The sequence below is a fragment of the Pseudophryne corroboree genome, unplaced genomic scaffold (genome assembly GCF_028390025.1).
Source record: "Pseudophryne corroboree isolate aPseCor3 unplaced genomic scaffold, aPseCor3.hap2 scaffold_415, whole genome shotgun sequence".
Classification (NCBI taxonomy): domain Eukaryota; kingdom Metazoa; phylum Chordata; class Amphibia; order Anura; family Myobatrachidae; genus Pseudophryne; species Pseudophryne corroboree.
Window position 1 is genome coordinate 1 of NW_026970049.1, and position 70,711 is coordinate 70,711.

Sequence of the window (70,711 nt, forward strand, 5' to 3'; positions counted from 1 at the left end):
GAAATCGCAGGGGCAGCAAATCCAGAGTGCAATGGGTGAGCCTTGCCCTGGGAGAAGCACCTTCATGATTATAGTATCTCACCTGGCAGGTAAGTAGAAGTTGGGCTAGAGCTGGGGAGGGTCGCTGCTCGGGCACCCCCCTGTCAAGTGAAGGAGATCCAACTGAGGCAGCACAAGGGAACTCTCGAAAGAAGAACAAGGCTAGAGGAAGAACTGAAACAAAGAAATCTGACTTTTACCAGAGCTGACCAGAGGAAAGCACAAACACAGTCCCCCACTACCACAAATAATGCAGTTGAGTTTCCCACATTTGGGGAAATCACAGGGGTCAGCATACCCAGAATGCAATGAATGAACCTCACCCTGGGAGAACAATCTTCAAGACCATGGTCTCTCCTATGCAAAATAAGTATGATTTGGGATAGGGCTGGGGAGGGCCGCTGCTCAGGCACATCTCTGTCAAGTAAAGGAGATTCAACTGAGGCAGCACAAGGGAACTCTCATCTGGGGACAACAACTGCAGGGAGAACACATATTTTCAGATGAACATGGGAGGGCAGAAGGCTGCCTAATACTGAAGCACCCCCAAACAACAAACCAAATGCTACAACTAGTGCAAGCATTCCTGGGGGAAGGCCTGCAGCAGATGGATTTGCATATGGTGATGCCATCCAAGCAGTGGGTCAAAGTTGGCTTCAACCCTCGTCTGCATATGAAAAGAGAAAAGGGGCGTGCAGGGCATGGCGGCCTTTTGCGGCGCTTGGATGACCCCTAGTTAGCATTACACACCTCCACCCTCCTTCGGTGTGGGGCTCATGTTGGCTATGCCCCAGCCCCTGAAGCATTCAAGCTGATTTCTTGCAGCAGCTGGGCACTGTAACTGCTCCAGAGCTGCTCTGTAAGGCAAGTAAAAGGGTGTGGGCCCTGCAGCACTACCTGTAGTTTGCATTGTGCGTTGGAAGGCACGAAGTAAGCAGACGGGAGAAGTCAGGATAGTGCGCAAGGGCATAGAAGGGAGCGGCTCAAGAAAAGAGAAGTGGAAACAGACAGCAAACTAGGCTGGAGATAGACCTGAGACAAAGAGATCTGAATTATACGAGAGCCGACCAAGGGAAACACAAATTATGCAGTCAAGTTTCCCACATTTGGGGAAATCACAGGGGCAGCACAACCAGAGTGCAATGGGTGAGCCTTGCCCTGGGAGAAGCACCTTCATGATCATAGTATCTCACCTGGCAGGTAAGTAGGAGTTGGGCTAGAGCTGGGGAGGGTCGCTGCTCGGGCACCCCCCTGTCAAGTGAAAGAGATCCAACTGAGGCAGCACAAGGGAACTCTCGAAAGAAGAACAAGGCTAGAGGAAGATCTGAGATAAAGAAATCTGATTTTTACCAGAGCTGACCAGAGGAAAGCACAAACACAGTCCCCCACTACCACAAATAATGCAGTCGAGTTTCCCACATTTGGGGAAATCACAGGGGTCAGCATACCCAGAATGCAATGAATGAACCTCACCCTGGGAGAACAATCTTCATGACCATGGTATCGCCTATGCAAAATAAGTATGATTTGGGATAGGGCTGGGGAGGGCCGCTGCTCAGGCACATCTCTGTCAAGTAAAGGAGATTCAACTGAGGCAGCACAAGGGAACTCTCATCTGGGGACAACAACTGCAGGGAGAACATATATTTTCAGATGAACATGGGAGGGCAGAAGGCTGCCTAATACTGAAGCACCCCCAAACAACAAACCAAATGCAACAACTAGTGCAAGCATTCCTGGGGGAAGGCCTGCAGCAGATGGATTTGCATATGGTGATGTCATCCAAACAGTGGGTCAAAGTTGGCTTCAACCCTCGTCTGCATATGAAAAGAGACAAGGGGCGTGCAGGGCATGGCGGCCTTTTGCGGCGCTTGGATGACCCCTAGTTCGCATTACACACCTCCACCCTCCTTCGGTGTGGGGCTCATGTTGGCTATTCCCCAGCCCCTGAAGCATTCAAGCTGATTTCTTGCAGCAGCTGGGCACTGTAACTGCTCCAGAGACGCTCTGTAAGGCAAGTAAAAGGGTGTGGGTCCTGCAGCACTACCTGTAGTTTGCATTGTGCGTTGGAAGGCACAAAGTAAGCAGACGGGAGAAGTCAGGATAGTGCGCAAGGGCATAGAAGGGAGCGGCTCAAGAAAAGAGAAGTAGAAACAGACAGCAAACTAGGCTGGAGAGAGACCTGAGACAAAGAGATCTGAATTATACGAGAGCCGACCAGGGGAAACACAAATTATGCAGTCAAGTTTCCCACATTTGGGGAAATCGCAGAAGCAGCACACCCAGAGTGCAATGGGTGAGCCTTGCCCTGGGAGAAGCACCTTCATGATCATAGTATCTCACCTGGCAGGTAAGTAGGAGTTGGGCTAGAGCTGGGGAGGGTCGCTGCTCGAGCATCCCCCTGTCAAGTAAAGGAGATTCAACTGAGGCAGCACAAGGGAACTCTCATCTGGGGACAACAACTGCAGGGAGAACACATATTTTCAGATAAAAATCTTGGTCATGCTCTGGTTTCTCTTCAGAACGAACAAATCTTTCGCCTTTTACTAAAGATTTCCGTGGAGAGGAGCAAAACCGAGTTTTATCTCAATTTTTGCATGCCCCATCTTTTTGGGGTTTCTTTTATCGGTTTAAAGATAGAATGAGTGTGCTTTAATGTAAGCTCATTTGCATAGAAATGACAGTAAATGTTTGTTTCTTTTCAAACAGAACTTTCTTGACCATGCTACTTGCTTGAAAGATCTGGGAGCACATGGAATACAGTACAAACCATGCTTATAGCAAGGAGAAGACAGGTGAGAAATCTGCTTTCTTTCAAATTGGGCGCTCACTTTGATCTGAATGAGGACTGCTGGCACGGCACTCAGGCGACAGGTGGAATCTTGGTCATGCTCTGGTTTCTCTTCAGAACGAACAAATCTTTCGCCTTTTACTAAAGATTTCCGTGGAGAGGAGCAAAACTGAGTTTTATCTCAATTTTTGCATGTCCCATATTATTGGGGTTTCTTTTATCGGATTAAAGACAGAACGAGTGTGCTTTCTTGTTAGCTTTAATGTAAGTATATTTGCATAACAATGACAATAAATGTCTGTTTCTTTTCAAGCAGAACTTTCTTGACCATACTAATTGCTTGAAAGATCTGGGAGCACATGGAAAAGAGTACAAACCATGCTTATAGCAAGGGGAAGCCTGGTGAGAAATCTGCTTTCTTTCTTTCAAATTGGGTGCTCACTTTGAGCTGAATGAGGACTGCTGGCATGGCACTCAGGCGACAGGTGGAATCTTGGTCATGCTCTGGTTTCTCTTCAGAACGAACAAATCTTTCGCCTTTTACTAAAGATTTCCGTGGAGAGGAGCAAAACTGAGTTTTATCTCAATTTTTGCATGCCCCGTCTTATTGGGGTTTCTTTTATCAGTTTAAAGATAGAACGAGTGTGCTTTAATGTAAGCTCATTTGCGTAGAAATGACAGTAAATGTTTGTTTCTTTTCAAACAGAACTTTCTTGACTATACTAATTGCTTGAAAGATCTGGGAGCACATGGAAAAGAGTACAAACCATGTTTATAGCAAGGGGAAGCCTGGTGAGAAATCTGCTTTCTTTCTTTCAAATTGGGTGCTCACTTTGAGCTGAATGAGGACTGCTGGCATGGCACTCAGGCGACAGGTAGAATCTTGGTCATGCTGTGGTTTCTCTTCAGAACGAACAAATCTTTCGCCTTTTACTAAAGATTTCCGTGGAGAGGAGCAAAACTGAGTTTTATCTCAATTTTTGCATGCCCCATCTTATTGGGGTTTTATTTTATTGGTTTAAAGATAGAACGAGTGTGCTTTAATGTAAGCTCATTTGCATAGAAATTACAGTAAATGTTTGTTTCTTTTCAAACAGAACTTTCTTGACCACACTAATTGTTTGAAAGATCTGGGAGCACATGGAAAAGAGTACAAACCATGTTTATAGCAAGGGGAAGCCTGGTGAGAAATCTGCTTTCTTTCATTCAAATTGGGTGCTCACTTTGAGCTGAATGAGAACTGCTGGCATGGCACTCAGGCGACAGGTGGAATCTTGGTCATGCTCTGGTTTCTCTTCAGAACTAACAAATATTTCGCCTTTTATTAAAGATTTCCGTGGAGAGGAGCAAAACTGAGTTTTATCTCAATTTTTGCATGCCCCATATTATTGGGGTTTCTTTTATCAGTTTAAAGACAGAACGAGTGTGCTTTCTTGTTAGCTTTAATGTAAGTTTATTTGCATAACAATGACAGTAAATGTTTGTTTCTTTTCAAACAGAACTTTCTTGACCATGCTACTTGCTTGAAAGATCTGGGAGCACATGGAAAACAGTACAAACCATGCAGTATCACAAGAGCCTTTATTTGATCTTTCATGAAGATAGAGCAGAATTGAGGACACGTCAACAATTTCTGCCGAAGGTGGTTCATCTTTCCACATGGTGCCTTTGGCCACTGACACCTTCGTTGAGTCAAAGTCTCTGGCTGTGGTCAGAACTTTGAAAATTTATGTCACCAGAACGGTTCAGATTAGGAAAACAGAGGCTCTGTTTGTCCTGTATGCTCCCAACATGATTGGGTGTCCTGCTTCCATGCAGACCATTATGCGCTGGATCTGTGGTAAGATTCAGCATGCTCATTCCACGGCAGGATTGCCGTTACTGAATTAGGTGAAGACCCATTCTACTAGAAAGGTGGGTTCATCCTGGGCAGCTGGTCGGGGAGTCTCGGCATTGCAACTTTGCCGAGCAGCTATTTAGTAAACACTTTTGCTAAGTTTTACAAGTTTGATACCTTGGCTGATGATAACCTCAAGTTGGGTCATTCGGTGCTGCAGAGTCGTACGCACTCTCCCACCCGTTCAAGAGCTTTGGTATAACCCCATGGTTCTTAATGTGACCCCAGCATCCTCTAGGTCGTATGAGAAAATAGGATTTTAATACCTACCGGTAAATCCTTTTCTCTTAGTACGTAGAGGATGCTGGGCACCCGTCCCAGTCCATACTGTGTCTGCAGTTATTACTTGTGGTTATACACATGTTGTGTTACGGTTCTGGTCAGCTTTTTGCTGCAATTGTTCATGCCGTTGGCTTGTGTTCTGTTGAATGCCACGTTCTGCGGCATGCTTAAGGTGTGAGCTGGTAAGATGCTCACCTTAGTTTAACTATAAATCCTTTCCTCGAAATGTCCGTCTCCCTGGGCACAGTTCCTATAACTGGAGTCTGGAGGAGGGGCATAGAGGGAGGAGCCAGTTCACACCCTTTGAAAGTCTTAAAGTGCCCATGTCTCTTGCGGATCCCGTCTATACCCCATGGTTCTTAATGTGACCCCAGCATCCTCTACGGACTAAGAGAAAAGGATGCCCTTGTGTACTATCCTGACTTCTCCTCCCGTCTGCTTACTTTGTGCCTTCCAACGCACAATGCGAACTACAGGTGGTGCTGCAGGGCCCACACCCTTTTACTTGCCTTACAGAGCAGCTCTGGAGCTGTTACAGTGCCCAGCTGCTGCAAGAAATCAGCTTGAATGCTTCAGGGGATGGGGCATGGCCAACATGAGCCCCACACCAAAGGAGGGTGGGGGTGTTTAATGCGAACAAGGGGTCATCCAAGCACTGCAAAAGGCCGCCATGCCCTGCATGCCCCTTTTCTCTATGGAATCCGAATCTCGCAAGAATCCGACAGCGGGATGATGACATTTTCCCTTGTTCAGGTTTTCCGAGTCAGGCGGGAACAACTGAGCCTGCCTCGGACCAGTGTAAACCACGTGGAGTTCGTGGGGAATTCGGTTCTCGGAGAACCGAACCCGCTCCTCTCTACCTTATACCCATCAATTTTTTTTATTTTCAATCTAAGCCCCTGCAGTTTTCTGTAAGCATCTGCTTCGCTATGATGATCAACAAGTCACAAGGGCAAACACTCAGGGTGTGAGGCGTAGATCTTAGGACCAGCTGCTACAAGCATGGCAGAGGTGTCACTATCACTGGTGACACCCAGAGAGGTGGCGAGGGAGATTGTAATGCAGTGCGCGCAGATAAGCAGCGCAATGGTAAAAAGGAGGCATGGTTTCATAGGTAGGGGCGTGGCCTGGTGGCCTGAATCTACATTTTGTTGCTCCGGGTGTCCCGGGGGTTGGGGGCTGCACCCGGGGACTAGTGTGTGAGCGGTGCTGGCTCCTGCATAGTGACAGGGCATGGCCACCCAGCATGACGCCTCCCTTCTTGACCATGCTGTAATTGCAGTAACACTGCAGTTCAGCGTGATCATAAAAAATGGTGTAGGCTCCTGCTGGTGCAGACTGTATGTGCGCGCAGGAAGCCGCCACCATTTTTGTGATCACAGCGGCTGAATGTGATGTCATACAGCCGCTGTGACCACGCCCCCTGTGTCTCCTCCGTTGCAGACCCCATTTTGAAGCCTTGCCCCCGCACCGCTCCATCCCTGACTTGGAAATGGAGTGTTGCTGACCCACCTCTCCCCCCCTTCCCCGCCCCGATTGACAGGCAGAGGCGATCACATTCTCTGCGGGGTGCCGCAGAAAATGCAGGCACATGCGTATGCTCTTAGCAATTTTTGCAGTTGGATCGCTTATTGTGATTGCAATCCAACCTGAATCAGGCCCTATTACCTATCACAATGCGCTGCGGGCAGTACAAAATTGGGTTAATATAGGAGAAAAACCCCCAGACCTGTGCTCCTTAACTGTACCTGGTGGCTAGTGGAGCGGCTGCCCAGTAATCAGTGTCCACCGCAGTGCGCACACGGCCCACCCCCTACGGCCTCGCTCCCCTTCATCAGCGGCCTCGTGATCCGGAAGGGTGGTGTGTGTGTGACTGACCTTAGGATGAAACCGGAGCCTCCGCTGCAGTGACCCAGCAACCAGGGCACGGGAGTATACAGCGCCGCTGGGAGTGATGAAGCTGCAGTAAAGATGTCTATTAGACCTAGCCTGCTGCAGCCCTTGTAGATTCTCATAAAACAAGTTCTTCTTTTCTTGTCAAAATTAATAGCTAAGAATAGGCTGCCTGAGGCAGGCCCCTGTTAATTGGCCTGCTACTGAAGGCACCAACTACAAACTGAGCTCCCTGTTCATGGAAGCGGGGTTATAGAGGAGAATGCACTGAGCTTCTTGGGAACAGTCAAAAGCTTTGAGCCGGTTGGTGCCTCAGATCAAGATCCTACTCTACACCCCAATGTGAATCCTTGTGGAGTCCAGTGTACCCCACAGAAGAAATGAATGTGTCACACCCATTGGCAGCAACCTTAGAATAGCTGCTGACGGGCACAATTGAGAAAGGAAGGGGGGGGGACATTTGAATCCAGCACATAGATGCAATTCAAATATGTAATTTGTACCTTCCTATTTTAAAATATAATGGATGAACCTCACCCTGTGAGAACAATCTTCATGATCAAGAGATCTAATATGTAAAATAAGTATGAGTTGGGATAGGGCTGGGGAGGGTGGCAGCTCGGGCAGCCCCTCCCCCGTCAAGTTAAGGAGATTCAACTGAGGAAGCACAAGGGAACTCTCGTCTGGGGACAACAACTGCAGGGAGACCACATCTTTTCAGATGAACATGGGAGGGCGGAAGGCTGCCTAATACTGAAGCACCATCAAATATCAAACCATATCCAACAACTAGTACAAGCATTCCTGGGGGAAGGTCTGCAGCAGAAGGATTTGCATACGGTGATGTCATCCAAGCAGTGGGCCAAAGTTGGCTGGAACCCTCATCTGCATATAAAAAGAGAAAAGGGGCATGCAGGGCATGGCGGCCTTTTGCAGTGCTTGGATGACCCCTAGTTCGCATTAAACACCCCCACCCTCCTTTGGTGTGGGGCTCATGTTGGCCATGCCCCATCCCCTGAAGCATTCATGCTGATTCGGATTCCATAGAGAAAAGGGGCATGCAGGGCATGGCGGCCTTTTGCAGTGCTTGGATGACCCCTAGTTTGCATTAAACACCCCCACCCTCCTTTGGTGTGGGGCTCATGTTGGCCATGCCCCATCCCCTGAAGCATTCAAGCTGATTTCTTGCAGCAGCTGGGCACTGTAACATATAAAGAGCTGCGCGTTGCTGCCATTTTTACTCGTGCATTGAAGAGAGAGCGGAGAGGACGTGGCTATGTTCTCTCAGTGGAAATCTCAATATCAGTGCTCAGTATCAGTGGTTACTTATTGCTGCTCAGTAATACTAGTAGTGTGTCTCTCCTGCTCAGTGTCAGTTCTCAGTAGTATCCTCATCAGTGCTCAGTATCACTGCTCATTGTCTTGTGCTGCATTGTGGTGCTCAGCATACTACAGTACATTACTAATAGTCCAGTGCTGCATCTTGCTGCTCAGTGTCAGTTCTAGTATCCTCATCAGTGCTCACTATCACTGCTCATTGCATTGTGGTGTTCTGTATACTACAGTAACATAGTAATATAGTATATATAGAGGAGCGGGTTCGGTTCTCCGAGAACCGAATTCCCGACGAACTCCACGTGGTTTACACTGGTCCGAGGCAGGCTCGGTTGTTCCCGCCTGACTCGGAAAACCTGAACAAGGGAAAATGTCTTCATCCCGCTGTCGGATTCTCGCGAGATTCGGATTCCATATAAAGAGCTGCGCGTTGCCGCCATTTTTACTCGTGCATTGAAGAGAGAGCGGAGAGGACGTGGCTATGTTCTCTCAGTGGAAATCTCAATATCAGTGCCCAGTATCAGTGGTTACTTATTGCTGCTCAGTAATACTAGTAGTGTGTCTCTCCTGCTCAGTGTCAGTTCTCTGTAGTATCCTCATCAGTGCTCAGTATCACTGCTCATTGTCTTGTGCTGCATTGTGGTGCTCAGCATACAACAGTACATTACTATTAGTCCAGTGCTGCATCTTGCTGCTCATGTTGGCTATGCCCCAGCCCCTGAAGCATTCAAGCTGATTTCTTGCAGCAGCTGGGCACTGTAACAGCTCCAGAGCTGCTCTGTAAGGCAAGTAAAAGGGTGTTGGCCCTGCAGCACTACCTGTAGTTTGCATTGTGCGTTGGAAGGCACAAAGTAAGCAGACAGGAGAAGTCAGGAGAGTGCACAAGGGCATAGAAGGCAGGGGCTCAAGAAAAGAGAAGTGGAAACAGACAGCAAACTAGGCTGGAGAGAGACCTGAGACAAAGAGATCTGAATTATACGAGTAGCCGATCAGAGGAAACACAAATTATGCAGTCAAGTGTCCCACATTTGGGGAAATCGTAGGAGCAGCACACCCAGAGTGCAATGGGTGAGCCTTGCCCTGGTAGAAGCACCTTCCTGATCATAGTATCTCACTTGGCAGGTAAGTAGGAGTTGGGCTTGAGCTGGGGAGGGTCGCTGCTCGGATACCCCCCTGTCAAGTGAAGGAGATCCAACTGAGGCAGCACAAGGAAACTCTCGAAAAAAAACAAGGCTAGAGGAAGATCTGAGACACAGAAATCTGACTTTTACCAGAGCTGACCAGAGGAAAGCACAAACACAGTCCCCCACTACCACAAATAATGCAGTCGAGTTTCCCACATTTGGGGAAATCACAGGGGTCAGCATACCCAGAATGCAATGAATGAACCTCACCCTGGGAGAACAATCTTCATGACCATGGTATCTCCTATGCAAAATAAGTATGATTTGGGATAGGGCTGGGGAGGGCCGCTGCTCAGGCACATCTCTGTCAAGTAAAGGAGATTCAACTGAGGCAGCACAAGGGAACTCTCATCTGGGGACAACAACTGCAGGGAGAACACATATTTTCAGATGAACATGGGAGAGCAGAAGGCTGCCTAATGCACCCCAAACAACAAACCAAATGCAACAACTAGTACAAGCATTCCTGGGGGAAGGTCTGCAGAAGACGGATTTGCATACGGTGATGTCATCCAAGCAGTGGGCCAAAGTTGGCTGGAACCCTCATCTGCATATGAAAAGAGAAAAGGGGTATGCAGGGCATGGCGGCCTTTTGCGGCGCTTGGATGACCCTTAGTTCGCATTAAACACCTCCACCCTCCGTCGGTGTGGGGCTCATGTTGGCTATGCCCCAGCCCCTGAAGCATTCAAGCTGATTTCTTGCAGCAGCTGGGCACTGTAACAGCTCCAGAGCTGCTCTGAAAGGCAAGTAAAAGGGTGTGGGCCCTGCAGCACTACCTGTAGTTTGCATTGTGCGTTGGAAGGCACAAAGTAAGCAGACAGGAGAAGTCAGGAGAGTGCACAAGGGCATAGAAGGCAGCGGCTCAAGAAAAGAGAAGTGGAAACAGACAGCAAACTAGGCTGGAGAGAGACCTGAGACAAAGAGATCTGAATTATACGAGTAGCCGACTAGAGGAAACACAAATTATGCAGTCAAGTGTCCCACATTTGGGGAAATCGTAGGAGCAGCACACCCAGAGTGCAATGGGTGAGCCTTGCCCTGGGAGAAGCACCTTCATGATCATAGTATCTCACCTGGCAGGTAAGTAGGAGTTGGGCTAGAGATGGGGAGGGTCGCTGCTCGGGCACCCCCCTGTCAAGTGAAGGAGATCCAACTGAGGCAGCACAAGGAAACTCTCGAAAAAAGAACAAGGCTAGAGGAAGATCTGAGACAAAGAAATCTGTCTTTTACCAGAGCTGACCAGAGGAAAGCACAAACACAGTCCCCCACTACCACAATTAATGCAGTCGAGTTTCCCACATTTGGGGAAATCACAGGGGTCAGCATACCCAGAATGCAATGAATGAACCTCACCCTGGGAGAACAATCTTCATGACCATGGAAACTCCTATGCAAAATAAGTATGATTTGGGATAGGGCTGGGGAGGGCCGCTGCTCAGGCACATCTCTGTCAAGTAAAGGAGATTCAACTGAGGCAGCACAAGGGAACTCTCATCTGGGGACAACAACTGCAGGGAGAACACATATTTTCAGATGAACATGGGAGGGCAGAAGGCTGCCTAATACTGAAGCACCCCCAAACAACAAACCAAATGTAACAACTAGTAAAAGCATTCCTGGGAGAAGGTCTGCAGAAGACGGATTTGCATACGGTGATGTCATCCAAGCAGTGGGCCAAAGTTGGCTGGAACCCTCATCTGCATATGAAAAGAGAAAAGGGTTATGCAGGGCATGGCGGCCTTTTGCGGTGCTTGGATGACCCCTAGTTCGCATTAAATACCTCCACCCTCCTTCGGTGTGGGGCTCATGTTGGCTATGCCCCAGCCCCTGAAGCATTCAAGCTGATTTCTTGCAGCAGCTGGGCACTGTAACAGCTCCAGAGCTGCTCTGTACGGCAAGTAAAAGGGTGTGGGCCCTGCAGCACTACCTGTAGTTCGCATTGTGCGTTGGAAGGCACAAAGTAAGCAGACGGGAGAAGTCAGGATAGTGCGCAAGGGCATAGAAGGGAGCGGCTCAAGAAAACAGAAGTGGAAACAGACAGCAAACTAGGCTGGAGAGAGACCTGAGACAAAGAGATCTGAATTATACGAGAGCCGACCAGGGGAAACACAAATTATGCAGTCAAGTTTCCCACATTTGGGGAAATCGCAGGAGCAGCACACCCAGAGTGCAATGGGTGAGCCTTGCCCTGGGAGAAGCACCTTCATGATCATAGTATCTCACCTGGCAGGTATGTAGGAGTTGGGCTAGAGCTGGGGAGGGTCGCTGCTCGGGTACCCCCCTGTCAAGTGAAGGAGATCAAACTGAGGCAGCACAATGGAACTCTCGAAAGAAGAACAAGGCTAGAGGAAGATCTGAGACAAAGAAATCTGACTTTTACCAGAGCTGACAAGAGGAAAACACAAACACAGTGCCCCACTACCACAAATAATGCAGTTGAGTTTCCCACATTTGGGGAAATCACAGGGGTCAGCATACCCAGAATGCAATGAATGAACCTCACCCTGGGAGAACAATCTTTATGACCATGGTATCTCCTATGCAAAATAAGTATGATTTGAGATAGGGCTGGGGAGGGCCGCTGCTCAGGCACATCTCTGTCAAGTAAAGGAGATTCAACTGAGGCAGCACAAGGGAACTCTCATCTGGGGACAACAACTGCCGGGAGAACACATATTTTCAGATGAACATGGGAGGGCAGAAGGCTGCCTAATACTGAAGCACGCCCAAACAACAAACCAAATGCAACAACTAGTACAAGCATTCCTGGGAGAAGGTCTGCAGAAGACGGATTTACATACGGTGATGTCATCCAAGCAGTGGGCCAAAGTTGGCTGGAACCCTCATCTGCATATGTTGAAGATACAATTTGTGAATTGCATTTAATACTATCTCCCTTTCCTGGGGAGAAGATGGTAGGGCCGATTTGAAAAACCGGCGAGGAGGCACCTCTTCGAATTTCAGCTTGTAACCCTGAGAAACAATTTCTATTGCCTAGGGATCCACCTGCGAATGAACCCAGATGTGGCTGAAAACTCGAAGACGTGCCCTCAACTGGGCGGACTCCTTTAGCGGAGCCCCAGCGTCATGCGGTGGATTTTGTAGAGGCCGGGGAGGACTTCTGTTCCTGGGAACTAGCTGTGTTGTGCAGCTTCTTCCCTCTGCCCTTACCTCTGGCAAGAAAGGACGCACCTCGTACTTTCTTGTTTCTCTGTGATCGAAAGGACTGCATTTGATAATGTGGTGCTTTCTTAGGCTGTGAGGGAATATAAGGCAAAAAATTTGATTTACCAGCTGTAGCTGTGGAGACTAGGTCCGAGAGACCTTTCCCAAACAATTCCTCACCCCTGTAAGGTAAAACCTCCATATGCCTTTTTGAGTCGGCATCACCTGTCCATTGCCGGGTCCATAGGACTCGTCTAGCAGAAATCGACATAGCGTTTATTCTAGAACCCAGTAGACTAATGTCACTTTGAGCATCTCTCATATATAGGACAGCATCTTTTATATGCCCTATGGTCAATAACATAGCATCCTTATCTAGGGTCTCAATCTCTGCTGATAAGGTATCTGTCCATGCTGCCACCGCGCTACAACCCCGGCCGACGCAATTGCCGGTCTGAGTAAGGTACCAGAATGTGTGTAAATGGACTTTAGGGTAACCTCCTGCTTGCGGTCAGCAGGGTCCCTGATGGTAGCCGTATCCTGGGATGGCAGCGCTACCTTTTTGGATAAGCGTGTCAATGCTTTATCCACCCTAGGGGAGGATTCCCACCGTATCCTGTCCATTGGCGGGAAAGGATATGCCATAAGAATCCTTTTGGGAATCTGCAGCTTTTTGTCTGGAGATTCCCAAGCTTTTTCACATAATTCGTTCAACTCATGTGAGGGGGGAAAGGTTATCTCAGGTTTCTTTCCCTTATACATGTGTACCCTCGTGTCAGGGACAGGGGACTCTGTGATGTGCAAAACATCTTTTATTGCAATAATCATATATCGAATACATTTAGCCAATTTTGGCTGTAACTTTGCATCATCGTAGTCGACACTGGAGTCAGAATCTGTGTCGGTATCTGTGTCAACTATTTGGGATAGTGGGCGCTTTTGAGACCCCGAAGGTCCCTGCGACATAGGGACAGGCATGGGTTGACTCCCTGACTGTTCCCTAGCTTCAGCTTTGTCTAATCTCTTGTGTAATAAGTTTACATTAGCACTTAAAACATTCCACATATCCATCCAGTCAGGTGTCGGCGTTGTCGATGGAGACACCACATTAATTTGCTCCTGCTCCTCTCTAGGAGAGCCTTCTACCTCAGACATGTCGACACACGTGTACCGACACACCATACACTCAGGGAATCCTCTTATCTGAGGACAGTTCCCCAACAAGGCCCTTTGGAGAGACAGAGAGAGAGAGTATGCCAGCACACACCCCAGCGCTATATGACCCAGGAAAAAAACACAATAATTTTATGTTTACCCAGTAGCGCTGTATTTCCATATATATATGCGCCTAATTATGTGCCCCCCTCTTCTTTAAGACCCTCTTTCTACCGTGGTATAAGCAGGGGAGAGTCCGTGGAGCTTCCCCTCAGCGGTGCTGTGGAGAAAATGGCGCTGGTGAGTGCTGAGGGAGAAGCCCCACCCCCTCAGCGACGGGCTTCTGTCCCGCTCAAATATAGTAAAAAAATGGCGGGGGCTCTTATATATATATACAGTGCCTAGCTGCATATATATTTATTTTGCCATAGAGAGGTCTATATTGCTGCCCAGGGCGTCCCCCCTGCGCCCTTCACCCTTACACTGACTGCCGTGTGTGAGGTGTATTGGAGCAATGGAGCACAGCTTTACTGCTGTGCGTTACCTCAGTGAAGATCATGAAGTCTTCCGCCGCCTCTGAAGTCTTCTTTTCTTCTCATACTCACCCGGCTTCTATCTTCCGGCTCTGCGAGGGGGACGGCGGCGCGGCTCTGGGACGGACGGCGAGGGTGAGACCTGCGTACCGATCCCTCTGGAGCTAATGCTGTACAGTAGCCTAAGAAGCAGAGCCTATCAACTCACAGAAGTAGGTGTGCATCTCTCCCCTCCGCCCCTCGATGCAGGGAGTCTGTTGCCAGCAGGCTCCCTGAAAATAAAAAAATCTAACAAATATACTTTCTGTCAGGAAACTCAGGAGAGCTCCCTGAAAAGCACCCAGTCTCCTCTGGGCACAGTAGTAAACTGAGGTCTGGAGGAGGGGCATAGAGGGAGGAGCCAGTGCACACCCAGATCTAAAGTCTTTCTTAAAGTGCCCATGTCTCCTGCGGAGCCCGTCTATCCTTACGGAGTCCCCAGCATCCTCTAGGACGTAAGAGAAAAATTATGCTGGCAGAAAAATCCAATTGAGTGATTAAACAGCTCCAGAGCTGCTCTGTAAGGCAAGTAAAAGGGTGTGGGCCCTGCAGCACTACCTGTAGTTTGCATTGTGCATTGGAAGCCTAGTTTGCTGTCTGTTTCCACTTCTTTTTTCTTGAGCCCCTCCCGTCTATACCCTTGTGCACTATCCTGACTTCTCCTCCCGTCTGCTTACTTTGTGCCTTCCAATGCACAATGCAAACTACAGGTAGTGCTGCAGGGCCCACACCCTTTTACTTGCCTTATAGAGCAGCTCTTGAGCTGTTACAGTGCCCAGCTGCTGCAAGAAATCAGCGTGAATGCTTCAGGGGCTGGGGCATGGCCAACATGAGCCCCACACCGAAGGAGGGTGGGGGTGTTTAATGCGAACTAGGGGTCTCGCACAATGCGAACTACAGGTAGTGCTGCAGGGCCCACACCCTTTTACTTGCCTTACAGAGCAGCTCTGGAGCTGTTACAGTGCCCAGCTGCTGCAAGAAATCAGCTTGAATCCTTCAGGGGCTGGGGCATAGCCAACATGAGCCCCACACCGACGGAGGGTGGAGGTGTTTAATGCGAACTAGGGGTCATCCAAGTGCCGCAAAAGGCCGCCATGCCCTGCACGCCCCTTTTCTCTTTTCATATGCAGACGAGGGTTGAAGCCAACTTTGACCCACTGCTTGGATGACATCGCCATATGCAAATCCATCTGCTGCAGGCCTTCCCCCAGGAATGCTTGCACTAGTTGTTGCATTTGGTTTGTTGTTTGGGGGTGCTTCAGTATTAGGCAGCCTTCTGCCCTCCCATGTTCATCTGAAAATATGTGTTCTCCCTGCAGTTGTTGTCCCCAGATGAGAGTTCCCTTGTGCTGCCTCAGTTGAATCTCCTTTACTTGACAGAGATGTGCCTGAGCAGCGGCCCTCCCCAGCCCTATCCCAAATCATACTTATTTTGCATAGGAGATACCATGGTCATGAAGACTGTTCTCCCAGGGTGCGGTTCATTCATTGCATTCTGGGTATGCTCACCCCTGTGATTTCCCCAAATGTGGGAAACTCGACTGCATTATTTAATGCGAACTAGGGGTCATCCAAGCACCGCAAAAGGCCGCCATGCCCTGCATACCCCTTTTCTCTTTTCATAAGCAGACGAGGTTTGAAGCCAACTTTGACCCACTGCTTGGATGACATCACTTGCTGCCTTTCCAATGAAGCAAGTTTAATTTAATAATAGGTGAAAAACCATCCCTACAAAGGTGTTAATCAGATACTTGGCTTTGTGGACACTTTTCAGAGCACAAATTTGTTAGCATAAAAATAAAGCCAGAAAATGAAGAGCTGTTTAATCACTCAATTGGATTTTTCTGCCAGCATATTTCTTTTTCTCTGCAACCCACTGCTAAATTGTGCTTCCTAGCTGTTTTTATAAAATCACTGAATCAAATCTAACTCTGATTACATCAGAGAAGGCCAGGTACCCTACACCATAACAGGGGGTTTGAAATTTTGACTTGTCTACTTAAAGATCACCAAAATCTGATAACAAGGTCAATTACGTCCCTGGGTGGGATTGAACCACCAACCTTTTGATTAATAGCTGAACACACTAACCGATTGCGCCACAGAGACACTTTGCGAAAAGTCCATACTGACAAAGACTAATAAGCATTCATCTAGAACGTTTCCTAGAAAAACTTTAAAAAGTCAATAATCTGGAGAGTTTTTGTAAGATGTTTCTTCCAGCAACCAATGAAGAAACACATTGGTACTTTCGCATGATGAGTGAGTGCTTCAGGATCTCTTGCACTTACATGTGCAGCAGAGTACTGCAATGGAAGCATGCTGGGCACATAACCCAGAGGTAGGCAGATTGAAACTATCCTTTGCTATATGCATTTTTTTTTTTGTTCATTAAAGTAATCCAAAACTGGGATTGATATTTTAGCTTTTATTTTTACTTAAAGTACAATAACTTTTACCATTTTAATTTGTTTTAATAGTATATTGACAGTATTGTTTTCTTTCAAAAATCCAATTAATTTTCTTTACCCGATTATTAAAATGGTAATTGACAAAAACAAACTACATTGTCACCAGAAGAGCAATACAAAATGTACAAGGGATATATTAAAATCATCTTTCCAGCTTGAATTTCAATGATGCATTGGGGCAACGATTTTGTGAGAAACATCTTCACCCTTAAATAAAGATTTTCTTAATTCCTTACCTGTGTGCTAATTAGATATCACCTTGTTTTCACATTAAACAGACTTCCACATGAGAAAGCAGCAAGGATGCAGTGGCGTTAATGTTTCCTGGTGTCAACCTGTATTATTTCAGTAGATATTGAAATGAGGATGCATCTTGCTGCCTTTCCAATGAAGCAAGTTTAATTTAGTAATAGGTGAAAAACCATCCCTACAAATATGTTAATCAGATACTTGGCTTTGTGGACACTTTTCAGAGAACAAATTCGTTAGCATAAAAATAAAGCCAGAAAATGAAGAGCTGTTTAATCACTCAATTGGATTTTTCTGCCAGCATATTTCTTTTTCTCTGCAACCCACTGCTAAATTGTGCTTCCTAGCTGTTTTTTTTATAAAATCACTTATTCAAATCTAACTCTGATTACATCAGAGTAGGCCAGGTACCCTACACCATAAGAAGGGGGTTTGAAATTTTGACTTGTCTACTTAAAGATCACCAAAATCTGATAACAAGGTCAATTACATCCCTGTGTGGGATTGAACCACCAACCCTTTGATTAATAACCAAACACACTAACAGATTGCGCCACAGAGACACTTTACAAACGTACATACTGACAAAGGCTAATAAGCATTCATCTAGAACGTTTCCTAGAAAAACTTTAAAAAGTCAATAATCTGGAGAGTTTTTGTAAGATGTTTCTTCCATCAACCAACGAAGAAACACATTGGTACTTTCCCATGATGAGTGAGTGCTTCAGGAGCTCTTGCACTTACATGTGCAGCAGAGTACTGCAATGGAAAAATGCTGGGCCCATAACCCAGAGGTAGGCAGATTGAAACTATCCTCTGCTATATGCATTTTTTTTTGTTAATTAAAGTAATCCAAAACTGGGATTGATATTTTTGCTCTTTTATTTTTACTTAAAGTACAATAACTTTTACCATTTTAATTTGTTTTAATAGTATATTGACAGTATTGTTTTCTTTCAAAAATCCACTTAATTTTCTTTACCCTATTATTAAAATGGTAATTGACAAAAACAAACTACATTGTCACCAGAAGAGCAATACAAAATGTACAAGTGATATATTAAAATCATCTTTCCAGCTTGAATTTCAATGATGCATTGGGGCAACGATTTTGTGAGAAACACCTTCACCCTTAAATAAAGATTTTCTTAATTCCTTACCTGTGTGCTAATTAGATATCACCTTGTTTTCACATTAAACAGACTTTCACATGCGAAAACAGCAAATATGCAGTGGCGTTAATGTTTCCTGGTGTCAACCTGTATTATTTCCGTAGATATTGAAAAGAGGATGCATCTTGCTGCCTTTCCAATGAAGCAAGTTTAATTTAGTAATAGGTGAAAAACCATCCCTACAAAGATGTTAATCAGATACTTGGCTTTGTGGACACTTTTCAGAGAACAAATTTGTAATCATAAAAATAAAGCCAGAAAATGAAGAGCTGTTTAATCACTCAATTGGATTTTTCTGCCAGCATTTTTCTTTTTCTCTGCAACCCACTGCTAAATTGTGCTTCCTAGCTGTTTTTTTATAAAATCACTTAATCAAATCTAACTCTGATTACATCAGAGAAGGCCAGGTACCCTATACCATAAGAGGGGGTTTGCAATTTTGACTTGTCTACTTTAATATCACCAAAATCTGATCACAAGGTCAATTACGTCCCTGGGTGGGATTGAACCACCAACCTTTTGATAAATAGCTGAACACACTAACCGATTGCGCCACAGAGACACTTTGCAAAAAGCACATACTGACAAAGACTAATAAGCATTCATCTAGAACGTTTCCTAGAAAAACTTTAAAAAGTCAATAATCTGGAGAGTTTTTGTAAGATGTTTCTTCCAGCAACCAATGAAGAAACACATTGGTACTTTCGCATGATGAGTGAGTGCTTCAGGATCTCTTGCACTTACATGTGCAGCAGAGTACTGCAATGGAAGCATGCTGGGCCCATAACCCAGAGGTAGGCAGATTGAAACTATCCTTTGCTATATGAATTTTTTTTTTGTTCATTAAAGTAATCCAAAACTGGGATTGATATTTTAGCTTTTATTTTTACTTAAAGTACAATAACTTTTACCATTTTAATTTGTTTTACTAGTATATTGACAGTATTGTTTTCTTTCAAAAATCCACTTAATTTTCTTTACCTATTATTAAAATGGTAATTGACAAAAACAAACTACATTGTCACCATAAGAGCAATACAAAATGTACAAGTGATATATTAAAATCATCTTTCCAGCTTGAATTTCAATGATGCATTGGGGCAACGATTTTGTGAGAAACATCTTCACCCTTAAATAAAGATTTTCTTAATTCCTTACCTGTGTGCTAATTAGATATCACCTTGTTTTCACATTAAACAGACTTCCACATGCGAAAGCAGCAAGGATGCAGTGGCGTTAATGTTTCCTGGTGTCAACCTGTATTATTTCAGTAGATATTGAAATGAGGATGCATCTTGCTGCCTTTCCAATGAAGCAAGTTTAATTTAGTAATAGGTGAAAAACCATCCCTACAAATATGTTAATCAGATACTTGGCTTTGTGGACACTTTTCAGAGAACAAATTAGTTAGCATAAAAATAAAGCCAGAAAATGAAGAGCTGTTTAATCACTCAATTGGATTTTTCTGCCAGCATATTTCTTTTTCTCTGCAACCCACTGCCAAATTGTGCTTCCTAGCTGTTTTTATAAAATCACTGAATCAAATCTAACTCTGATTACATCAGAGAAGGCCAGGTACCCTACACCATAACAGGGGGTTTGAAATTTTGACTTGTCTACTTAAAGATCACCAAAATCTGATAACAAGGTCAATTAAGTCCCTGGGTGGGATTGAATAACCAACCTTTTGGTTAATAGCCTTACACACTAACTGATTGCGCCACAGCTACACTTTGCAAAAGTACATACTGACAAAGGCTAATAAGCATTCATCTAGAACGATTCCTAGAAACATTTTAAAAAGTCAATAATGTGGAGAGTTTTTGTAAGATGTTTCTTCCATCAACCAATGAAGAAACACATTGGTACTTTCCCATGATAAGTGAGTGCTTCAGGACCTCTTGCACTTACATGTGCAGCAGAGTACTGTAATGGAAGCATGCTGGGTCCATAACCCAGAGGTAGGCAGATTGAAACTATCCTCTGCTATATGCATTTTTTTTTGTTAATTAAAGTAATCCAAAACTGGGATTGATATTTTTGCTCTTTTATTTTTACTTAAAGTACAATAACTTTTACCATTTTAATTTGTTTTAATAGTATATTGACAGTATTGTTTTCTTTCAAAAATCCACTTAATTTTCTTTACCCGATTATTAAAATGGTAATTGACAAAAACAAACTACATTGTCACCAGAAGAGCAATACAAAATGTACAAGTGATATATTAAAATCATCTTTCCAGCTTGAATTTCAATGATGCATTGGGGCAACGATTTTGTGAGAAACATCTTCACCCTTAAATAAAGATTTTCTTAATTCCTTACCTGTGTGCTAATTAGATATCACCTTGTTTTCATATTAAACAGACTTCCACATGCGAAAGCAGCAAGGATGCAGTGGCGTTAATGTTTCCTGGTGTCAACCTGTATTATTTCAGTAGACATTGAAATGAAGATGCATCTTGCTGCCTTTCCAATGAAGCAAGTTTAATTTAGTAATAGGTGAAAAACCATCCCTACAAAGGTGTTAATCAGAGACTTGGCTTTGTGGACACTTTTCAGAGAACAAATTTGTTAGTATAAAAATAAAGCCAGAAAATGAAGAGCTGTTTAATCACTCAATTGGATTTTTCTGCCAGCATATTTCTTTTTCTCTGCAACCCACTGCTAAATTGTTCTTCCTAGCTGTTTTTATAAAATCACTGAATCAAATCTAACTCTGATTACATTAGAGAAGGCCAGGTACCCTACACCATAATAGGGGGTTTGAAATTTTGACTTGTCTACTTAAAGATCACCAAAATCTGATAACAAGGTCAATTAAGTCCCTTGGTGGGATTGAATCACCAACCTTTTGGTTAATAGCCTTACACACTAACTGATTGCGCCACAGCGACACTTTGCAAAAGAACATACTGACAAAGGCTAATAAGCATTCATCTAGAACGATTCCTAGAAACATTTTAAAAAGTCAATAATGTGGAGAGTTTTTGTAAGATGTTTCTTCCATCAACCAATGAAGAAACACATTGGTACTTTCCCATGATGAGTGAGTGCTTCAGGATCTCTTGCACTTACATGTGCAGCAGAGTACTGTAATGGAAGCATGCTGGGTCCATAACCCAGAGGTAGGCAGATTGAAACTATCCTCTGCTATATGCATTTTTTTTGTTAATTAAAGTAATCCAAAACTGGGATTGATATTTTTGCTCTTTTATTTTTACTTAAAGTACAATAACTTTTACCATTTTAATTTGTTTTAATAGTATATTGACAGTATTGTTTTCTTTCAAAAATCCTATTAATTTTCTTTACCCGATTATTAAAATGGTAATTGACAAAAACAAACTACATTGTCACCAGAAGAGCAATACAAAATGTACAAGTGATATATTAAAATCATCTTTCCAGCTTGAATTTCAATGATGCATTGGGGCAACGATTTTGTGAGAAACATCTTCACCCTTAAATAAAGATGTTCTTAATTCCTTACCTGTGTGCTAATTAGATATCACCTTGTTTTCACATTAAACAGACTTCCACATGAGAAAACAGCAAAGATGCAGTGGCGTTAATGTTTCCTGGTGTCAACCTGTATTATTTCCGTAGATATTGAAATGAGGATGCATCTTGCTGCCTTTCCAATGAAGCAAGTTTAATTTAGTAATAGGTGAAAAACCATCCCTACAAAGATGTTAATCAGATACTTGGCTTTGTGGACACTTTTCAGAGAACAAATTTGTTATAAAAATAAAGCCAGAAAATGAAGAGCTGTTTAATCACTCAATTGGATTTTTCTGCCAGCATTTTTCTTTTTCTCTGCAACCCACTGCTAAATTGTGCTTCCTAGCTGTTTTTTTATAAAATCACTTAATGAAATCTAACTCTGATTACATCAGAGAAGGCCAGGTACCCTACACCATAAGAGGGGGTTTGCAATTTTGACTTGTCTACTTAAATATTACCAAAATCTGATCACAAGGTCAATTACGTCCCTGGATGGGATTGAACCACCAACCTTTTGATTAATAGCTGAACACACTAACCGATTGCGCCACAGAGACACTTTGCGAAAAGTACATACTGACAAAGACTAATAAGCATTCATCTAGAACGTTTCCTAGAAAAACTTTAAAAAGTCAATAATCTGGAGAGTTTTTGTAAGATGTTTCTTCCAGCAACCAATGAAGAAACACATTGGTACTTTCGCATGATGAGTGAGTGCTTCAGGATCTCTTGCACTTACATGTGCAGCAGAGTACTGCAATGGAAGCATGCTGGGCCCATAACCCAGAGGTAGGCAGATTGATACTATCCTTTGCTATATGCATTTTTTTTTTGTTCATTAAAGTAATCCAAAACTGGGATTGATATTTTAGCTTTTATTTTTACTTAAAGTACAATAACTTTTACCATTTTAATTTGTTTTAATAGTATATTGACAGTATTGTTTTCTTTCAAAAATCCAATTAATTTTCTTTACCCGATTATTAAAATGGTAATTGACAAAAACAAACTACATTGTCACCAGAAGAGCAATACAAAATGTACAAGTGATATATTAAAATCATCTTTCCAGCTTGAATTTCAATGATGCATTGGGGCAACGATTTTGTGAGAAACATCTTCACCCTTAAATAAAGATTTTCTTAATTCCTTACCTGTGTGCTAATTAGATATCACCTTGTTTTCACATTAAACAGACTTCCACATGAGAAAGCAGCAATGATGCAGTGGCGTTAATGTTTCCTGGTGTCAACCTGTATTATTTCAGTAGATATTGAAATGAGGATGCATCTTGCTGCCTTTCCAATGAAGCAAGTTTAATTTAGTAATAGGTGAAAAACCATCCCTACAAATATGTTAATCAGATACTTGGCTTTGTGGACACTTTTCAGAGAACAAATTCGTTAGCATAAAAATAAAGCCAGAAAACGAAGAGCTGTTTAATCACTCAATTGGATTTTTCTGCCAGCATATTTCTTTTTCTCTGCAACCCACTGCTAAATTGTGCTTCCTAGCTGTTTTTTTTATAAAATCACTTATTCAAATCTAACTCTGATTACATCAGAGTAGGCCAGGTACCCTACACCATAAGAAGGGGGTTTGAAATTTTGACTTGTCTACTTAAAGATCACCAAAATCTGATAACAAGGTCAATTACATCCCTGGGTGGGATTGAACCACCAACCCTTTGATTAATAACCAAACACACTAACAGATTGCGCCACAGAGACACTTTACAAACGTACATACTGACAAAGGCTAATAAGCATTCATCTAGAACGTTTCCTAGAAAAACTTTAAAAAGTCAATAATCTGGAGAGTTTTTGTAAGATGTTTCTTCCATCAACCAACGAAGAAACACATTGGTACTTTCCCATGATGAGTGAGTGCTTCAGGATCTCTTGCACTTACATGTGCAGCAGAGTACTGCAATGGAAAAATGCTGGGCCCATAACCCAGAGGTAGGGAGATTGAAACTATCCTCTGCTATATGCATTTTTTTTTGTTAATTAAAGTAATCCAAAACTGGGATTGATATTTTTGCTCTTTTATTTTTACTTAAAGTACAATAACTTTTACCATTTTAATTTGTTTTAATAGTATATTGACAGTATTGTTTTCTTTCCAAAATCCACTTAATTTTCTTTACCCTATTATTAAAATGGTAATTGACAAAAACAAACGACATTGTCACCAGAAGAGCAATACAAAATGTACAAGTGACATATTAAAATCATCTTTCCAGCTTGAATTTCAATGATGCATTGGGGCAACGATTTTGTGAGAAACACCTTCACCCTTAAATAAAGATTTTCTTAATTCCTTACCTGTGTGCTAATTAGATATCACCTTGTTTTCACATTAAACAGACTTCCACATGCGAAAGCAGCAAGGATGCAGTGGCGTTAATGTTTCCTGGTGTCAACCTGTATTATTTCAGTAGACATTGAAATGAGGATGCATCTTGCTGCCTTTCCAATGAAGCAAGTTTAATTTAGTAATAGGTGAAAAACCATCCCTACAAAGGTGTTAATCAGAGACTTGGCTTTGTGGACACTTTTCAGAGAACAAATTTGTTAGCATAAAAATAAAGCCAGAAAATGAAGAGCTGTTTAATCACTCAATTGGATTTTTTTTGCCAGCATATTTCTTTTTCTCTGCAACCCACTGCTAAATTGTGCTTCCTAGCTGTTTTTATAAAATCACTGAATCAAATCTAACTCTGATTACATCAGAGAAGGCCAGGTACCCTACACCATAACAGGGGGTTTGAAATTTTGACTTGTCTACTTAAAGATCACCAAAATCTGATAACAAGGTCAATTACGTCCCTGGGTGGGATTGAACCACCAACCTTTTGGTTAATAACCATACACACTAACTGATTGCGCCACAGCGACACTTTGCAAAAGTACATACTGACAAAGGCTAATAAGCATATATCTAGAACGTTTCCTAGAAACATTTTAAAAAGTCAATAATGTGGAGAGTTTTTGTAAGATGTTTCTTCCATCAACCAATGAAGAAACACATTGGTACTTTCCCATGATAAGTGAGTGCTTCAGGACCTCTTGCACTTACATGTGCAGCAGAGTACTGTAATGGAAGCATGCTGGGTCCATAACCCAGAGGTAGGCAGATTGAAACTATCCTTTGCTATATGCATTTTTTTTTGTTAATTAAAGTAATCCAAAACTGGGATTGATATTTTTGCTCTTTTATTTTTACTTAAAGTACAATAACTTTTACCATTTTAATTTGTTTTAATAGTATATTGACAGTATTGTTTTCTTTCAAAAATCCAATTAATTTTCTTTACCCTATTATTAAAATGGTAATTGACAAAAACAAACTACATTGTCACCAGAAGAGCAATACAAAATGTACAAGTGATATATTAAAATCATCGTTCCAGCTTGAATTTCAATGATGCATTGGGGCAACGATTTTGTGAGAAACATCTTCACCCTTAAATAAAGATTTTCTTAATTCCTTACCTGTGTGCTAATTAGATATCACCTTGTTTTCACATTAAACAGACTTCCACATGAGAAAGCAGCAAGGATGCAGTGGCGTTAATGTTTCCTGGTGTCAACCTGTATTATTTCTGTAGATATTGAAATGAGGATGCATCTTGCTGCCTTTCCAATGAAGCAAGTTTAATTTAGTAATAGGTGAAAAACCATCCCTACAAAGGTGTTAATCAGAGACTTGGCTTTGTGGACACTTTTCAGAGAACAAATTTGTTAGCATAAAAATAAAGCCAGAAAATGAAGAGCTGTTTAATCACTCAATTGGATTTTTTTGCCAGCATATTTCTTTTTCTCTGCAACCCACTGCTAAATTGTGCTTCCTAGCTGTTTTTATAAAATCACTGAATCAAATCTAACTCTGATTACATCAGAGAAGGCCAGGTACCCTACACCATAAGAGGGGGTTTGAAATTTTGACTTGTCTACATAAAGATCACCAAAATCTGATAACAAGGTCAATTACGCCCCTGGGTGGGATTGAACCACCAACCTTTTGGTTAATAGCCTTACACACTAACTGATTGCGCCACAGCGACACTTTGCAAAAGCATATACTGAAAAAGGCTAATAAGCATTCATCTAGAACGTTTCCTAGAAACATTTTAAAAAGTCAATAATGTGGAGAGTTTTTGTAAGATGTTTCTTCCATCAACCAATGAAGAAACACATTGGTACTTTCCCATGATGAGTGAGTGCTTCAGGATCTCTTGCACATACATGTGCAGCAGAGTACTGTAATGGAAGCATGCTGGGTCCATAACCCAGAGGTAGGCAGATTGAAACTATCCTCTGCTATATGCATTTTTTTTGTTAATTAAAGTAATCCAAAACTGGGATTGACATTTTTGCTCTTTTATTTTTACTTAAAGTACAATAACTTTTACCATTTTAATTTGTTTTAATAGTATATTGACAGTATTGTTTTCTTTCAAAAATTCACTTAATTTTCTTTTCTGTGTGCTAATTAGATATCACCTTGTTTTCACATTAAATAGACTACCACATGAGAAAGCAGCAAGGATGCAGTGGCGTTAATGTTTCCTGGTGGTAGTGGGGGACTGTGTTTGTGCTTTCCTCTGGTCAGCTCTGGTAAAAGTCAGATTTCTTTGTCTCAGATCTTCCTCTAGCCTTGTTCTTCTTTCGAGAGTTCCCTTGTGCTGCCTCAGTTGGATCTCCTTCACTTGACAGGGGCGTACCCGAGCAGCGACCCTCCCCAGCACTAGCCCAACTCCTACTTACCTGCCAGGTGAGATACTATGATCATGAAGGTGCTTCTCCCAGGGCAAGGCTCACCCATTGCACTCTGGGTGTGCTGCTCCTGCGATTTCCCCAAATGTGGGAAACTTGACTGCATAATTTGTGTTTCCCCTGGTCGGCTCTCGTATAATTCAGATCTCTTTGTCTCAGGTCTCTCTCCAGCCTAGTTTGCTGTCTGTTTCCACTTCTCTTTTCTTAAACCGCTCCCTTCTATGCCCTTGCGCACCTTAATTAAATCTAACTCTGATTACGTCAGAGAAGGCCAGGTACCCTACACCATAAGAGGGGGTTTGAAATTTTGACTTGTCTACTTAAAGATCACCAAAATCTGATCACAAGGTCAATTACATCACTGGGTGGGAACCTTTTGGTTAATAGCCCATGTAAGTGCAAGAGATCCTGAAGCACTCACTCATCATGGGAAAGTACCAATGTGTTTCTTACAAAAATTCTCCAGATTATTGACTTTTTAAAGTTTTTCTAGGAAACGTTCTAGATGAATGCTTATTAGCCTTTGTCAGTATGTACTTTCGCAAAGTGTCGCTATGGCGCAATCAGTTAGTGTGTATGGCTATTAACCTAAAGGTTGGTGATTCAATCCCACCCAGGGACGTAATTGACCTTGTTATCAGATTTTGGTGATCTTTAAGTAGACAAGTCAAAATTTCAAACCCCCTCTTATGGTGTAGGGTACCCGGCCTTCTCTGATGTAATCAGAGTTAGATTTGATTAAGTGATTTTATAAAAAACAGCTAGGAAGCACAATTTAGCAGTGGGTTGCAGAGAAAAAAAATTATGCTGGCAGAAAAGTCCAATTGAGTGATTAAACAGCTCTTCATTTTCTGATTTTATGTTTATGCTAACAAATTTGCTCTCTGAAAAGTGTCCACAAAGCCAAGTCTCTGATTAACACCTTTAGTAGGAATGGTTTTTCACCTATTACTGAATTAAACTTGCTTCATTGGAAAGGCAGCAAGATGCATCCTCATTTCAATGTCTACTGAAATAATACAGGTTGACACCAGGAAACATAAACGTCACTGCATCCTTGCTGCTTCCTCAAGGGGAAGTCTGTTTAATGTGAAAACAAGGTGATATCTAATCAGCACACAGGTAAGGAATTAAGAAAATCTTTCTTTATGGGTGAAGATGTTTCTCACAAAATTGTTGCACCAAGGCATCATTGAAATTAAAGCTGGAAAGATGATTTTAATATATCACTTGTATATTTTGTACTGCTCTTCTGGTGACAATGTAGTTTGTTTTTGTCAATTACCATTTTAATAATAGGGTAAAGAAAATTAAGTGGATTTTTGAAAGAAAACAATACTGTCAATATACTATTAAAACAAATTAAAATGGTAAAAGTTATTGTACTTTAAGTAAAAATAAAAGAGCAAAAATATCAATCCCAGTTTTGGATTACTTTAATTAACAAAAAACAATGCATATAGCAGAGGATAGTTTCAATCTGCCTACCTCTGGGTTATGGACCCAGCATGCTTCCATTACAGTACTCTGCTGCACATGTAAGTGCAAGAGATCCTGAAGCACTCACTCATCATGGGAAAGTACCAATGTGTTTCTTCATTGGTTGATGGAAGAAACATCTTACAAAAACTCTCCAGATTATTGACTTTTTAAAGTTTTTCTAGGAAACGTTCTAGATGAATGCTTATTAGCCTTTGTCAGTATGTACTTTCGCAAAGTGTCTCTGAGGCACAAACAGTTAGCGTGTTCAGTTGTTAACCAAAAGGTTGGTGGTTCAATCCCACCTAGGGACGTAATTGACCTTGTTATCAGATTTTGGTGATCTTTAAGTAGACAAGTAAAAATTTCAAACCACCTCTTATGGTGTAGGGTACCTGGCCTTCTCTGATGTAATCAGAGTTAGATTTGATTAAGTGATTTTATAAAAAAAACAGCCACAAAGCACAATTTAGCAGTGGGTTGCAGAGAAAAAGAAATATGCTGGCAGAAAAATCCAATTGAGTGATTAAACAGCTCTTCATTTTCTGGCTTTATTTTTATGCTAACAAATTTGTGCTCTGAAAAGTGTCCACAAAGCCAAGTATCTGATTATCACCTTTGTAGGGATGGTTTTTCACCTATTATTAAATTAAACTTGCTTCATTGGAAAGGCAGCAAGTGATGTCATCCAAGCAGTGGGTCAAGGTTGGCTTCAAACCTCGTCTGCTTATGAAAAGAGAAAAGGGGTATGCAGGGCATGGCGGCCTTTTGCGGTGCTTGGATGACCCCTAGTTCGCATTAAATAATGCAGTCGAGTTTCCCACATTTGGGGAAATCACAGGGGTCAGCATACCCAGAATGCAATGAATGAACCGCACCCTGGGAGAACAGTCTTCATGACCATGGTATCTCCTATGCAAAATAAGTATGATTTGGGATAGGGCTGGGGAGGGCCGCTGCTCAGGCACATCTCTGTCAAGTAAAGGAGATTCAACTGAGGCAGCACAAGGGAACTCTCATCTGGGGACAACAACTGCAGGGAGAACACATATTTTCAGATGAACATGGGAGGGCAGAAGGCTGCCTAATACTGAAGCACCCCCAAACAACAAACCAAATGCAACAACTAGTGCAAGCATTCCTGGGGGAAGGCCTGCAGCAGATGGATTTGCATATGGCGATGTCATCCAAGCAGTGGGTCAAAGTTGGCTTCAACCCTCGTCTGCATATGAAAAGAGAAAAGGGGCGTGCAGGGCATGGCGGCCTTTTGCGGCACTTGGATGACCCCTAGTTCGCATTAAACACCTCCACCCTCCGTCGGTGTGGGGCTCATGTTGGCTATGCCCCAGCCCCTGAAGGATTCAAGCTGATTTCTTGCAGCAGCTGGGCACTGTAACAGCTCCAGAGCTGCTCTGTAATGCAAGTAAAAGGGTGTGGGCCCTGCAGCACTACCTGTAGTTCGCATTGTGCGAGACCCCTAGTTCGCATTAAACACCCCCACCCTCCTTCGGTGTGGGGCTCATGTTGGCCATGCCCCAGCCCCTGAAGCATTCACGCTGATTTCTTGCAGCAGCTGGGCACTGTAACAGCTCAAGAGCTGCTCTGTAAGGCAAGTAAAAGGGTGTGGGCCCTGCAGCACTACCTGTAGTTTGCATTGTGCATTGGAAGGCACAAAGTAAGCAGACGGGAGGAGAAGTCAGGATAGTGCACAAGGGTATAGACGGGAGGGGCTCAAGAAAAAAGAAGTGGAAACAGACAGCAAACTAGGCTTCCAATGCACAATGCAAACTACAGGTAGTGCTGCAGGGCCCACACCCTTTTACTTGCCTTACAGAGCAGCTCTGGAGCTGTTTAATCACTCAATTGGATTTTTCTGCCAGCATAATTTTTCTCTTACGTCCTAGAGGATGCTGGGGACTCCGTAAGGACCATGGGGGATAGACGGGCTCCGCAGGAGACATGGGCACTTTAAGAAAGACTTTAGATCTGGGTGTGCACTGGCTCCTCCCTCTATGCCCCTCCTCCAGACCTCAGTTTACTACTGTGCCCAGAGGAGACTGGGTGCTTTTCAGGAAGCTCTCCTGAGTTTCCTGACAGAAAGTATATTTGTTAGATTTTTTTATTTTCAGGGAGCCTGCTGGCAACAGACTCCCTGCATCGAGGGGCGGAGGGGAGAGATGCACACCTACTTCTGTGAGTTGATAGGCTCTGCTTCTTAGGCTACTGTACAGCATTAGCTCCAGAGGGATCGGTACGCAGGTCTCACCCTCGCCGTCCGTCCCAGAGCCGTGCCGCCGTCCCCCTCGCAGAGCCGGAAGATAGAAGCCGGGTGAGTATGAGAAGAAAAGAAGACTTCAGAGGCGGCGGAAGACTTCATGATCTTCACTGAGGTAACGCACAGCAGTAAAGCTGTGCTCCATTGCTCCCATACACCTCACACACGGCAGTCAGTGTAAGGGTGAAGGGCGCAGGGGGGACGCCCTGGGCAGCAATATAGACCTCTCTTTGGCAAAATAAATATATATGCAGCTAGGCACTGTATATATATATAAGAGCCCCCGCCATTTTTTTACTATATTTGAGCGGGACAGAAGCCCGTCGCTGAGGGGGTGGGGCTTCTCCCTCAGCACTCACCAGCGCCATTTTCTCCACAGCACCGCTGAGGGGAAGCTCCATGGACTCTCCCCTGCTTATACCACGGTAGAAAGAGGGTCTTAAAGAAGAGAGGGCACATAATTAGGCGCATATATATATGGAAATACAGCGCTACTGGGTAAACATAAAATGATTGTGTTTTTTTCCTGGGTCATATAGCGCTGGGGTGTGTGCTGGCATACTTTCTCTCTCTGTCTCTCCAAAGGGCCTTGTTGGGGAACTGTCCTCAGATAAGAGGATTCCCTGAGTGTATGGTGTGTCGGTACACGTGTGTCGACATGTCTGAGGTAGAAGGCTCTCCTAGAGAGGAGCAGGAGCAAATTAATGTGGTGTCTCCATCGACAACGCCGACACCTGACTGGATGGATATGTGGAATGTTTTAAGTGCTAATGTAAACTTATTACACAAGAGATTAGACAAAGCTGAAGCTAGGGAACAGTCAGGGAGTCAACCCATGCCTGTCCCTATGTCGCAGGGACCTTCGGGGTCTCAAAAGCGCCCACTATCCCAAATAGTTGACACAGATACCGACACGGATTCTGACTCCAGTGTCGACTACGATGATGCAAAGTTACAACCAAAATTGGCTAAATGTATTCGATATATGATTATTGCAATAAAAGATGTTTTGCACATCACAGAGTCCCCTGTCCCTGACACGAGGGTACACATGTATAAGGGAAAGAAACCTGAGATAACCTTTCCCCCCTCACATGAGTTGAACGAATTATGTGAAAAAGCTTGGGAATCTCCAGACAAAAAGCTGCAGATTCCCAAAAGGATTCTTATGGCGTATCCTTTCCCGCCAATGGACAGGATACGGTGGGAATCCTCCCCTAGGGTGGATAAAGCATTGACACGCTTATCCAAAAAGGTAGCGCTGCCATCCCAGGATACGGCTACCATCAGGGACCCTGCTGACCGCAAGCAGGAGGTTACCCTAAAGTCCATTTACACACATTCTGGTACCTTACTCAGACCGGCAATTGCGTCGGCCGAGGTTGTAGCGCGGTGGCAGCATGGACAGATACCTTATCAGCAGAGATTGAGACCCTAGATAAGGATGCTATGTTATTGACCATAGGGCATATAAAAGATGCTGTCCTATATATGAGAGATGCTCAAAGTGACATTAGTCTACTGGGTTCTAGAATAAACGCTATGTCGATTTCTGCTAGACGAGTCCTATGGACCCGGCAATGGACAGGTGATGCCGACTCAAAAAGGCATATGGAGGTTTTACCTTACAGGGGTGAGGAATTGTTTGGGGAAGGTCTCTCGGACCTTGTCTCCACAGCTACAGCTGGTAAATCAAATTTTTTCCTTATATTCCCTCACAGCCTAAGAAAGCACCACATTATCAAATGCAGTCCTTTCGATCACAGAGAAACAAGAAAGTACGAGGTGCGTCCTTTCTTGCCAGAGGTAAGGGCAGAGGGAAGAAGCTGCACAACACAGCTAGTTCCCAGGAACAGAAGTCCTCCCCGGCCTCTACAAAATCCACCGCATGACGCTGGGGCTCCGCTAAAGGAGTCCGCCCAGTTGGGGGCACGTCTTCGAGTTTTCAGCCACATCTGGGTTCATTCGCAGGTGGATCCCTAGGCAATAGAAATTGTTTCTCAGGGTTGCAAGCTGAAATTCGAAGAGGTGCCTCCTCGCCGGTTTTTCAAATCGGCCCTACCATCTTCTCCCCAGGAAAGGGAGATAGTGTTAAATGCAATTCACAAATTGTATCTTCAACAGGTGGTGGTCAAGGTTCCCCTGCTTCAACAAGGAAAGGGAAATTATTCGACCCTGTTTGTAGTCCCAAAACCGGACGGTTTGGTCAGACCCATATTAAATTTAAAATCCCTGAACCTATACTTGAAAAGGTTCAAGTTCAAGATGGAATCGCTAAGAGCGGTCATCGCCAGCCTAGAAGGGGGGGATTTTATGATATCTCTGGACATAAAGGATGCATACCTTCATGTACTCATTTATCCACCTCATCAGGCGTACCTAAGATTTGCGGTACAGTATTGTCATTACCAATTTCAGACGTTGCCGTTTGGTCTCTCCAGAATTTTCTCCGAGAATTTTCACCAAGGTAATGACAGAAATTATGGTGCTCCTGCGAAAGCAAGGTGTCACAATTATCCCGTACTTGAACGATCTCCTCATAAAAGCGAGATCAAGAGAGCAGTTGCTGAACAGCGTATAACTTTCATTGAAGGTGTTACAGCAAAACGGCTGGATTCTCAATATCCCGAAGTCGCAGTTGGTTCCTACGACTCGTCTGACTTTGCTTGGGCATTATTCTGGATACGGACCAGAAAAGGGTTTATCTTCCGATAGAAAAGGCCCAGGAACTCATGACTCTGGTCAGGAACCTATTGAAACCAAAACAGGTGTCAGTGCATCACTGCACTCGAGTCCTGGGAATGATGGTGGCATCATACGAGGCCATTCCCTTCGGCAGGTTCCATGCGAGGATCTTGCAATGGGACCTACTGGACAAGTGGTCCGGGTCACATCTACAGATTCATCAGTTGATCACCCTGTCCCCCAGGGCCAGGGTATCTCTCCTGTGGTGGCTGCAGAGTGCTCACCTTCTAGAGGGCCGCAGGTTCGGCATTCAGGACTGGATCCTGGTGACCACGAACGCGAGCCTCCGAGGTTGGGGAGCAGCCACACAGGGAAGAAATTTCCAAGGTCTTTGGTCAAGTCAGGAGACTTGTCTTCACATCAACATCCTGGAGCTAAGGGCCATATACAACGCCCTATGTCAAGCGGAGACCTTACTTCGCGACCAACCAGTTCTGATCCAGTCAGACAACGTCACCGCAGTAGTTCATGTAAACCGCCAAGGCGGCACAAGGAGCAGAGTGGCGATGGCGGAAGCCACCAGAATTCTTCGCTGGGTGGAGAATCATGTAAGCGCACTGTCAGCAGTGTTCATTCCGGGAGTGGACAACTGGGAAGCAGACTTCCTCAGCAGACACGACCTACATCCAGGAGAGTGGGGACTCCATCAGGAAGTCTTCGCACAGATTGCAAGTCGGTGGGGACTGTTCCAGATAGACATGATGGCGTCCCGCCTCAACAAAAAGCTACAGAGGTATTGCACCAGGTCAAGAGACCCTCAGGCAGTAGCTGTTTAAACAGCTCTTCATTTTCTGATTTTATGTTTATGCTAACAAATTTGCTCTCTGAAAAGTGTCCACAAAGCCAAGTCTCTGATTAACACCTTTGTAGGAATGGTTTTTCACCTATTACTGAATTAAACTTGCTTCATTGGAAAGGCAGCAAGATGCATCCTCATTTCAATGTCTACTGAAATAATACAGGTTGACACCAGGAAACATTAACGCCACTGCATCCTTGCTGCTTTCGCATGTGGAAGTCTGTTTAATGTGAAAACAAGGTGATATCTAATTAGCACACAGGTAAGGAATTAAGAAAATCTTTATTTAAGGGTGAAGGTGTTTCTCACAAAATCGTTGCCCCAATGCATCATTGAAATTCAAGCTGGAAAGATGATTTTAATATATCACTTGTACATTTTGTATTGCTCTTCTGGTGACAATGTAGTTTGTTTTTGTCAATTACCATTTTAATAATAGGGTAAAGAAAATTAAGTGGATTTTTGAAAGAAAACAATACTGTCAATATACTATTAAAACAAATTAAAATGGTAAAAGTTATTGTACTTTAAGTAAAAATAAAAGAGCAAAAATATCAATCCCAGTTTTGGATTACTTTAATTAACAAAAAAAAATGCATATAGCAGAGGATAGTTTCAATCTGCCTACCTCTGGGTTATGGGCCCAGCATGTTTCCATTGCAGTACTCTGCTGCACATGTAAGTGCAAGAGATCCTGAAGCACTCACTCATCATGGGAAAGTACCAATGTGTTTCTTCGTTGGTTGATGGAAGAAACATCTTACAAAAACTCTCCAGATTATTGACTTTTTAAAGTTTTTCTAGGAAACGTTCTAGATGAATGCTTATTAGCCTTTGTCAGTATGTATGTTTGTAAAGTGTCTCTGTGGCGCAATCGGTTAGTGTGTTTGGTTATTAATCAAAGGGTTGGTGGTTCAATCCCACCCAGCGATGTAATTGACCTTGTTATCAGATTTTGGTGATCTTTAAGTAGACAAGTCAAAATTTCAAACCCCCTTCTTATGGTGTAGGGTACCTGGCCTACTCTGATGTAATCAGAGTTAGATTTGAATCAGTGATTTTATAAAAAAAACAGCTAGGAAGCACAATTTAGCAGTGGGTTGCAGAGAAAAAGAAATATGCTGGCAGAAAAATCCAATTGAGTGATTAAACAGCTCTTCATTTTCTGGCTTTATTTTTATGCTAACTAATTTGTTCTCTGAAAAGTGTCCACAAAGCCAAGTATCTGATTAACATATTTGTAGGGATGGTTTTTCACCTATTACTAAATTAAACTTGCTTCATTGGAAAGGCAGCAAGATGCATCCTCATTTCAATATCTACTGAAATAATACAGGTTGACACCAGGAAACATTAACGCCACTGCATCCTTGCTGCTTTCTCATGTGGAAGTCTGTTTAATGTGAAAACAAGGTGATATCTAATTAGCACACAGGTAAGGAATTAAGAAAATCTTTATTTAAGGGTGAAGATGTTTCTCACAAAATCGTTGCCCCAATGCATCATTGAAATTCAAGCTGGAAAGATGATTTTAATATATCACTTGTACATTTTGTATTGCTCTTCTGGTGACAATGTAGTTTGTTTTTGTCACTTACCATTTTAATAATCGGTTAAAGAAAATTAATTGGATTTTTGAAAGAAAACAACACTGTCAATATACTATTAAAACAAATTAAAATGGTAAAAGTTATTGTACTTTAAGTAAAAATAAAAGCTAAAATATCAATCCCAGTTTTGGATTACTTTAATGAACAAAAAAAATGCATATAGCAAAGGATAGTATCAATCTGCCTACCTCTGGGTTATGGGCCCAGCATGCTTCCATTGCAGTACTCTGCTGCACATGTAAGTGCAAGAGATCCTGAAGCACTCACTCATCATGGGAAAGTACCAATGTGTTTCTTCATTGGTTGCTGGAAGAAACATCTTACAAAAACTCTCCAGGTTATTGACTTTTTAAAGTTTTTCTAGGAAACGTTCTAGATGAATGCTTATTAGTCTTTGTCAGTATGTACTTTTTGCAAAGTGTCTCTGTGGCGCAATCGGTTAGTGTGTTCAGCTATTAATCAAAAGGTTGGTGGTTCAATCCCATCCAGGGACGTAATTGACCTTGTGATCAAATTTTGGTAATATTTAAGTAGACAAGTCATATAGCAGAGGATAGTTTCAATCTGCCTACCTCTGGGTTATGGACCCAGCATGCTTCCATTACAGTACTCTGCTGCACATGTAAGTGCAAGAGATCCTGAAGCACTCACTCATCATGGGAAAGTACCAATGTGTTTCTTCATTGGTTGATGGAAGAAACATCTTACAAAAACTCTCCAGATTATTGACTATTTAAAGTTTTTATAGGAAACGTTCTAGATGAATGCTTATTAGCCTTTGTCAGTATGTACTTTTGCAAAGTTTCGCTGTGGCGCAATCAGTTAGTGTATACGGCTATTAACCAAAAGGTTGGTGGTTCAATCCCACCCAGGGATGTAATTGAACTTATTATCAGATTTTGTTGATCTTTAAGTAGACAAGTCAAAATTTCGAAAACCCCTGCTATGGTGTAGGGTACCTGGCCTTCTCTGATGTAATCAGAGTTAGATTTGATTCATACTGTTAACTGGGTAGTATATCACAAGTTATACGGTGTGATTGGTGTGGCTGGTATGAATCTTGACCTTGGATTAACAAAAATCCTTTCCTCGTACTGTCCGTCTCCTCTGGGCACAGTTTCTCTAACTGAGGTATGGAGGAGGGGCATAGAGGGAGGAGCCAGTGCACACCCAGATCTAAAGTCTTTCTTAAAGTGCCCATGTCTGCTGCGGAGCCCGTCTATCCCCCATGGTCCTTACGGAGTCCCCATCATCCTCTACGGACTACGAGAAAAAAAAATTACCGGTAGGTTTAAAATGTTATTTTTTTCTCTGCAACCCACTGCTAAATTGTGCTTCCTAGCTGTTTTTTATAAAATCACTTAATTAAATCTAACTCTGATTACGTCAGAGAAGGCCAGGTACCCTACACCATAAGAGGGGGTTTGAAATTTTGACTTGTCTACTTAAAGATCACCAAAATCTGATGACAAGGTCAATTACATCCCTGGGTGGGATTGAACCACCAACCTTTTGGTTAATAGCCCATGTAAGTGCAAGAAATCCTGAAGCACTCACTCATCATGGGAAAGTACCAATGTGTTTCTTACAAAAATTCTCCAGATTATTGACTTTTTAAAGTTTTTCTAGGAAACGTTCTAGATGAATGATTATTAGCCTTTGTCAGTATTGACTTTTGTGGCAAAACTTGGTTTACCCTGCACCAGACTGGTTATAATTGAATGACTAAATCTCAAACAACCAACTAAACAGAAAAAATATATCAAGCCCAAGTGGGCAACTATTCTGACGTTGGAGGTGCTCCCAGGAATAGTGTACCAGATACAGAATGATTTGGTGGGTGTGGAAGAGCCCACATCTTACCAAATAGAAGAAATTCCTATATTTGGAGCACTCTTTTGATGATTAATGATGTGAAAAAGATGAAAACTGTCTATAATTAAAACTTAGCTTTTATTTATCCAATACTCAACTAAAATAAAATAACAGGGGTATATTAGACGTATCAATTACTTATTCCCCTTTTAAACAGTGGTAAAAATATGAATAATTCAAAAAAGAGCAAATATCATCATCTTAAAATTATTTGTATATTTTGCTCAACAATGGATGATAAGAAAAATGATAGTAATCTATCAAACTTATCCAATGAACAGCAGTAATCACAGAAATTAATGACAAAAAATGATAGTAATCTATCAAAAATATCCTGTGAGCAGCAGAGATGATATTGGTGATATAATTAATTACACCTTGCAGAAAAATACTGCTGTGTATATGAGATCAGCTTCTCCCCATATTTCACAGAGTAAATCTGTGTTTTAACATCTCTTCCATGTTAAAGAGAAAATAATATCCATGTCTGTTAGAGAATACATAGTTACAATTGGGTTTTACTGCAACATTCTGTCTCCAAAATGATTCATTTGTATCTTGAATGAAAAACTGACACATTAGTGTTGTTTGTCAGGTATGTAACAAATGCAAATAAAGAAAAAACAAGATTATGCTGGCATGGATAGTAGAAAATTAGATAGTGACACTCTAGTCTGCTAGTCCCATCTGCTGTCTAACCTCATTCATGAGCGGAGGAAAGATGAGAGTAGGACCGTCGACTGTGTCACAGAAAAAAGATAGAACTGGCACACTGGCTAGAGACCCCAACGTGGTGTTAGATGGGCCCTGATGCTTATGAGCCTTGCAGGGTCCTAAATGCGCCACTTGGGTCTGAGCCAGAGTCCGAAAATGAAATAAAAAGGCCCACAGTAATAGACTAAATCACAATTGTGTTAATAACACTGCATCATTTAACAACATTTATTGTGCAATGAGATTGCACAAAACAGACCTGCTCCTAATAAAAAACATTGCTGTTGCTAGGTAACAATTGATATTATCTTAATAGGCACAAGTTAAAACAAAATCACAGGTGTTTATATCCCCAATAATTGCGCCTTGTTTATTGCCATGTTTTTGTATGCGTTGGTACTTGTTATTTTATCAAAATTACCTGCAGGTAACTGGTCAAGTGTGAGACTGTAACTCTGAGGGCAAAGGATAGTCGGCACTCCAGTTCACTGATCCCATCTGCTGTCTGACCTCATCATTGGAGCGGAGGACAGATGAGAGTGGGATCGTGGGTTGTGCCGTGGAAAGAAAGGCAGCGGACGGCAGCCTGAGAAGCCGTATGTGGTGTTAGGCGGACCCTGTTGCCACTTGCCTTGCAGGGTCCGGATGCGCCACCGGAGACCGGGTGTCTGTCCGTGAAAGTGAAAGTTGACAGGAAGAGAGAGAGTGTGTGGGGAGTGTCGGGTGAGTGAGTCTGACCCGTAGGTTATTGTACATTACCACTCGCGATCTCCCCGAACTCGATGGATCATTGCCGCTCAGCCGTTCTGAATGACTGCTGTTGGTCACGGCTCCTCCTGCAGTGAGGAGTCCGTGCGTGAGGCCGTTAGTTGGACGTACGTTTCACCACCTGGGCTTGCTCACCTGGCAGCCTATGGTGGTGTTCAGATGGTGCATTTAAAAAGGGGATCATCAACCAATCCCTTTCCTGAGTTCTTAATTGCCTAATTATGGCATAGGTTTGTTCAGCGCTTCCATCCACCTGGCTGTGCTTATTCTATTGAAGCTCCATAAGTAATAGTTAATATACGTAGACCACTAATTATGGCATAATTTTTGTTAAACAATTCTATCCACCAGGCAGTGCTTATTCTATTAAACCTCCATAAATGAAAGTTAATATATGTGGATTACAATGGAATCAATTAAAGTAATGTTCAAAGCGTATGGTGTGTTAGATCAAAAATATCGAATAACGGTTTAATTAATAAACAGAATTTTTTTATGGAGGATAATGGTTAATCAAATCACAGTTATATAAGCTGAAAATCCAACAGAAAAATAAGATTAAAGACAATGTGCGTTTTCTAAACATACATTTAACATAATTAGAATCGACAATATGTTTCAGGAGATTTAAGCTATGACATTCTTAATGCAGAAATTAATTGATTAGTAAGAGGAAATATCTCCTGTGATAATACTAATAATAATAGTGATATCAAAATAAAAGTAATAATCATAATAGGGATAATAGGAAATAATAATAAAAAATAATGAAAATAGATATAAACATGACCGACCTGTTAATCAAAATATGCCAGTGACAGAGGTTGGTGACCCAATCGTCGTAAGTAAGATAAAAGTGACTGTAATTTACTAATTAATAGACGGTTATGATAATTAATAAATAAATAAAACTCTATTTAGAGGAACAAATCTTGTTCTGGAGATGGAAATATTGTGCATTATCCTCGCCGAATATTCATCTTTGATAATATAACCTTAAAGTTTAGGCTTTCCCGCCAAAGTCCGTATAGAGTAAAATTATGCACTGATGAATACGAAGTTGAAATTTGGGGAAATACGGAGGAGAGAAAAATGCAAAATAAATAAAAGTAATAATGATAATAATAAAAAATAATAAATAAGAATAAAAATGAGTATAAATTTGAAAATAATAGTAATAATAATGATAAATGTAAATGGGTATGAGATAGGTATAGATAAGACAATAAATATAACTGTAAAATAAAAATAAATATAAAGAATGTAAAAATAAGAATAAATATAAATATAAAATTAGAAATTAAAAATGAAACATGAAAATTAAGGATTAGAGATTATAAAGATAAATATAAATATAAATTTTTTTTTTTTTTATAAAAGGGGGGTGGGGGGGGCGGGGGTTTGGGAGGGGGGGGGGGGGGAAATGGGTATGGAGGGACCAGGGGGAAAAAAGCGGGGGAGGGGGGGGGAGGAAAAGGGAGGGGGGGGGAGGGGGGAAAAAGAGGGGGGAAAGGGGGAGGGGGGGGGGAGGGAAGTGAAAACAAAAGGGGGAGGAGAAAAGGGGGGTGTAATTGAGGGAAGGGAAAATTGGAAGGGGAGGGGGAAGGGATGACAGAATGGGGAAAAAAAGGGTTAAATAATGGGAAATGGGTGACTACAGTGCAGGGGAGGCTTGTTTGGTTGTTGTGTATCATTAGTGTTGGTGCTCTGTATTGTGAATGTTATGAAACCTGATTGTGTAGAAATTGACTGCAGGTGATTAATTTAGGTTCTATGTGTAGGTCTGCTCGAAAAATCATCGAGCAGATGTAATTGTGACCTGATGGTTGTGGTATCAGAGATGAAAAATATGTGAATAAAAGTGACAAAATTGAAAAAAGTGACATTAAACACAAAATTAAAAGTGCACATGTGAGAAAACACAAAACAAATGTTTGTGGGTGATAAAGATGTTACCTTGATAGGTAATGTCAAAAAGTGTACCTAGTTGTTGTTCAAAACGGTCTAAAGAGTGTGTATATTCAAATAATAAGAATACTAGTGAGTACAGAATGTGTAAGAATTATAGAAATAAAAATAATGATAATAATAGAACTGGTGAAAAGTGGGGAGGAAAGGGAAAGGACGGTGAGTCAAGGAGGACACCAAGGGGGGAGTAGGTTAAAAATTGGGGTAATAGTTGTATATTGTTGAAATATACTGGTGATTTAATTTGCTATTGCAATTATTATGTTGATACATCTAATGAAAAGTGGCCTGATACACAGCATGTAATGAAAATAGGTCTTGCAGGCCGGGGTAGCACAAATTTGTTGGAGCCTAAGGAAAGGTTGAGTTAAGAAAGGGGAAAGAGAGAAAGAGAGAGAGCGCATACATTGGCGCCATCGAGATCTAAATGGCGTTTCTCAATATCACATGTAAATAATCATCATAGGAACACCGTATAGTTTATGTGTTCGTTGAGACCTGATGGAGCTAAACTTCCCAATAGGTAGGTCCACTGGCTCTCCTTTTTGAGTAGTTCCTGCATTACATCGCCCCCTCTGATTCCAAGTTTGACCTTTTCCAGGCCAAAAGCTTGCATTCGATGGGTGTTGTCATTATGGTGGAGATGAAAATGTCTGGCCACCGTGGTTATTTGTCGGAAGTTCTGCATATCCCTATCCACGTTTCGGATTGTTCCTGCATGTTCCAAAATCCGTTGTTTAAACATCCGTGTGGTTATTCCCACATATCTTTTGCCACACAGGCACTGTAGGCAATACACCACATTGGTTGTTTTGCAGTTGAAGTAATCGGAGATCCTGTGTTGGTTACCAAATTTGTCTGTGATTTCTTGTGTTGGCTTCATATAGTCACAGGCCCTGCAGGTCCCACAAGGGTATGTGCCTCTTACTGAAGGAGAGACGGAAGGGAGTCGTTGGTAATGACTTTGTACCCAATAGTCCTTTAGGTTGGGTGACCTTCTCCAGCTCATCGAGACCTTGTCTCCCAGGCTAGTTGCTAGGTCTGAGTCAGACAACAGAACATGCCAGTGTTTTTGTATACCTTCTTTAAGTTGTCTCCACTCCTGACAGAAGTCTCCCACAAATCTCAGGTCATCTTGATCCTTCACTTTCTTTTCTTGGAAGATGAGGGAATTCCTAGTTGTTTTCAAAAGGGAGTTCCGTGCCTTTTTAATGGATCTATTGCTGTAGCCTCGTTCCTTGAGACGGGCCGCTACCTCCTCACTTTTGTGTCGGTAGGTTGCCTCATCCGAACAGTTCCTCTTTAATCTTAGGAACTCCCCTTTGGGGATGTTCGCCTCCTGTTAGTGCTTCATCTACACGTTATAGCCCTGAATTTTCCAATGCCTAGCTCTTTGCAAAAGAGAGATATTGGCAAGGAAAAGCTGTATTGTACCTTTGCATTTTTCTCCCAAACGAAAGACACTAGAATGAAAATTTTAAAGCCTCCTGTTAGTGCTTCATCTACACGTTATAGCCCTGAATTTTCCAATGCCTATCTCTTTGCAAAAGAGAGATATCGGCAAGGAAAAGCTGTAATGTACCTTTGCATTTTTCTCCCAAACGAAGGACACTAGAATGAAAATTTTAAAGCCTCCTGTTAGTGCTTCATCTACACGTTATAGCCCTGAATTTTCAAATGCCTATCTCTTTGCAAAAGAGAGATATCGGCAAGGAAAAGCTGTATTGTACCTTTGCATTTTTCTCCCAAACGAAAGACACTAGAATGAAAATTTTAAAGCCTCCTGTTAGTGCTTCATCTAAACGTTATAGCCCTGAATTTTCCAATGCCTATCTCTTTGCAAAAGAGAGATATCGGCAAGGAAAAACTGTATTGTACCTTTGCATTTTTCTCCCAAACGAAAGACACTAGAATGAAAATTTTAAAGCCTCCTGTTAGTGCTTCATCTACACGTTATAGCCCTGAATTTTCCAATGCCTAGCTCTTTGCAAAAGAGAGATATTGGCAAGGAAAAGCTGTATTGTACCTTTGCATTTTTCTCCCAAACGAAAGACACTAGGATGAAAATTTTAAAGTCTACTGTTAGTGCTTCATCTACACGTTATAGCCCTGAATTTTCCAATGCCTAGCTCTTTGCAAAAGAGAGATATCGGCAAGGAAAAGCTGTATTGTACCTTTGCATTTTTCTCCCAAACGAAAGACACTAGAATGAAAATTTTAAAGCCTCCTGTTAGTGCTTCATCTACACGTTATAGCCCTGAATTTTCCAATGCCTATCTCTTTGCAAAAGAGAGATATCGGCAAGGAAAAGCTGTATTGTACCTTTGCATTTTTCTCCCAAACGAAGGACACTAGAATGAAAATTTTAAAGCCTCCTATTAGTGCTTCATCTACACGTTATAGCCCTGAATTTTCCAATGCCTATCTCTTTGCAAAAGAGAGATATCGGCAAGGAAAAGCTGTATTGTACCTTTGCATTTTTCTCCCAAACGAAGGACACTAGAATGAAAATTTTAAAGCCTCCTGTTAGTGCTTCATCTACACGTTATAGCCCTGAATTTTCCAATGCCTATCTCTTAGCAAAAGAGAGATATCGGCAAGGAAAAGCTGTATTGTACCTTTGCATTTTTCTCCCAAACGAAAGACACTAGAATGAAAATTTTAAAGCCTCCTGTTAGTGCTTCATATACACGTTATAGCCCTGAATTTTCTCATGCCTATCTCTTTGCAAAAGAGAGATATCGGCAAGGAAAAGCTGCATTGTACTTTTACATTTTTCTCCCAAACGAAAGACACTAGAATGAAAATTTTAAAGCCTCCTGTTAGTGCTTCATCTACACGTTATAGCCCTGAATTTTCCAATGCCTATCTCTTTGCAAAAGAGAGATATCGGCAAGGAAAAGCTGCATTGTACTTTTACATTTTTCTCCCAAACGAAAGACACTAGAATGAAAATTTTAAAGCCTCCTTTTAGTGCTTCATCTACACGTAATAGCCCTGAATTTTCCAATGCCTATCTCTTTGCAAAAGAGAGATATCGGCAAGGAAATGCTGTATTGTACCTTTGCATTTTTCTCCCAAACGAAAGACACTAGAATGAAAATTTTAAAGCCTCCTGTTAGTGCTTCATCTACACGTTATAGCCCTGAATTTTCCAATGCCTAGCTCTTTGCAAAAGAGAGATATTGGCAAGGAAAAGCTGTATTGTACCTTTGCATTTTTCTCCCAAACGAAGGACACTAGAATGAAAATTTTAAAGCCTCCTGTTAGTGCTTCATCTACACGTAATAGCCCTGAATTTTCCAATGCCTATCTCTTTGCAAAAGAGAGATATCGGCAAGGAAAAGCAGCATTGTACTTTTGCATTTTTCTCCCAAACGAAAGACACTAGAATGAAAATTTTAAAGCCTCCTATTAGTGCTTCATCTACACGTTATAGCCCTGTATTTTCCAATGCCTAGCTCTTTGCAAAAGAGAGATATCGGCAAGGAAAAGCTGTATTGTACCTTTGCATTTTTCTCCCAAACGAAAGACACTAGAATGAAAATGTTAAAGCCTCCTGTTAGTGCTTCATATACACGTTATAGCCCTGAATTTTCCAATGCCTATCTCTTTGCAAAAGAGAGATATCGGCAAGGAAAAGCTGCATTGTACTTTCACATTTTTCTCCCAAACGAAAGACACTAGAATGAAAATTTTAAAGCCTCCTGTTAGTGCTTCATCTACACGTTATAGCCCTGAATTTTCCAATGCCTATCTCTTTGCAAAAGAGAGATATCGGCAAGGAAAAGCTGCATTGTACTTTTACATTTTTCTCCCAAACGAAAGACACTAGAATGAAAATTTTAAAGCCTCCTTTTAGTGCTTCATCTACACGTAATAGCCCTGAATTTTCCAATGCCTATCTCTTTGCAAAAGAGAGATATCGGCAAGGAAAAGCTGTATTGTACCTTTGCATTTTTCTCCCAAACGAAGGACACTAGAATGAAAATTTTAAAGCCTCCTTTTAGTGCTTCATCTACACGTTATAGCCCTGAATTTTCCAATGCCTATCTCTTAGCAAAAGAGAGATATCGGCAAGGAAAAGCTGTATTGTACCTTTGCATTTTTCTCCCAAACGAAAGACACTAGAATGAAAATTTTAAAGTCTACTGTTAGTGCTTCATCTACACGTTATAGCCCTGAATTTTCAAATGCCTAGCTCTTTGCAAAAGAGAGATATCGGCAAGGAAAAGCTGTATTGTACCTTTGCATTTTTCTCCCAAACGAAAGACACTAGAATGAAAATTTTAAAGCCTCCTGTTAGTGCTTCATCTACACGTTATAGCCCTGAATTTTCCAATGCCTATCTCTTTGCAAAAGAGAGATATCGGCAAGGAAAAGCTGTATTGTACCTTTGCATTTTTCTCCCAAACGAAAGACACTAGAATGAAAATTTTAAAGCCTCCTGTTAGTGCTTCATATACACGTTATAGCCCTGAATTTTCCAATGCCTATCTCTTTGCAAAAGAGAGATATCGGCAAGGAAAAGCTGCATTGTACTTTTACATTTTTCTCCCAAACGAAAGACACTAGAATGAAAATTTTAAAGCCTCCTGTTAGTGCTTCATCTACACGTTATAGCCCTGAATTTTCCAATGCCTATCTCTTTGCAAAAGAGAGATATCGGCAAGGAAAAGCTGCATTGTACTTTTACATTTTTCTCCCAAACGAAAGACACTAGAATGAAAATTTTAAAGCCTCCTTTTAGTGCTTCATCTACACGTAATACCCCTGAATTTTCCAATGCCTATCTCTTTGCAAAAGAGAGATATCGGCAAGGAAATGCTGTATTGTACCTTTGCATTTTTCTCCCAAACGAAAGACACTAGAATGAAAATTTTAAAGCCTCCTGTTAGTGCTTCATCTACACGTTATAGCCCTGAATTTTCCAATGCCTATCTCTTTGCAAAAGAGAGATATCGGCAAGGAAAAGCTGTATTGTACCTTTGCATTTTTCTCCCAAACGAAGGACACTAGAATGAAAATTTTAAAGCCTCCTTTTAGTGCTTCATCTACACGTTATAGCCCTGAATTTTCCAATGCCTATCTCTTAGCAAAAGAGAGATATCGGCAAGGAAAAGCTGTATTGTACCTTTGCATTTTTCTCCCAAACGAAAGACACTAGAATGAAAATTTTAAAGCCTCCTGTTAGTGCTTCATATACACGTTATAGCCCTGAATTTTCCAATGCCTATCTCTTTGCAAAAGAGAGATATCGGCAAGGAAAAGCTGCATTGTACTTTTACATTTTTCTCCCAAACGAAAGACACTAGAATGAAAATTTTAAAGCCTCCTGTTAGTGCTTCATCTACACGTTATAGCCCTGAATTTTCCAATGCCTATCTCTTTGCAAAAGAGAGATATCGGCAAGGAAAAGCTGCATTGTACTTTTACATTTTTCTCCCAAACGAAAGACACTAGAATGAAAATTTTAAAGCCTCCTTTTAGTGCTTCATCTACACGTAATAGCCCTGAATTTTCCAATGCCTATCTCTTTGCAAAAGAGAGATATCGGCAAGGAAATGCTGTATTGTACCTTTGCATTTTTCTCCCAAACGAAAGACACTAGAATGAAAATTTTAAAGCCTCCTGTTAGTGCTTCATCTACACGTTATAGCCCTGAATTTTCCAATGCCTAGCTCTTTGCAAAAGAGAGATATTGGCAAGGAAAAGCTGTATTGTACCTTTGCATTTTTCTCCCAAACGAAGGACACTAGAATGAAAATTTTAAAGCCTCCTGTTAGTGCTTCATCTACACGTTATAGCCCTGAATTTTCCAATGCCTATCTCTTTGCAAAAGAGAGATATCGGCAAGGAAAAACTGTATTGTACCTTTGCATTTTTCTCCCAAACGAAAGACACTAGAATGAAAATTTTAAAGCCTCCTGTTAGTGCTTCATCTACACGTTATAGCCCTGAATTTTCCAATGCCTAGCTCTTTGCAAAAGAGAGATATCGGCAAGGAAAAGCTGTATTGTACCTTTGCATTTTTCTCCCAAACGAAAGACACTAGAATGAAAATTTTAAAGCCTCCTGTTAGTGCTTCATCTACACGTTATAGCCCTGAATTTTCCAATGCCTATCTCTTTGCAAAAGAGAGATATCGGCAAGGAAAAGCTGTATTGTACCTTTGCATTTTTCTCCCAAACGAAGGACACTAGAATGAAAATTTTAAAGCCTCCTATTAGTGCTTCATCTACACGTTATAGCCCTGAATTTTCCAATGCCTATCTCTTTGCAAAAGAGAGATATCGGCAAGGAAAAGCTGTATTGTACCTTTGCATTTTTCTCCCAAACGAAGGACACTAGAATGAAAATTTTAAAGCCTCCTGTTAGTGCTTCATCTACACGTTATAGCCCTGAATTTTCCAATGCCTATCTATTAGCAAAAGAGAGATATCGGCAAGGAAAAGCTGTATTGTACCTTTGCATTTTTCTCCCAAACGAAAGACACTAGAATGAAAATTTTAAAGCCTCCTGTTAGTGCTTCATATACACTTTATAGCCCTGAATTTTCTCATGCCTATCTCTTTGCAAAAGAGAGATATCGGCAAGGAAAAGCTGCATTGTACTTTTACATTTTTCTCCCAAACGAAAGACACTAGAATGAAAATTTTAAAGCCTCCTTTTAGTGCTTCATCTACACGTAATAGCCCTGAATTTTCCAATGCCTATCTCTTTGCAAAAGAGAGATATCGGCAAGGAAATGCTGTATTGTACCTTTGCATTTTTCTCCCAAACGAAAGACACTAGAATGAAAATTTTAAAGCCTCCTGTTGGTGCTTCATCTACACGTTATAGCCCTGAATTTTCCAATGCCTAGCTCTTTGCAAAAGAGAGATATTGGCAAGGAAAAGCTGTAATGTACCTTTGCATTTTTCTCCCAAACGAAGGACACTAGAATGAAAATTTTAAAGCCTCCTGTTAGTGCTTCATCTACACGTTATGGCCCTGAATTTTCCAATGCCTATCTCTTTGCAAAAGAGAGATATCGGCAAGGAAAAGCTGTATTGTACCTTTGCATGTTTCTCCCAAACGAAGGACACTAGAATGAAAATTTTAAAGCCTCCTATTAGTGCTTCATCTACACGTTATAGCCCTGAATTTTCCAATGCCTATCTCTTTGCAAAAGAGAGATATCGGCAAGGAAAAGCTGTATTGTACCTTTGCATTTTTCTCCCAAACGAAGGACACTAGAATGAAAATTTTAAAGCCTCCTGTTAGTGCTTCATCTACACGTTATAGCCCTGAATTTTCAAATGCCTATCTCTTTGCAAAAGAGAGATATCGGCAAGGAAAAGCTGTATTGTACCTTTGCATTTTTCTCCCAAACGAAAGACACTAGAATGAAAATTTTAAAGCCTCCTGTTAGTGCTTCATCTACACGTTATAGCCCTGAATTTTCCAATGCCTATCTCTTTGCAAAAGAGAGATATCGGCAAGGAAAAACTGTATTGTACCTTTGCATTTTTCTCCCAAACGAAGGACACTAGAATGAAAATTTTAAAGCCTCCTATTAGTGCTTCATCTACACGTTATAGCCCTGAATTTTCCAATGCCTATCTCTTTGCAAAAGAGAGATATCGGCAAGGAAAAGCTGCATTGTACTTTTACATTTTTCTCCCAAACGAAAGACACTAGAATGAAAATTTTAAAGCCTCCTTTTAGTGCTTCATCTACACGTAATAGCCCTGAATTTTCCAATGCCTATCTCTTTGCAAAAGAGAGATATCGGCAAGGAAATGCTGTATTGTACCTTTGCATTTTTCTCCCAAACGAGAGACACTAGAATGAAAATTTTAAAGCCTCCTGTTAGTGCTTCATCTACACGTTATAGCCCTGAATTTTCCAATGCCTAGCTCTTTGCAAAAGAGAGATATCGGCAAGGAAAAGCTGTATTGTACCTTTGCATTTTTCTCCCAAACGAAAGACACTAGAATGAAAATTTTAAAGCCTCCTGTTAGTGCTTCATCTACACGTTATAGCCCTGAATTTTCCAATGCCTATCTCTTTGCAAAAGAGAGATATCGGCAAGGAAAAGCTGTATTGTACCTTTGCATTTTTCTCCCAAACGAAGGACACTAGAATGAAAATTTTAAAGCCTCCTATTAGTGCTTCATCTACACGTTATAGCCCTGAATTTTCCAATGCCTATCTCTTTGCAAAAGAGAGATATCGGCAAGGAAAAGCTGTATTGTACCTTTGCATTTTTCTCCCAAACGAAGGACACTAGAATGAAAATTTTAAAGCCTCCTTTTAGTGCTTCATCTACACGTTATAGCCCTGAATTTTCCAATGCCTATCTCTTAGCAAAAGAGAGATATCGGCAAGGAAAAGCTGTATTGTACCTTTGCATTTTTCTCCCAAACGAAAGACACTAGAATGAAAATTTTAAAGCCTCCTGTTAGTGCTTCATATACACGTTATAGCCCTGAATTTTCCAATGCCTATCTCTTTGCAAAAGAGAGATATCGGCAAGGAAAAGCTGCATTGTACTTTTACATTTTTCTCCCAAACGAAAGACACTAGAATGAAAATTTTAAAGCCTCCTGTTAGTGCTTCATCTACACGTTATAGCCCTGAATTTTCCAATGCCTATCTCTTTGCAAAAGAGAGATATCGGCAAGGAAAAGCTGCATTGTACTTTTACATTTTTCTCCCAAACGAAAGACACTAGAATGAAAATTGTAAAGCCTCCTTTTAGTGCTTCATCTACACGTAATAGCCCTGAATTTTCCAATGCCTATCTCTTTGCAAAAGAGAGATATCGGCAAGGAAATGCTGTATTGTACCTTTGCATTTTTCTCCCAAACGAAAGACACTAGAATGAAAATTTTAAAGCCTCCTGTTAGTGCTTCATCTACACGTTATAGCCCTGAATTTTCCAATGCCTAGCTCTTTGCAAAAGAGAGATATTGGCAAGGAAAAGCTGTATTGTACCTTTGCATTTTTCTCCCAAACGAAGGACACTAGAATGAAAATTTTAAAGCCTCCTGTTAGTGCTTCATCTACACGTTATAGCCCTGAATTTTCCAATGCCTATCTCTTTGCAAAAGAGAGATATCGGCAAGGAAAAACTGTATTGTACCTTTGCATTTTTCTCCCGAACGAAAGACACTAGAATGAAAATTTTAAAGCCTCCTGTTAGTGCTTCATCTACACGTTATAGCCCTGAATTTTCCAATGCCTAGCTCTTTGCAAAAGAGAGATATTGGCAAGGAAAAGCTGTATTGTACCTTTGCATTTTTCTCCCAAACGAAAGACACTAGAATGAAAATTTTAAAGTCTACTGTTAGTGCTTCATCTACACGTTATAGCCCTGAATTTTCCAATGCCTATCTCTTTGCAAAAGAGAGATATCGGCAAGGAAAAGCTGTATTGTACCTTTGCATTTTTCTCCCAAACGAAAGACACTAGAATGAAAATTTTAAAGCCTCCTGTTAGTGCTTCATATACACGTTATAGCCCTGAATTTTCCAATGCCTATCTCTTTGCAAAAGAGAGATATCGGCAAGGAAAAGCTGTATTGTACCTTTGCATTTTTCTCCCAAACGAAAGACACTAGAATGAAAATTTTAAAGCCTCCTGTTAGTGCTTCATCTACACGTTATAGCCCTGAATTTTCCAATGCCTAGCTCTTTGCAAAAGAGAGATATCGGCAAGGAAAAGCTGTATTGTACCTTTGCATTTTTCTCCCAAACGAAAGACACTAGAATGAAAATTTTAAAGCCTCCTGTTAGTGCTTCATCTACACGTTATAGCCCTGAATTTTCCAATGCCTATCTCTTTGCAAAAGAGAGATATCGGCAAGGAAAAGCTGTATTGTACCTTTGCATTTTTCTCCCAAACGAAGGACACTAGAATGAAAATTTTATAACCTCCTATTAGTGCTTCATCTACACGTTATAGCCCTGAATTTTCCAATGCCTATCTCTTTGCAAAAGAGAGATATCGGCAAGGAAAAGCTGTATTGTACCTTTGCATTTTTCTCCCAAACGAAGTACACTAGAATGAAAATGTTAAAGCCTCCTGTTAGTGCTTCATCTACACGTTATAGCCCTGCATTTTCCAATGCCTATCTCTTTGCAAAAGAGAGATATCGGCAAGGAAAAGCTGCATTGTACTTTTGCATTTTTCTCCCAAACGAAAGACACTAGAATGAAAATTTTAAAGCCTCCTGTTAGTGCTTCATCTACACGTTATAGCCCTGAATTTTCCAATGCCTATCTCTTTGCAAAAGAGAGATATCGGCAAGGAAAAGCTGTATTGTACCTTTGCATTTTTCTCCCAAACGAAGGACACTAGAATGAAAAATTTAAAGCCTCCTGTTAGTGCTTCATCTACACGTTATAGCCCTGAATTTTCCAATGCCTATCTCTTTGCAAAAGAGAGATATCGGCAAGGAAAAGCTGTATTGTACCTTTGCATTTTTCTCCCAAACGAAAGACACTAGAATGAAAATTTTAAAGCCTCCTTTTAGTGCTTCATCTACACGTAATAGCCCTGAATTTTCCAATGCCTATCTCTTTGCAAAAGAGAGATATCGGCAAGGAAATGCTGTATTGTACCTTTGCATTTTTCTCCCAAACGAGAGACACTAGAATGAAAATTTTAAAGCCTCCTGTTAGTGCTTCATCTACACGTTATAGCCCTGAATTTTCCAATGCCTAGCTCTTTGCAAAAGAGAGATATCGGCAAGGAAAAGCTGTATTGTACCTTTGCATTTTTCTCCCAAACGAAAGACACTAGAATGAAAATTTTAAAGCCTCCTGTTAGTGCTTCATCTACACGTTATAGCCCTGAATTTTCCAATGCCTATCTCTTTGCAAAAGAGAGATATCGGCAAGGAAAAGCTGTATTGTACCTTTGCATTTTTCTCCCAAACGAAGGACACTAGAATGAAAATTTTAAAGCCTCCTATTAGTGCTTCATCTACACGTTATAGCCCTGAATTTTCCAATGCCTATCTCTTTGCAAAAGAGAGATATCGGCAAGGAAAAGCTGTATTGTACCTTTGCATTTTTCTCCCAAACGAAGGACACTAGAATGAAAATTTTAAAGCCTCCTTTTAGTGCTTCATCTACACGTTATAGCCCTGAATTTTCCAATGCCTATCTCTTAGCAAAAGAGAGATATCGGCAAGGAAAAGCTGTATTGTACCTTTGCATTTTTCTCCCAAACGAAAGACACTAGAATGAAAATTTTAAAGCCTCCTGTTAGTGCTTCATATACACGTTATAGCCCTGAATTTTCCAATGCCTAGCTCTTTGCAAAAGAGAGATATCGGCAAGGAAAAGCTGCATTGTACTTTTACATTTTTCTCCCAAACGAAAGACACTAGAATGAAAATTTTAAAGCCTCCTGTTAGTGCTTCATCTACACGTTATAGCCCTGAATTTTCCAATGCCTATCTCTTTGCAAAAGAGAGATATCGGCAAGGAAAAGCTGCATTGTACTTTTACATTTTTCTCCCAAACGAAAGACACTAGAATGAAAATTTTAAAGCCTCCTTTTAGTGCTTCATCTACACGTAATAGCCCTGAATTTTCCAATGCCTATCTCTTTGCAAAAGAGAGATATCGGCAAGGAAATGCTGTATTGTACCTTTGCATTTTTCTCCCAAACGAAAGACACTAGAATGAAAATTTTAAAGCCTCCTGTTAGTGCTTCATCTACACGTTATAGCCCTGAATTTTCCAATGCCTAGCTCTTTGCAAAAGAGAGATATTGGCAAGGAAAAGCTGTATTGTACCTTTGCATTTTTCTCCCAAACGAAGGACACTAGAATGAAAATTTTAAAGCCTCCTGTTAGTGCTTCATCTACACGTTATAGCCCTGAATTTTCCAATGCCTATCTCTTTGCAAAAGAGAGATATCGGCAAGGAAAAACTGTATTGTACCTTTGCATTTTTCTCCCGAACGAAAGACACTAGAATGAAAATTTTAAAGCCTCCTGTTAGTGCTTCATCTACACGTTATAGCCCTGAATTTTCCAATGCCTAGCTCTTTGCAAAAGAGAGATATTGGCAAGGAAAAGCTGTATTGTACCTTTGCATTTTTCTCCCAAACGAAAGACACTAGAATGAAAATTTTAAAGTCTACTGTTAGTGCTTCATCTACACGTTATAGCCCTGAATTTTCCAATGCCTATCTCTTTGCAAAAGAGAGATATCGGCAAGGAAAAGCTGTATTGTACCTTTGCATTTTTCTCCCAAACGAAAGACACTAGAATGAAAATTTTAAAGCCTCCTGTTAGTGCTTCATATACACGTTATAGCCCTGAATTTTCCAATGCCTAGCTCTTTGCAAAAGAGAGATATCGGCAAGGAAAAGCTGTATTGTACCTTTGCATTTTTCTCCCAAACGAAAGACACTAGAATGAAAATTTTAAAGCCTCCTGTTAGTGCTTCATCTACACGTAATAGCCCTGAATTTTCCAATGCCTATCTCTTTGCAAAAGAGAGATATCGGCAAGGAAAAGCTGTATTGTACCTTTGCATTTTTCTCCCAAACGAAGGACACTAGAATGAAAATTTTATAACCTCCTATTAGTGCTTCATCTACACGTTATAGCCCTGAATTTTCCAATGCCTATCTCTTTGCAAAAGAGAGATATCGGCAAGGAAAAGCTGTATTGTACCTTTGCATTTTTCTCCCAAACGAAGTACACTAGAATGAAAATGTTAAAGCCTCCTGTTAGTGCTTCATCTACACGTTATAGCCCTGCATTTTCCAATGCCTATCTCTTTGCAAAAGAGAGATATCGGCAAGGAAAAGCTGCATTGTACTTTTGCATTTTTCTCCCAAACGAAAGACACTAGAATGAAAATTTTAAAGCCTCCTGTTAGTGCTTCATCTACACGTTATAGCCCTGAATTTTCCAATGCCTATCTCTTTGCAAAAGAGAGATATCGGCAAGGAAAAGCTGTATTGTACCTTTGCATTTTTCTCCCAAACGAAGGACACTAGAATGAAAAATTTAAAGCCTCCTGTTAGTGCTTCATCTACACGTTATAGCCCTGAATTTTCCAATGCCTATCTCTTTGCAAAAGAGAGATATCGGCAAGGAAAAGCTGTATTGTACCTTTGCATTTTTCTCCCAAACGAAAGACACTAGAATGAAAATTTTAAAGCCTCCTTTTAGTGCTTCATCTACACGTAATAGCCCTGAATTTTCCAATGCCTATCTCTTTGCAAAAGAGAGATATCGGCAAGGAAATGCTGTATTGTACCTTTGCATTTTTCTCCCAAACGAGAGACACTAGAATGAAAATTTTAAAGCCTCCTGTTAGTGCTTCATCTACACGTTATAGCCCTGAATTTTCCAATGCCTAGCTCTTTGCAAAAGAGAGATATCGGCAAGGAAAAGCTGTATTGTACCTTTGCATTTTTCTCCCAAACGAAAGACACTAGAATGAAAATTTTAAAGCCTCCTGTTAGTGCTTCATCTACACGTTATAGCCCTGAATTTTCCAATGCCTATCTCTTTGCAAAAGAGAGATATCGGCAAGGAAAAGCTGTATTGTACCTTTGCATTTTTCTCCCAAACGAAGGACACTAGAATGAAAATTTTAAAGCCTCCTATTAGTGCTTCATCTACACGTTATAGCCCTGAATTTTCCAATGCCTATCTCTTTGCAAAAGAGAGATATCGGCAAGGAAAAGCTGTATTGTACCTTTGCATTTTTCTCCCAAACGAAGGACACTAGAATGAAAATTTTAAAGCCTCCTTTTAGTGCTTCATCTACACGTTATAGCCCTGAATTTTCCAATGCCTATCTCTTAGCAAAAGAGAGATATCGGCAAGGAAAAGCTGTATTGTACCTTTGCATTTTTCTCCCAAACGAAAGACACTAGAATGAAAATTTTAAAGCCTCCTGTTAGTGCTTCATATACACGTTATAGCCCTGAATTTTCCAATGCCTAGCTCTTTGCAAAAGAGAGATATCGGCAAGGAAAAGCTGCATTGTACTTTTACATTTTTCTCCCAAACGAAAGACACTAGAATGAAAATTTTAAAGCCTCCTGTTAGTGCTTCATCTACACGTTATAGCCCTGAATTTTCCAATGCCTATCTCTTTGCAAAAGAGAGATATCGGCAAGGAAAAGCTGCATTGTACTTTTACATTTTTCTCCCAAACGAAAGACACTAGAATGAAAATTTTAAAGCCTCCTTTTAGTGCTTCATCTACACGTAATAGCCCTGAATTTTCCAATGCCTATCTCTTTGCAAAAGAGAGATATCGGCAAGGAAATGCTGTATTGTACCTTTGCATTTTTCTCCCAAACGAAAGACACTAGAATGAAAATTTTAAAGCCTCCTGTTAGTGCTTCATCTACACGTTATAGCCCTGAATTTTCCAATGCCTAGCTCTTTGCAAAAGAGAGATATTGGCAAGGAAAAGCTGTATTGTACCTTTGCATTTTTCTCCCAAACGAAGGACACTAGAATGAAAATTTTAAAGCCTCCTGTTAGTGCTTCATCTACACGTTATAGCCCTGAATTTTCCAATGCCTATCTCTTTGCAAAAGAGAGATATCGGCAAGGAAAAACTGTATTGTACCTTTGCATTTTTCTCCCGAACGAAAGACACTAGAATGAAAATTTTAAAGCCTCCTGTTAGTGCTTCATCTACACGTTATAGCCCTGAATTTTCCAATGCCTAGCTCTTTGCAAAAGAGAGATATTGGCAAGGAAAAGCTGTATTGTACCTTTGCATTTTTCTCCCAAACGAAAGACACTAGAATGAAAATTTTAAAGTCTACTGTTAGTGCTTCATCTACACGTTATAGCCCTGAATTTTCCAATGCCTATCTCTTTGCAAAAGAGAGATATCGGCAAGGAAAAGCTGTATTGTACCTTTGCATTTTTCTCCCAAACGAAAGACACTAGAATGAAAATTTTAAAGCCTCCTGTTAGTGCTTCATATACACGTTATAGCCCTGAATTTTCCAATGCCTATCTCTTTGCAAAAGAGAGATATCGGCAAGGAAAAGCTGTATTGTACCTTTGCATTTTTCTCCCAAACGAAAGACACTAGAATGAAAATTTTAAAGCCTCCTGTTAGTGCTTCATCTACACGTTATAGCCCTGAATTTTCCAATGCCTAGCTCTTTGCAAAAGAGAGATATCGGCAAGGAAAAGCTGTATTGTACCTTTGCATTTTTCTCCCAAACGAAAGACACTAGAATGAAAATTTTAAAGCCTCCTGTTAGTGCTTCATCTACACGTAATAGCCCTGAATTTTCCAATGCCTATCTCTTTGCAAAAGAGAGATATCGGCAAGGAAAAGCTGTATTGTACCTTTGCATTTTTCTCCCAAACGAAGGACACTAGAATGAAAATTTTATAACCTCCTATTAGTGCTTCATCTACACGTTATAGCCCTGAATTTTCCAATGCCTATCTCTTTGCAAAAGAGAGATATCGGCAAGGAAAAGCTGTATTGTACCTTTGCATTTTTCTCCCAAACGAAGTACACTAGAATGAAAATGTTAAAGCCTCCTGTTAGTGCTTCATCTACACGTTATAGCCCTGCATTTTCCAATGCCTATCTCTTTGCAAAAGAGAGATATCGGCAAGGAAAAGCTGCATTGTACTTTTGCATTTTTCTCCCAAACGAAAGACACTAGAATGAAAATTTTAAAGCCTCCTGTTAGTGCTTCATCTACACGTTATAGCCCTGAATTTTCCAATGCCTATCTCTTTGCAAAAGAGAGATATCGGCAAGGAAAAGCTGTATTGTACCTTTGCATTTTTCTCCCAAACGAAGGACACTAGAATGAAAAATTTAAAGCCTCCTGTTAGTGCTTCATCTACACGTTATAGCCCTGAATTTTCCAATGCCTATCTCTTTGCAAAAGAGAGATATCGGCAAGGAAAAGCTGTATTGTACCTTTGCATTTTTCTCCCAAACGAAAGACACTAGAATGAAAATTTTAAAGCCTCCTGTTAGTGCTTCATCTACACGTTATAGCCCTGAATTTTCCAATGCCTATCTCTTTGCAAAAGAGAGATATCGGCAAGGAAAAGCTGTATTGTACCTTTGCATTTTTCTCCCAAACGAAGGACACTAGAATGAAAATTTTAAAGCCTCCTATTAGTGCTTCATCTACACGTTATAGCCCTGAATTTTCCAATGCCTATCTCTTTGCAAAAGAGAGATATCGGCAAGGAAAAGCTGTATTGTACCTTTGCATTTTTCTCCCAAACGAAGGACACTAGAATGAAAATTTTAAAGCCTCCTTTTAGTGCTTCATCTACACGTTATAGCCCTGAATTTTCCAATGCCTATCTCTTAGCAAAAGAGAGATATCGGCAAGGAAAAGCTGTATTGTACCTTTGCATTTTTCTCCCAAACGAAAGACACTAGAATGAAAATTTTAAAGCCTCCTGTTAGTGCTTCATATACACGTTATAGCCCTGAATTTTCCAATGCCTATCTCTTTGCAAAAGAGAGATATCGGCAAGGAAAAGCTGCATTGTACTTTTACATTTTTCTCCCAAACGAAAGACACTAGAATGAAAATTTTAAAGCCTCCTGTTAGTGCTTCATCTACACGTTATAGCCCTGAATTTTCCAATGCCTATCTCTTTGCAAAAGAGAGATATCGGCAAGGAAAAGCTGCATTGTACTTTTACATTTTTCTCCCAAACGAAAGACACTAGAATGAAAATTTTAAAGCCTCCTTTTAGTGCTTCATCTACACGTAATAGCCCTGAATTTTCCAATGCCTATCTCTTTGCAAAAGAGAGATATCGGCAAGGAAATGCTGTATTGTACCTTTGCATTTTTCTCCCAAACGAAAGACACTAGAATGAAAATTTTAAAGCCTCCTGTTAGTGCTTCATCTACACGTTATAGCCCTGAATTTTCCAATGCCTAGCTCTTTGCAAAAGAGAGATATTGGCAAGGAAAAGCTGTTTTGTACCTTTGCATTTTTCTCCCAAACGAAGGACACTAGAATGAAAATTTTAAAGCCTCCTGTTAGTGCTTCATCTACACGTTATAGCCCTGAATTTTCCAATGCCTATCTCTTTGCAAAAGAGAGATATCGGCAAGGAAAAACTGTATTGTACCTTTGCATTTTTCTCCCGAACGAAAGACACTAGAATGAAAATTTTAAAGCCTCCTGTTAGTGCTTCATCTACACGTTATAGCCCTGAATTTTCCAATGCCTAGCTCTTTGCAAAAGAGAGATATTGGCAAGGAAAAGCTGTATTGTACCTTTGCATTTTTCTCCCAAACGAAAGACACTAGAATGAAAATTTTAAAGTCTACTGTTAGTGCTTCATCTACACGTTATAGCCCTGAATTTTCCAATGCCTATCTCTTTGCAAAAGAGAGATATCGGCAAGGAAAAGCTGTATTGTACCTTTGCATTTTTCTCCCAAACGAAGTACACTAGAATGAAAATGTTAAAGCCTCCTGTTAGTGCTTCATCTACACGTTATAGCCCTGCATTTTCCAATGCCTATCTCTTTGCAAAAGAGAGATATCGGCAAGGAAAAGCTGCATTGTACTTTTGCATTTTTCTCCCAAACGAAAGACACTAGAATGAAAATTTTAAAGCCTCCTGTTAGTGCTTCATCTACACGTTATAGCCCTGAATTTTCCAATGCCTATCTCTTTGCAAAAGAGAGATATCGGCAAGGAAAAGCTGTATTGTACCTTTGCATTTTTCTCCCAAACGAAGGACACTAGAATGAAAAATTTAAAGCCTCCTGTTAGTGCTTCATCTACACGTTATAGCCCTGAATTTTCCAATGCCTATCTCTTTGCAAAAGAGAGATATCGGCAAGGAAAAGCTGTATTGTACCTTTGCATTTTTCTCCCAAACGAAAGACACTAGAATGAAAATTTTAAAGCCTCCTGTTAGTGCTTCATCTACACGTTATAGCCCTGAATTTTCCAATGCCTATCTCTTTGCAAAAGAGAGATATCGGCAAGGAAAAGCTGTATTGTACCTTTGCATTTTTCTCCCAAACGAAGGACACTAGAATGAAAAATTTAAAGCCTCCTGTTAGTGCTTCATCTACACGTTATAGCCCTGAATTTTCCAATGCCTAGCTCTTTGCAAAAGAGAGATATCGGCAAGGAAAAGCTGTATTGTACCTTTGCATTTTTCTCCCAAACGAAAGACACTAGAATGAAAATTTTAAAGCCTCCTGTTAGTGCTTCATCTACACGTTATAGCCCTGAATTTTCCAATGCCTATCTCTTTGCAAAAGAGAGATATCGGCAAGGAAAAGCTGTATTGTACCTTTGCATTTTTCTCCCAAACGAAGGACACTAGAATGAAAATTTTAAAGCCTCCTATTAGTGCTTCATCTACACGTTATAGCCCTGAATTTTCCAATGCCTAGCTCTTTGCAAAAGAGAGATATCGGCAAGGAAAAGCTGTATTGTACCTTTGCATTTTTCTCCCAAACGAAAGACACTAGAATGAAAATTTTAAAGCCTCCTGTTAGTGCTTCATCTACACGTTATAGCCCTGAATTTTCCAATGCCTATCTCTTTGCAAAAGAGAGATATCGGCAAGGAAAAGCTGTATTGTACCTTTGCATGTTTCTCCCAAACGAAGGACACTAGAATGAAAATTTTAAAGCCTCCTATTAGTGCTTCATCTACACGTTATAGCCCTGAATTTTCCAATGCCTATCTCTTTGCAAAAGAGAGATATCGGCAAGGAAAAGCTGTATTGTACCTTTGCATTTTTCTCCCAAACGAAGGACACTAGAATGAAAATTTTAAAGCCTCCTGTTAGTGCTTCATCTACACGTTATAGCCCTGAATTTTCAAATGCCTATCTCTTTGCAAAAGAGAGATATCGGCAAGGAAAAGCTGTATTGTACCTTTGCATTTTTCTCCCAAACGAAAGACACTAGAATGAAAATTTTAAAGCCTCCTGTTAGTGCTTCATCTACACGTTATAGCCCTGAATTTTCCAATGCCTATCTCTTTGCAAAAGAGAGATATCGGCAAGGAAAAACTGTATTGTACCTTTGCATTTTTCTCCCAAACGAAGGACACTAGAATGAAAATTTTAAAGCCTCCTATTAGTGCTTCATCTACACGTTATAGCCCTGAATTTTCCAATGCCTATCTCTTTGCAAAAGAGAGATATCGGCAAGGAAAAGCTGCATTGTACTTTTACATTTTTCTCCCAAACGAAAGACACTAGAATGAAAATTTTAAAGCCTCCTTTTAGTGCTTCATCTAACACGTAATAGCCCTGAATTTTCCAATGCCTATCTCTTTGCAAAAGAGAGATATCGGCAAGGAAATGCTGTATTGTACCTTTGCATTTTTCTCCCAAACGAGAGACACTAGAATGAAAATTTTAAAGCCTCCTGTTAGTGCTTCATCTACACGTTATAGCCCTGAATTTTCCAATGCCTAGCTCTTTGCAAAAGAGAGATATCGGCAAGGAAAAGCTGTATTGTACCTTTGCATTTTTCTCCCAAACGAAAGACACTAGAATGAAAATTTTAAAGCCTCCTGTTAGTGCTTCATCTACACGTTATAGCCCTGAATTTTCCAATGCCTATCTCTTTGCAAAAGAGAGATATCGGCAAGGAAAAGCTGTATTGTACCTTTGCATTTTTCTCCCAAACGAAGGACACTAGAATGAAAATTTTAAAGCCTCCTATTAGTGCTTCATCTACACGTTATAGCCCTGAATTTTCCAATGCCTATCTCTTTGCAAAAGAGAGATATCGGCAAGGAAAAGCTGTATTGTACCTTTGCATTTTTCTCCCAAACGAAGGACACTAGAATGAAAATTTTAAAGCCTCCTTTTAGTGCTTCATCTACACGTTATAGCCCTGAATTTTCCAATGCCTATCTCTTAGCAAAAGAGAGATATCGGCAAGGAAAAGCTGTATTGTACCTTTGCATTTTTCTCCCAAACGAAAGACACTAGAATGAAAATTTTAAAGCCTCCTGTTAGTGCTTCATATACACGTTATAGCCCTGAATTTTCCAATGCCTATCTCTTTGCAAAAGAGAGATATCGGCAAGGAAAAGCTGCATTGTACTTTTACATTTTTCTCCCAAACGAAAGACACTAGAATGAAAATTTTAAAGCCTCCTGTTAGTGCTTCATCTACACGTTATAGCCCTGAATTTTCCAATGCCTATCTCTTTGCAAAAGAGAGATATCGGCAAGGAAAAGCTGCATTGTACTTTTACATTTTTCTCCCAAACGAAAGACACTAGAATGAAAATTTTAAAGCCTCCTTTTAGTGCTTCATCTACACGTAATAGCCCTGAATTTTCCAATGCCTATCTCTTTGCAAAAGAGAGATATCGGCAAGGAAATGCTGTATTGTACCTTTGCATTTTTCTCCCAAACGAAAGACACTAGAATGAAAATTTTAAAGCCTCCTGTTAGTGCTTCATCTACACGTTATAGCCCTGAATTTTCCAATGCCTAGCTCTTTGCAAAAGAGAGATATTGGCAAGGAAATGCTGTATTGTACCTTTGCATTTTTCTCCCAAACGAAGGACACTAGAATGAAAATTTTAAAGCCTCCTGTTAGTGCTTCATCTACACGTTATAGCCCTGAATTTTCCAATGCCTATCTCTTTGCAAAAGAGAGATATCGGCAAGGAAAAACTGTATTGTACCTTTGCATTTTTCTCCCGAACGAAAGACACTAGTATGAAAATTTTAAAGCCTCCTGTTAGTGCTTCATCTACACGTTATAGCCCTGAATTTTCCAATGCCTAGCTCTTTGCAAAAGAGAGATATTGGCAAGGAAAAGCTGTATTGTACCTTTGCATTTTTCTCCCAAACGAAAGACACTAGAATGAAAATTTTAAAGTCTACTGTTAGTGCTTCATCTACACGTTATAGCCCTGAATTTTCCAATGCCTATCTCTTTGCAAAAGAGAGATATCGGCAAGGAAAAGCTATATTGTACCTTTGCATTTTTCTCCCAAACGAAAGACACTAGAATGAAAATTTTAAAGCCTCCTGTTAGTGCTTCATATACACGTTATAGCCCTGAATTTTCCAATGCCTATCTCTTTGCAAAAGAGAGATATCGGCAAGGAAAAGCTGTATTGTACCTTTGCATTTTTCTCCCAAACGAAAGACACTAGAATGAAAATTTTAAAGCCTCCTGTTAGTGCTTCATCTACACGTTATAGCCCTGAATTTTCCAATGCCTAGCTCTTTGCAAAAGAGAGATATCGGCAAGGAAAAGCTGTATTGTACCTTTGCATTTTTCTCCCAAACGAAAGACACTAGAATGAAAATTTTAAAGCCTCCTGTTAGTGCTTCATCTACACGTTATAGCCCTGAATTTTCCAATGCCTATCTCTTTGCAAAAGAGAGATATCGGCAAGGAAAAGCTGTATTGTACCTTTGCATTTTTCTCCCAAACGAAGGACACTAGAATGAAAATTTTATAACCTCCTATTAGTGCTTCATCTACACGTTATAGCCCTGAATTTTCCAATGCCTATCTCTTTGCAAAAGAGAGATATCGGCAAGGAAAAGCTGTATTGTACCTTTGCATTTTTCTCCCAAACGAAGTACACTAGAATGAAAATGTTAAAGCCTCCTGTTAGTGCTTCATCTACACGTTATAGCCCTGCATTTTCCAATGCCTATCTCTTTGCAAAAGAGAGATATCGGCAAGGAAAAGCTGCATTGTACTTTTGCATTTTTCTCCCAAACGAAAGACACTAGAATGAAAATTTTAAAGCCTCCTGTTAGTGCTTCATCTACACGTTATAGCCCTGAATTTTCCAATGCCTATCTCTTTGCAAAAGAGAGATATCGGCAAGGAAAAGCTGTATTGTACCTTTGCATTTTTCTCCCAAACGAAGGACACTAGAATGAAAAATTTAAAGCCTCCTGTTAGTGCTTCATCTACACGTTATAGCCCTGAATTTTCCAATGCCTAGCTCTTTGCAAAAGAGAGATATCGGCAAGGAAAAGCTGTATTGTACCTTTGCATTTTTCTCCCAAACGAAAGACACTAGAATGAAAATGTTAAAGCCTCCTGTTAGTGCTTCATCTACACGTTATAGCCCTGAATTTTCCAATGCCTATCTCTTTGCAAAAGAGAGATATCGGCAAGGAAAAGCTGTATTGTACCTTTGCATTTTTCTCCCAAACGAAGGACACTAGAATGAAAATTTTAAAGCCTCCTATTAGTGCTTCATCTACACGTTATAGCCCTGAATTTTCCAATGCCTATCTCTTTGCAAAAGAGAGATATCGGCAAGGAAAAGCTGTATTGTACCTTTGCATTTTTCTCCCAAACGAAGGACACTAGAATGAAAATTTTAAAGCCTCCTGTTAGTGCTTCATCTATACGTTATAGCCCTGAATTTTCAAATGCCTATCTCTTTGCAAAAGAGAGATATCGGCAAGGAAAAGCTGTATTGTACCTTTGCATTTTTCTCCCAAACGAAAGACACTAGAATGAAAATTTTAAAGCCTCCTGTTAGTGCTTCATCTACACGTTATAGCCCTGAATTTTCCAATGCCTATCTCTTTGCAAAAGAGAGATATCGGCAAGGAAAAGCTGTATTGTACCTTTGCATTTTTCTCCCAAACGAAGGACACTAGAATGAAAATGTAAAAGCCTCCTGTTAGTGCTTCATCTACACGGTATAGCCCTGAATTTTCCAATGCCTAGCTCTTTGCAAAAGAGAGATATTGGCAAGGAAAAGCTGTATTGTACCTTTGCATTTTTCTCCTAAACGAAGGACACTAGAATGAAAATTTTAAAGCCTCCTGTTAGTGCTTCATCTACACGTTATAGCCCTGAATTTTCCAATGCCTATCTCTTTGCAAAAGAGAGATATCGGCAAGGAAAAACTGTATTGTACCTTTGCATTTTTCTCCCAAACGAAAGACACTAGAATGAAAATTTTAAAGCCTCCTGTTAGTGCTTCATCTACACGTTATAGCCCTAAATTTTCCAATGCCTAGCTCTTTGCAAAAGAGAGATATTGGCAAGGAAAAGCTGTATTGTACCTTTGCATTTTTCTCCCAAACGAAAGACACTAGAATGAAAATTTTAAAGCCTCCTGTTAGTGCTTCATCTACACGTTATAGCCCTGAATTTTCCAATGCCTAGCTCTTTGCAAAAGAGAGATATTGGCAAGGAAAAGCTGTATTGTACCTTTGCATTTTTCTCCCAAACGAAAGACACTAGAATGAAAATTTTAAAGCCTCCTGTTAGTGCTTCATCTACACGTTATAGCCCTGAATTTTCCAATGCCTAGCTCTTTGCAAAAGAGAGATATCGGCAAGGAAAAGCTGTATTGTACCTTTGCATTTTTCTCCCAAACGAAAGACACTAGAATGAAAATTTTAAAGCCTCCTGTTAGTGCTTCATCTACACGTTATAGCCCTGAATTGTCCAATGCCTAGCTCTTTGCAAAAGAGAGATATTGGCAAGGAAAAGCTGTATTGTACCTTTGCATTTTTCTCCCAAACGAAGGACACTAGAATGAAAATTTTAAAGCCTCCTGTTAGTGCTTCATCTACACGTTATAGCCCTGAATTTTCCAATGCCTATCTCTTTGCAAAAGAGAGATATCGGCAAGGAAAAACTGTATTGTACCTTTGCATTTTTCTCCCAAACGAAAGACACTAGAATGAAAATTTTAAAGCCTCCTGTTAGTGCTTCATCTACACGTTATAGCCCTGAATTTTCCAATGCCTAGCTCTTTGCAAAAGAGAGATATCGGCAAGGAAAAACTGTATTGTACCTTTGCATTTTTCTCCCAAACGAAAGACACTAGAATGAAAATTTTAAAGCCTCCTGTTAGTGCTTCATCTACACGTTATAGCCCTGAATTTTCCAATGCCTAGCTCTTTGCAAAAGAGAGATATTGGCAAGGAAAAGCTGTATTGTACCTTTGCATTTTTCTCCCAAACGAAAGACACTAGAATGAAAATTTTAAAGCCTCCTGTTAGTGCTTCATCTACACGTTATAGCCCTGAATTTTCCAATGCCTAGCTCTTTGCAAAAGAGAGATATCGGCAAGGAAAAGCTGTATTGTACCTTTGCATTTTTCTCCCAAACGAAAGACACTAGAATGAAAATTTTAAAGCCTCCTGTTAGTGCTTCATCTACACGTTATAGCCCTGAATTGTCCAATGCCTATCTCTTTGCAAAAGAGAGATATCGGCAAGGAAAAGCTGTATTGTACCTTTGCATTTTTCTCCCAAACGAAGGACACTAGAATGAAAATTTTAAAGCCTCCTGTTAGTGCTTCATCTACACGTTATAGCCCTGAATTTTCCAATGCCTATCTCTTTGCAAAAGAGAGATATCGGCAAGGAAAAGCTGTATTGTACCTTTGCATTTTTCTCCCAAACGAAGGACACTAGAATGAAAAATTTAAAGCCTCCTGTTAGTGCTTCATCTACACGTTATAGCCCTGAATTTTCCAATGCCTATCTCTTTGCAAAAGAGAGATATCGGCAAGGAAAAGCTGTATTGTACCTTTGCATTTTTCTCCCAAACGAAAGACACTAGAATGAAAATTTTAAAGCCTACTGTTAGTGCTTCATCTACACGTTATAGCCCTGAATTTTCCAATGCCTAGCTCTTTGCAAAAGAGAGATATCGGCAAGGAAATGCTGTATTGTACCTTTGCATTTTTCTCCCAAACGAAAGACACTAGAATGAAAATGTTAAAGCCTACTGTTAGTGCTTCATCTACACGTTATAGCCCTGAATTTTCCAATGCCTAGCTCTTTGCAAAAGAGAGATATCGGCAAGGAAAAGCTGCATTGTACCTTTGCATTTTTCTCCCAAACGAAAGACACTAGAATGAAAATTTTAAAGCCTCCTGTTAGTGCTTCATCTACACGTTATAGCCCTGAATTTTCCAATGCCTATCTCTTTGCAAAAGAGAGATATCAGCAAGGAAAAGCTGTATTGTACCTTTGCATTTTTCTCCCAAACGAAGGACACTAGAATGAAAATTTTAAAGCCTCCTATTAGTGCTTCATCTACACGTTATAGCCCTGAATTTTCCAATGCCTATCTCTTTGCAAAAGAGAGATATCGGCAAGGAAAAACTGTATTGTAACTTTGCATTTTTCTCCCAAACGAAAGACACTAAAATGAAAATTTTAAAGCCTCCTGTTAGTGCTTCATCTACACGTTATAGCCCTGAATTTTCCAATGCCTATCTCTTTGCAAAAGAGAGATATCGGCAAGGAAAAGCTGTATTGTACCTTTGCATTTTTCTCCCAAACGAAAGATACTAGAATGAAAATTTTAAATCCTACTGTTAGTGCTTCATCTGCACGTTATAGCCCTGAATTTTCCAATGCCTAGCTCTTTGCAAAAGAGAGATATCGGCAAGGAAAAGCTGTATTGTACCTTTGCATTTTTCTCCCAAACGAAAGACACTAGAATGAAAATTTTAAAGCCTACTGTTAGTGCTTCATCTACACGTTATAGCCCTGAATTTTCCAATGCCTAGCTCTTTGCAAAAGAGAGATATCGGCAAGGAAATGCTGTATTGTACCTTTGCATTTTTCTCCCAAACGAAAGACACTAGAATGAAAATGTTAAAGCCTACTGTTAGTGCTTCATCTACACGTTATAGCCCTGAATTTTCCAATGCCTAGCTCTTTGCAAAAGAGAGATATCGGCAAGGAAAAGCTGCATTGTACCTTTGCATTTTTCTCCCAAACGAAAGACACTAGAATGAAAATTTTAAAGCCTCCTGTTAGTGCTTCATCTACACGTTATAGCCCTGAATTTTCCAATGCCTATCTCTTTGCAAAAGAGAGATATCAGCAAGGAAAAGCTGTATTGTACCTTTGCATTTTTCTCCCAAACGAAGGACACTAGAATGAAAATTTTAAAGCCTCCTATTAGTGCTTCATCTACACGTTATAGCCCTGAATTTTCCAATGCCTATCTCTTTGCAAAAGAGAGATATCGGCAAGGAAAAACTGTATTGTAACTTTGCATTTTTCTCCCAAACGAAAGACACTAAAATGAAAATTTTAAAGCCTCCTGTTAGTGCTTCATCTACACGTTATAGCCCTGAATTTTCCAATGCCTATCTCTTTGCAAAAGAGAGATATCGGCAAGGAAAAGCTGTATTGTACCTTTGCATTTTTCTCCCAAACGAAAGATACTAGAATGAAAATTTTAAATCCTACTGTTAGTGCTTCATCTGCACGTTATAGCCCTGAATTTTCCAATGCCTAGCTCTTTGCAAAAGAGAGATATCGGCAAGGAAAAGCTGTATTGTACCTTTGCATTTTTCTCCCAAACGAAAGACACTAGAATGAAAATTTTAAAGCCTACTGTTAGTGCTTCATCTACACGTTATAGCCCTGAATTTTCCAATGCCTAGCTCTTTGCAAAAGAGAGATATCGGCAAGGAAAAGCTGTATTGTACCTTTGCATTTTTCTCCCAAACGAAAGACACTAGAATGAAAATTTTAAAGCCTCCTGTTAGTGCTTCATCTACAGGTTATAGCCCTGAATTTTCCAATGCCTATCTCTTTTCAAAAGAGAGATATCGGCAAGGAAAAGATGTATTGTACCTTTGCATTTTTCTCCCAAACGAAGGATACTAGAATGAAAATGTTAAAGCCTCCTATTAGTGCTTCATCTACACGTTATAGCCCTGAATTTTCCAATGCCTATCTCTTTGCAAAAGAGAGATATCGGCAAGGAAAAGTGTATTGTACTTTTGCATTTTTCTCCCAAACGAAAGACACTAGAATGAAAATTTTAAAGCCTCCTGTTAGTGCTTCATCTACACGTTATAGCCCTGCATTTTCCAATGCCTATCTCTTTGCAAAAGAGAGATATCGGCAAGGAAAAGCTGCATTGTACTTTTGCATTTTTCTCCCAAACGAAAGACACTAGAATGAAAATTTTAAAGCCTCCTGTTAGTGCTTCATCTACACGTTATAGCCCTGAATTTTCCAATGCCTATCTCTTTGCAAAAGAGAGATATCGGCAAGGAAAAGCTGTATTGTGCCTTTGCATTTTTCTCCCAAACGAAAGACACTAGAATGAAAATGTTAAAGCCTACTGTTAGTGCTTCATCTACACGTTATAGCCCTGAATTTTCCAATGCCTAGCTCTTTGCAAAAGAGAGATATCGGCAAGGAAAAGCTGTATTGTACCTTTGCATTTTTCTCCCAAACGAAAGACACTAGAATGAAAATTTTAAAGCCTCCTGTTAGTGCTTCATCTACACGTTATAGCCCTGAATTTTCCAATGCCTATCTCTTTGCAAAAGAGAGATATCGGCAAGGAAAAGCTGTATTGTACCTTTGCATTTTTCTCCCAAACGAAGGACACTAGAATGAAAATTTTAAAGCCTCCTATTAGTGCTTCATCTACACGTTATAGCCCTGAATTTTCCAATGCCTATCTCTTTGCAAAAGAGAGATATCGGCAAGGAAAAACTGTATTGTACCTTTGCATTTTTCTCCCAAACGAAAGACACTAGAATGAAAATTTTAAAGCCTCCTGTTAGTGCTTCATCTACACGTTATAGCCCTGAATTTTCCAATGCCTATCTCTTTGCAAAAGAGAGATATCGGCAAGGAAAAGCTGTATTGTACCTTTGCATTTTTCTCCCAAACGAAAGACACTAGAATGAAAATTTTAAATCCTACTGTTAGTGCTTCATCTACACGTTATAGCCCTGAATTTTCCAATGCCTAGCTCTTTGCAAAAGAGAGATATCGACAAGGAAAAGCTGTATTGTACCTTTGCATTTTTCTCCCAAACGAAAGACACTAGAATGAAAATTTTAAAGCCTCCTGTTAGTGCTTCATCTACACGTTATAGCCCTGAATTTTCCAATGCCTATCTCTTTGCAAAAGAGAGATATCGGCAAGGAAAATCTGTATTGTACCTTTGCATTTTTCTCCCAAACGAAGGACACTAGAATGAAAATTTTAAAGCCTCCTGTTAGTGCTTCATCTACACGTAATAGCCCTGAATTTTCCAATGCCTATCTCTTTGCAAAAGAGAGATATCGGCAAGGAAATGCTGTATTGTACCTTTGCATTTTTCTCCCAAACGAAAGACACTAGAATGAAAATTTTAAAGCCTCCTGTTAGTGCTTCATCTACACGTTATAGCCCTGCATTTTCCAATGCCTATCTCTTTGCAAAAGAGAGATATCGGCAAGGAAAAGTTGCATTGTACTTTTGCATTTTTCTCCCAAACGAAAGACACTAGAATGAAAATTGTAAAGCCTCCTGTTAGTGATTCATCTACACGTTATAGCCCTGCATTTTCCAATGCCTATCTCTTTGCAAAAGAGAGATATCGGCAAGGAAAAGCTGTATTGTACCTTTGCATTTTTCTCCCAAACGAAAGACACTAGAATGAAAATGTTAAAGCCTACTGTTAGTGCTTCATCTACACGTTATAGCCCTGAATTTTCCAATGCCTATCTCTTTGCAAAAGAGAGATATCGGCAAGGAAAAGCTGTATTGTACCTTTGCATTTTTCTCCCAAACGAAAGACACTAGAATGAAAATTTTAAAGCCTCCTGTTAGTGCTTCATCTACACGTTATAGCCCTGAATTTTCCAATGCCTAGCTCTTTGCAAAAGAGAGATATCGACAAGGAAAAGCTGTATTGTACCTTTGCATTTTTCTCCCAAACGAAAGACACTAGAATGAAAATTTTAAAGCCTCCTGTTAGTGCTTCATCTACACGTTATAGCCCTGAATTTTCCAATGCCTATCTCTTTGCAAAAGAGAGATATCGGCAAGGAAAAGCTGTATTGTACCTTTGCATTTTTCTCCCAAACGAAGGACACTAGAATGAAAATTTTAAAGCCTCCTGTTAGTGCTTCATCTACACGTAATAGCCCTGAATTTTCCAATGCCTATCTCTTTGCAAAAGAGAGATATCGGCAAGGAAATGCTGTATTGTACCTTTGCATTTTTCTCCCAAACGAAAGACACTAGAATGAAAATTTTAAAGCCTCCTGTTAGTGCTTCATCTACACGTTATAGCCCTGCATTTTCCAATGCCTATCTCTTTGCAAAAGAGAGATATCGGCAAGGAAAAGTTGCATTGTACTTTTGCATTTTTCTCCCAAACGAAAGACACTAGAATGAAAATTGTAAAGCCTCCTGTTAGTGATTCATCTACACGTTATAGCCCTGCATTTTCCAATGCCTATCTCTTTGCAAAAGAGAGATATCGGCAAGGAAAAGCTGTATTGTACCTTTGCATTTTTCTCCCAAACGAAAGACACTAGAATGAAAATGTTAAAGCCTACTGTTAGTGCTTCATCTACACGTTATAGCCCTGAATTTTCCAATGCCTATCTCTTTGCAAAAGAGAGATATCGGCAAGGAAAAGCTGTATTGTACCTTTGCATTTTTCTCCCAAACGAAAGACACTAGAATGAAAATTTTAAAGCCTCCTGTTAGTGCTTCATCTACACGTTATAGCCCTGAATTTTCCAATGCCTAGCTCTTTGCAAAAGAGAGATATCGACAAGGAAAAGCTGTATTGTACCTTTGCATTTTTCTCCCAAACGAAAGACACTAGAATGAAAATTTTAAAGCCTCCTGTTAGTGCTTCATCTACACGTTATAGCCCTGAATTTTCCAATGCCTATCTCTTTGCAAAAGAGAGATATCGGCAAGGAAAAGCTGTATTGTACCTTTGCATTTTTCTCCCAAACGAAGGACACTAGAATGAAAATTTTAAAGCCTCCTGTTAGTGCTTCATCTACACGTAATAGCCCTGAATTTTCCAATGCCTATCTCTTTGCAAAAGAGAGATATCGGCAAGGAAATGCTGTATTGTACCTTTGCATTTTTCTCCCAAACGAAAGACACTAGAATGAAAATTTTAAAGCCTCCTGTTAGTGCTTCATCTACACGTTATAGCCCTGCATTTTCCAATGCCTATCTCTTTGCAAAAGAGAGATATCGGCAAGG

At 40.7% G+C, this 70,711-nt stretch overlaps 16 non-coding genes and 2 pseudogenes across 16 annotated transcripts; 7 read left to right on the forward strand and 11 right to left on the reverse strand.

The window, feature by feature from the left end:
- Positions 1-249: 249 nt before the first annotated feature.
- LOC135025472 (U1 spliceosomal RNA) lies at positions 250-413 on the reverse strand. The gene has a single exon (XR_010222221.1). It is a non-coding gene; the product is annotated as a U1 spliceosomal RNA (small nuclear RNA).
- A 671-nt stretch (positions 414-1,084) lies between these two features.
- Positions 1,085-1,247, reverse strand: LOC135025402 (U1 spliceosomal RNA). Its single transcript, XR_010222168.1, has one exon. It is a non-coding gene; the product is annotated as a U1 spliceosomal RNA (small nuclear RNA).
- A 152-nt stretch (positions 1,248-1,399) lies between these two features.
- Positions 1,400-1,563, reverse strand: LOC135025248 (U1 spliceosomal RNA). Its single transcript, XR_010222032.1, has one exon. It is a non-coding gene; the product is annotated as a U1 spliceosomal RNA (small nuclear RNA).
- Positions 1,564-2,234: 671 nt separating this feature from the next.
- Positions 2,235-2,397, reverse strand: LOC135025360 (U1 spliceosomal RNA). Its single transcript, XR_010222142.1, has one exon. It is a non-coding gene; the product is annotated as a U1 spliceosomal RNA (small nuclear RNA).
- Positions 2,398-2,541: 144 nt separating this feature from the next.
- Positions 2,542-2,657, forward strand: LOC135025440 (U5 spliceosomal RNA). Its single transcript, XR_010222189.1, has one exon. It is a non-coding gene; the product is annotated as a U5 spliceosomal RNA (small nuclear RNA).
- Positions 2,658-2,927: 270 nt separating this feature from the next.
- On the forward strand, positions 2,928-3,043 carry LOC135025444 (U5 spliceosomal RNA). The gene has a single exon (XR_010222193.1). It is a non-coding gene; the product is annotated as a U5 spliceosomal RNA (small nuclear RNA).
- A 286-nt stretch (positions 3,044-3,329) lies between these two features.
- Positions 3,330-3,445, forward strand: LOC135025443 (U5 spliceosomal RNA). Its single transcript, XR_010222192.1, has one exon. It is a non-coding gene; the product is annotated as a U5 spliceosomal RNA (small nuclear RNA).
- Positions 3,446-3,719: 274 nt separating this feature from the next.
- On the forward strand, positions 3,720-3,835 carry LOC135025445 (U5 spliceosomal RNA). The gene has a single exon (XR_010222194.1). It is a non-coding gene; the product is annotated as a U5 spliceosomal RNA (small nuclear RNA).
- Positions 3,836-4,110: 275 nt separating this feature from the next.
- On the forward strand, positions 4,111-4,226 carry LOC135025450 (U5 spliceosomal RNA). The gene has a single exon (XR_010222199.1). It is a non-coding gene; the product is annotated as a U5 spliceosomal RNA (small nuclear RNA).
- Positions 4,227-9,203: 4,977 nt separating this feature from the next.
- LOC135025413 (U1 spliceosomal RNA) lies at positions 9,204-9,367 on the reverse strand. The gene has a single exon (XR_010222176.1). It is a non-coding gene; the product is annotated as a U1 spliceosomal RNA (small nuclear RNA).
- Positions 9,368-9,518: 151 nt separating this feature from the next.
- On the reverse strand, positions 9,519-9,682 carry LOC135025249 (U1 spliceosomal RNA). Its single transcript, XR_010222033.1, has one exon. It is a non-coding gene; the product is annotated as a U1 spliceosomal RNA (small nuclear RNA).
- Positions 9,683-10,346: 664 nt separating this feature from the next.
- On the reverse strand, positions 10,347-10,510 carry LOC135025371 (U1 spliceosomal RNA). Its single transcript, XR_010222152.1, has one exon. It is a non-coding gene; the product is annotated as a U1 spliceosomal RNA (small nuclear RNA).
- A 152-nt stretch (positions 10,511-10,662) lies between these two features.
- On the reverse strand, positions 10,663-10,826 carry LOC135025259 (U1 spliceosomal RNA). Its single transcript, XR_010222043.1, has one exon. It is a non-coding gene; the product is annotated as a U1 spliceosomal RNA (small nuclear RNA).
- Positions 10,827-11,497: 671 nt separating this feature from the next.
- Positions 11,498-11,660, reverse strand: LOC135025367 (U1 spliceosomal RNA). Its single transcript, XR_010222149.1, has one exon. It is a non-coding gene; the product is annotated as a U1 spliceosomal RNA (small nuclear RNA).
- Positions 11,661-11,812: 152 nt separating this feature from the next.
- Positions 11,813-11,976, reverse strand: LOC135025254 (U1 spliceosomal RNA). Its single transcript, XR_010222038.1, has one exon. It is a non-coding gene; the product is annotated as a U1 spliceosomal RNA (small nuclear RNA).
- Positions 11,977-15,737: 3,761 nt separating this feature from the next.
- On the forward strand, positions 15,738-15,916 carry LOC135025436 (U1 spliceosomal RNA; annotated as a pseudogene).
- A 10,563-nt stretch (positions 15,917-26,479) lies between these two features.
- Positions 26,480-26,642, forward strand: LOC135025341 (U1 spliceosomal RNA). Its single transcript, XR_010222123.1, has one exon. It is a non-coding gene; the product is annotated as a U1 spliceosomal RNA (small nuclear RNA).
- Positions 26,643-28,725: 2,083 nt separating this feature from the next.
- Positions 28,726-28,904, reverse strand: LOC135025424 (U1 spliceosomal RNA; annotated as a pseudogene).
- Positions 28,905-70,711: the final 41,807 nt, after the last annotated feature.